General features: G+C 43.7%; 5 protein-coding genes across 7 annotated transcripts; 3 read left to right on the top strand and 2 right to left on the bottom strand.

Moving 5' to 3' along the window:
- Positions 1 to 27303: 27303 nt before the first annotated feature.
- Positions 27304 to 34650, top strand: cdcp2 (CUB domain containing protein 2). Its single transcript, XM_029643282.2, has 7 exons — positions 27304 to 27736; positions 29471 to 29818; positions 30021 to 30172; positions 30378 to 30573; positions 33248 to 33601; positions 33743 to 33921; positions 34253 to 34650. Exons 1-7 carry the CDS (start codon positions 27670 to 27672, stop codon positions 34562 to 34564), a joined length of 1608 nt encoding a protein of 535 aa, XP_029499142.1. The 5' UTR covers positions 27304 to 27669; the 3' UTR covers positions 34565 to 34650.
- Positions 34651 to 34771: 121 nt separating this feature from the next.
- On the bottom strand, positions 34772 to 38828 carry tceanc2 (transcription elongation factor A (SII) N-terminal and central domain containing 2). Its single transcript, XM_029643281.2, has 4 exons — positions 38369 to 38828; positions 38109 to 38250; positions 37597 to 37793; positions 34772 to 37349 (listed from the first exon to the last, which is right to left on the bottom strand). The coding sequence occupies exons 1-4, from the start codon at positions 38465 to 38467 to the stop codon at positions 37161 to 37163; spliced, it is 627 nt and encodes a 208-aa protein (XP_029499141.1). The 5' UTR covers positions 38468 to 38828; the 3' UTR covers positions 34772 to 37160.
- Positions 38829 to 38880: 52 nt separating this feature from the next.
- Positions 38881 to 50309, top strand: tmem59 (transmembrane protein 59). The gene is made up of 8 exons (XM_029643280.2): positions 38881 to 39106; positions 39573 to 39678; positions 40567 to 40661; positions 41009 to 41161; positions 41409 to 41484; positions 44156 to 44282; positions 44516 to 44633; positions 49050 to 50309. Exons 1-8 carry the CDS (start codon positions 38951 to 38953, stop codon positions 49200 to 49202), a joined length of 984 nt encoding a protein of 327 aa, XP_029499140.1. The 5' UTR covers positions 38881 to 38950; the 3' UTR covers positions 49203 to 50309.
- Positions 50310 to 50938: 629 nt separating this feature from the next.
- Positions 50939 to 59014, top strand: LOC115114010 (low-density lipoprotein receptor class A domain-containing protein 1). 2 transcript variants are annotated; one of them, XM_029641946.2, is made up of 6 exons: positions 50940 to 54325; positions 54494 to 54533; positions 54769 to 54918; positions 56371 to 56508; positions 57520 to 57648; positions 58586 to 59009. In XM_029641946.2, exons 1-6 carry the CDS (start codon positions 54296 to 54298, stop codon positions 58741 to 58743), a joined length of 645 nt encoding a protein of 214 aa, XP_029497806.1. In that variant the 5' UTR covers positions 50940 to 54295; the 3' UTR covers positions 58744 to 59009. The 2 variants fall into 2 exon arrangements, with proteins under 2 accessions (XP_029497805.1, XP_029497806.1); XM_029641945.2 differs by having other exon boundaries at positions 50939 to 54918; positions 58586 to 59014.
- A 3924-nt stretch (positions 59015 to 62938) lies between these two features.
- lrrc42 (leucine rich repeat containing 42) lies at positions 62939 to 69009 on the bottom strand. 2 transcript variants are annotated; one of them, XM_029643279.2, is made up of 7 exons: positions 68429 to 69009; positions 68119 to 68250; positions 67482 to 67600; positions 67154 to 67239; positions 65026 to 65139; positions 63850 to 63934; positions 62939 to 63557 (listed from the first exon to the last, which is right to left on the bottom strand). In XM_029643279.2, exons 1-7 carry the CDS (start codon positions 68839 to 68841, stop codon positions 63208 to 63210), a joined length of 1299 nt encoding a protein of 432 aa, XP_029499139.1. In that variant the 5' UTR covers positions 68842 to 69009; the 3' UTR covers positions 62939 to 63207. The 2 variants fall into 2 exon arrangements, with proteins under 2 accessions (XP_029499139.1, XP_029499137.1); XM_029643277.2 differs by having other exon boundaries at positions 67482 to 67603; positions 68429 to 69008.
- Between the last annotated feature and the right edge of the window lie 1978 nt (positions 69010 to 70987).

Below are 70987 nucleotides of genomic sequence, written 5' to 3'. Positions count from 1 at the left end.
TTATTAGTGAGATGGATAGCTTAATGGTGATAGATAGATAGCTTATTAGTGAGAGATGGATAGCTTAATAGTGAGATGGATGGATAGCTTAATAGTGAGATGGATAGCTTAAGAGTGAGATAGATAAGCTTATTAGTGAGATGGATAGAGCAAGTGAGATAGATAGCTTATTAGTGAGATGGATAGCTTAATAGTGAGATAGATAGCTTAATAGTGAGATGAATAGCTTATTAGTGAGATAGATGCTTATTAGTGAGATGGAGGAGATAGCAATAGTGAGATAGATAGCTTATTAGTGAGATAGATGGATAAGCTTAATGGTGAGATGAATGGATAGATGAGATGGATAGCTTATTAGTGAGATAGATAGATTATTAGTGAGATGGATAGCTTATTAGTGAGATGGATGATAGCTTATTAGTGAGATGGATGGATAGCTTATTAGTGAGAGATGGATAGCTTATTAGTGAGAGATGGATAGCTTATTAGTGAGATGGATGGATAGCTTATTAGTGAGATGATAGATAGCTTATTAGTGAGATGATGGATAGCTTATTAGTGAGATGAGATAGCTTATTAGTGAGATGGATAGCAATAGTGAGATGGATGGATAGCTTAATAGTGAGAGATGGATGGATAGCTTAATAGTGAGATAGTGAGATAGATAGATAGCTTATTAGTGAGATAGATGGATAGCTTAGCTTGTAGTGAGATGGATGGATGGATAGCAATAGTGAGAGATAAGATGAGATGGAAGCTTAATAGTGAGATGGATGGAGATAAGCTTATTAGTGAGATAGATAGGATGAGATGGATAGCTTAATGGTAAAGAGATGAGATGGATAGCTTATTAGTGAGATAGATGGATAGAGTGAGATGAGATAGATAGCTTATTAGTGAGATAGATAGATAGTGAGATGGATAGAATAGCTTATTAGTGAAGATGATGGATAGCTTATTAGTGAGATGGATGAGATAGCTTATTAGTGAGATGGATAGATAGCTTATTAGTGAGATAGATAGCTTATAGTGAGGAGATAAAGAGTGAGATGGATAGCTTATAGTGAGATAGATAAGCAATAGATGAGATGGATAGCAATAGTAAAGTGAGATAAGATGAGATAGATGGAGCTTAATAGTGAGATAGATAGAAGCTTAATAGTGAGATAGATAGCAATAGTAAGAGATGGAGATAGCTTATTAGTGAGATGGATGGATAGCTTAGTGAAGAGATGGATGGATAAGCTTAATAGTGAGATGGATAGCTTATTAGTGATGGAATGGATGGATAGCTTATTAGTGAGGATGGATAGATAGTGAGATGGATAATAGTGAGAGATAGATAGAGTGAGGATGGAGATAGTGAGATAGATAAGCTTAATAGTGAGATGGATGGATAGCTTATTAGTGAGATAGATGGATAGCTTAATGGTGAGATAGCTTATTAGTGAGATAGATAGATAGCTTAATAGTGAGAGATAGATAGCTTAATAGTGAGATAGAGATAGAGATAGATGAGAGCAATAGTGAGATGGATGATAGCTTATTAGTGAGATAGAGATAGCTTATTAGTGAGATGGATAGATAGCTTATTAGTAGATGGATAGCTTATTAGTGAGATAGATAGCTTATTAGTGATGAGATGCTTATTGATGAGGATAGCTTATTAGTGAGATGGATAGCTTAGATAGATGAGATAGAAGCTTATTAGTGAGATGGAGATGAGGGAGATAGCTTAATAGTGAGATGGAGATAGCTTATTAGTGAGAGATAGAGGATAGCTTATTAGTGAGATGAGATGAGATAGCTTATTAGTGAGATGGATGGAAGCTTATAGTGAGATAGATGGATAGCTTAATAGTGAGATAGATAGATAGCAATAGTGAGATGAGATAGCTTATTAGTGAGATGGATAGCAATAGTGAGATAAGATGAGGATGGATGGATAGCTTAATAGTGAGATGAGATAGCTTAATAGTGAGATGGATGGATAAGCTTATTAGTGAGATGGATAGCTTATTAGTGAGATGGATGGAGATAGCTTATTAGTGAGATGGATAGCTTATTAGTGAGATGGATGTGAGATGGATAGCTTAATAGTGAGATGGATGGATGAGATGGATAGCTTATTAGTGAGATGGATAGCTTATTAGTGAGAGATGAATAGCTTAATAGTGAGATGGAGATAGCTTATTAGTGAGATGATAGATAGTGAGATGGATAGCTTATTAGTGAGATGGATGGATAGCTTATTAGTGAGATGGATGGATAAGCTTATAGTGAGATGGATAGAGCTTATTAGTGAGATGAGATGGCAATGGTGAGATGAGATAGATAGCTTATAGATGAGATGGATGATAGCTTATTAGTGAGATGGAAGCAATGAGATGGAGATAGCTTATTAGTGAGATAGGATGGATAGCTTAATAGTGAGATAGATAGCAATAGTGAGATGGATAGTGAGATAGATGAGATGAAGCTTATAGTGAGATGGATGGATAGCTTATTAGTGAGATGGATAGCTTATTAGTGAGATGGATGATGATAGCTTATTAGTGAGATGGATGGATAGCTTAGTGAGATGAGATGGATAGCTTATTAGTGAGATGGATAGCTTAATAGTGAGATAGATGGATAGCTTATTAGTGAGATGGATGGCATTAGTGAGATAGATGATAGCTTAATAGTGAGATAGATGGATAGCTTATTAGTGAGATGAGATAGATAAGCTTTTAGTGAGATGAGATGGATAGCTTAATAGTGAGATGGATGGATAGCTTATTAGTGAGATGGATAGCTTATTAGTGAGATGGATGGATAGCTTAAGATGGATAGATAGCAATAGTGAGATGGATAGCTTATTAGTGAGATGGATGGATAGCTTATTAGTGAGATGGATGGATAGCTTAATAGTGAGATAGATAGCTTATTAGTGAGATGAGATGAATAGCTTATTAGTGAGAGATAGCTTATTAGTGAGATGGATAGCTTATTAGTGAGATAGATGAGATAAGCTTAATAGTGATAGATGCTTAGATGAGAGATAGAATGAGATAGCTTATTAGTGAGATGGATAGCTTAATAGTGAGATGAATGATAGCTTATTAGTGAGATGGATAGCTTAATAGTGAGATGGATAGCTTAATAGTGAGATGGATGGATAGCTTATTAGTGAGAGATGGATATAGCTTATTAGTGAGATGGATAGCTTATTAGTGAGATGGATAGCTTATTAGTGAGATGGATAGATAGATAAAGATGGAAGCTTAATAGTGAGATGGATAGCTTATTAGTGAGAGAGATAAGATGAAAGCAATAGTGAGATGGATGGATAGCTTATTAGTGAGATGGATAGATGGCTTAATAGTGAGATGGATAGCTTATTAGTGAGATGGATAGCTTAATGACTAGTGAGATGGATGGATAGCTTATTAGTGAGATGGATAGCTTATTAGTGAGATAGAGATGAGAGATGGATAGCTTATTAGTGAGATGAGATGGATAGCTTAAGTAGATGGATAGATGAGATGGATAGCTTATTAGTGAGATAGAGCTTATTAGTGAGATAGCTTAATAGCTTAAGAGATGGATAGAGTGAGATGAATAGAAGCTTATTAGTGAGATGGAGAGATAGTGAGATGGATAGCTTAATAGTGAGATGGATGGATAAGCTTATTAGTGAGATGGATAGCTTATTAGTGAGAGAAGATAAGCAATAGTGATGGATGAGGATGAGCTTAAGTGAGATGGATAAATAGTGAGAGATGAGATAGCTTATTAGTGAGATGGATGGAAAGCTTAATAGTGAGATAAGATAGCTTATTAGTGAGATGGATGGATGGAAGCAATAGTGAGATAAGATGAATAGCTTATTAGTGAGATGGATGCAATGGAGTGATGGATGAGATAGATTAGTGAGATGGATAGCTTATTAGATGAGATGGATAAGCTTAATAGTGAGATGATAGAGTGAGATGGATAGCTTATTAGTGAGATGGATGGATAGCTTAGATGAGTGAGATGGATAGCTTATTAGTGAGATGGATAAGATAGATAGTGAGATGGATATGGATAGCTTAAGAGTGAGATAGATGGATAGCTTATTAGTGAGATAGATAAGCTTATTAGTGAGATGGATGGATAGCAATAGTGAGAGATGGATAGCTTAATAGTGAGATAGATGGATAGCTTATTAGTGAGATGAATAGCTTAAGTGAGATGGAGATGAGATGGATAAGCTTAGTGAGATGAGATGAGATGAGATAGATAGCTTAATAGTGAGATGGATAGCTTAATGGTGAGATGGATAAGATAGTGAGATGGATGGATAGCTTAATAGTGAGATGGATATAGCTAGTGAGATAGATGAGATGGATGAGATGGATAGCTTATTAGTGAGATGGATAGCTTATTAGTGAGAGAGATAGATAGCAATAGTGAGAGATGGATAGCTTAATAGTGAGATGGATAGCTTATTAGTGAGATGGAGATGGAGATAAGAGATGAGATGGATAGCTTAATAGTGAGATGGATGGAGATGAGATGGATGAGATAAGCTTAATAGTGAGATGGATGGATAGCTTATTAGTGAGATAGATGGATAGCTTATTAGTGAGATGAGATGGATAGCTTATTAGTGAGATGGATAGTATTAGTGAGATGGATGGATAGCTTATTAGTGAGATGGATGGATAGCTTATTAGTGAGATGGATAGCTTATTAGTGAGAGATGGATGGAAGCAAGAGTGAGATGGATAAGAAGCAATAGTAGAGATGAGATGAGGATAAGCTTAATAGTGAGATGGATAAGCAGGATGGATGGATAGCTTAGAGTGAGATGGATAGCTTATTAGTGAGATGGAGATAGAGTGAGATGGATAACAATAGTGAGATGGATAGATGAGATGATGGATAGCTTAATAGTGAGATGGATAGCTTATTAGTGAGATGGATAGAGCTTAAGTGAGTGAGATAGATAGCTTATTAGTGAGATAGATGGATAGCTTAATAGTGAGATAGATGAGATGGATAGCTTAATGAGTGAGATGAAGAGATAAGCAATGGTGAGATGAGATGGATAGCTTATTGGTGAGATGGATGATAAGCTTATTAGTGAGATGGATAGATAGCAATAGTGAGATGGATAGCTTATTAGTGAGATAGATGGATAGCTTATTAGTGAGATGAGATAGAGTGAGATAGATAGCTTAATAGTGAGATGGAGATAGCTTATTAGTGAGATGGATGAAAGCTTATGAGAGGATGAATAGTAATAGATGAGATGGATAGCTTATTAGTGAGATGAGATGGATAGCTTAATAGTGAGATAGATGGATAGCTTAATAGTGAGAGAGATAGATAGCTTATTAGCAATGAGATGAGATGGATAGCTTAATAGTGAGATGGATGGCTTATAGTGAGATGGATGGATAGCTTATTAGTGAGATGGATGGATAGCTTATTAGATAGATGGTGAGATGAGATGGATAGCTTAGTGAGATGGATGAGAGTGAGATGGATGGATAGCTTATTAGTGAGAGGATGGATAGCTTATTAGTGAGATGGATAGAATAGTGAGATGGATAGCTTATTAGTGAGAGAGATGGATAGCTTATTAGTGAGATGGATGGATAGCTTATTAGTGAGATGGATGGATAAGCTTATTAGTGAGATGGATGAGATAGCTTAATAGTGAGATGGATGGATAGCTTATTAGTGAGATGGATGGATAGCTTAATAGTGAGATGGATGGAAGCTTATTAGTGAGAGATGGATAGCTTATTAGTGAGATAGATAGCTTAAGTGAGATAGATAGCTTATTAGTGAGATGGATAGCTTATTAGTGAGATGGATGGATGGAGCTTAATAGTGAGATGGATAGCTTATTAGTGAGATGGATGGATAGCTTATTAGTGAGATGGATAGCTTATTAGTGAGATGGATGGATAGCTTATTAGTGAGATGGATAGCTTATTAGTGAGATGATAGATAGCTTAATAGATGAGATGGATAGCTTATTAGTGAGATAGATGAATAAGCTTAATGAGATGAGATGATGGATGGATAGCTTATTAGTGAGATGGATAGCTTAATGGTGAGATGGATGCTTATTGGTGAGATGGATAGCTTATTAGTGAGATGGATGGATTATTAGTGAGATGGAGATGGATAGCTTATTAGTGAGATGGATAGATAAGCAATAGTGAGAGATGGATAGCTTAATAGTGAGATGATGGATAGCTTATAGTGAGATGGATAGCTTATTGGTGAATGGATGGATAAGCTTAATAGTGAGGATGAGATAGCTTAATGGTGAGATGGATGGATAAGCAATAGTGAGAGATGGATAGCTTATTGAGTGAGATGGATAGCAATAGTGAGATGGATGGAAGCTTATTAGTGATGGATGGATAGCTTATTAGTGAGATGGATAGATGAGATGAATAAGCAATAGTGAGATAGATGGATAAGCAATAGTGAGATGGATAGCTTATTAGTGAGATGGATAGAAGCTTATTAGTGAGAGATGGATAGCAATGGTGAGATGGATAGCTTATTAGTGAGATGGATAGCTTATTAGTGAGATGGGATAGCTTAATGAGATGAGATAGCTTATTAGTGAGAGATAGCAATAGTAAGAGATAAGATGAGATGGATAGCTTATGGTAGTGAGATGGATAAGCAATAGTGAGATAGATAGCTTATAGTGAGATAGATGGATAGCTTAATAGTGAGGATGGATAGCTTAATGAGATGAGATGATGGATAGCTTAATAGTGAGATGAGATAAGCTGGATTATAGTGATGAGATAGATGAGCTTAATAGTGAGAGATGGATAGCTTATTAGTGAGATGGATAGATGTAATAGTGAGATGGATAGATAGCTTATTAGTGAGATGGATAGCTTAATAGTGAGATGGATGATAGCTTAATAGTGAGATAGATAGATAGCAAGAGATAAATAGCTTATTAGTGAGATAGATAGCTTAATAGTGAGAGATAGATAGCTTAATAGTGAGATGGATGAGAAGCTTATTAGTGAGATGGATAGAGTGAGATGGATAAGCAATAGTGAGATGGATAGCTTATTGGTGAAGATAGATAAGTGAGGAGATAGCAATAGTGAGATGGATAGAGTGAGATGGATAAGCTTATTAGTGAGATGGATAGCTTATTAGTGAGATGGATGATAGCTTATTGGTGAGATGGATAGCTTATTAGTGAGATGGATGGATAGCTTAATGGTGAGGATGGATGGATAGCTAGAGATGGATTAGTGAGATGGATAGCAATGGTGAGATGGATAGCTTAATAGTGATGATGGAATGAGCTGAGATGGTTGAGATGAGATAGATAAGCTTAATGGTGAGATGAGATAGATGGATAGCTTATTAGTGAGAGATGGATAGCTTATTAGTGAGATGATGGATAGCTTATTAGTGAGATGGATGGATAGCTTATTAGTGAGATGGATGGATAGCTTATTAGTGAGATAGATAGCTTATTAGTGAGATAGAGTGAGATGGATGAAGCTTAATAGTGAGATGGATAGATGGAGCAATAGTGAGATGGATGGATAGCTTAATAGTGAGATAGATAGATAGATGAGCTTATAGTGAGATGGATGGAAGCTTATGAGATGAGATGGATAGCTTAATGGTGAGAGATGGATAAGCTTATTAGTGAGATGGATAAGCTTATTAGTGAGATGGATAGCTTATTAGTGAGATGGATAGCTTATTAGTGAGATGGATAGCTTAATGGTGAGGATAGATGCAAAGCAATAGATGAGTGAGATGGATAGCTTAATAGTGAGATGGATAGCTTATTAGTGAGATGGATGGATAGCTTAATAGATGAGATGGATAGATGAATATGAGAGAGATGGATAAGCAATGGTGATGGATAGATAGCTTATTAGTGATAGCTTATTAGTGAGAGATAGAATGGTGAGATGGAGATAGCTTATTAGTGAGATAGATAGCTTAATAGTGAGAGATGGATAGCTTATTAGTGAGATGGATGGATAGCTTATTAGTGAGATGGGATGAGATGGAAGCAATAGTGAGATGAATAGATAGTGAGGATGGATAATGGTGAATGGAGAGATGAGATAGCAATAGTGAGATAAGATAGCTTAATAGTGAGATGGATAAGAGGATGGAGATGGATAGCTTAAGTGAGATGGATGGATAGCTTATTGGTGAGATGGATGAGATGGATGGCTTAATAGTGAGATGGATGAAGCTAGTGAGATGGATGGATAGCTTATTAGTGAGATATGGATAGCTTATAGCTTAGATGGTAAGCAATAGTGAGATGGATAGCTTATTAGTGAGATAGATGATAGCTTATTAGTGAGATGGATGGAAGCTTATTAGTGAGATGGATGGATAGCTTATTAGTGAGAGATGGATGATAGATAGTGAGATGGATAGATGGCTTCTTAGTGAGATGGATAGATTAATTAGTGAGATGGAGATGAGATAGAATAGCTTAAGTGAGATGAGATGGATAGCTTATTAGTGAGATGGATGGATAGCTTATTAGTGAGATAGATGAGATAGCTTAATAGTAAGAGATAGATAGCTTAATAGTGAGATAGATAGCAATAGTGAGATAGATAGCTTATTAGTGAGATAGATAAGCTTAATAGTGAGATGGATAAGCTTATTAGTGAGATGGATGGATGCAGCTTGAGATGGATAGTGAGATGGTGAGATGGAAGCTTATAGTGAGATGGATAGCTTAGATGAGATGGATAGCTTAATAGTGAGATGGATAGCTTAATAGTGAGATGGAGCTTATTAGTGAAGATGAGATGGATAGCTTATTAGTGAGATGGATGGATAGCTTATTAGTGAGATGGATGAGATGGCTTAATGGTGAGATGGATAGCTTAGTGAGATGGATAGCTTAATAGTGAGATGGATGGAAGCAATAGTGAGATGGATGGATAGCAATAGTGAGATGGATAGATAGTGAGATGGTGAGATGGATGGATAAGCAATAGTGAGATGGATGGATAGCTTATTAGTGAGATAGATAGCTTATTAGTGAGATAATGGATAGCTTATTAGTGAGATGGATAGCTTATTAGTGAGATAGATAGAATAGTGAGATGGATAGCTTATTAGTGAGATGGAGATAGCTTATTAGTGAGATAGATGGATAGCTTAATAGTGAGATGGATAAGCTTATGAGATGAGATGGATGGATGGAGCTTAATAGTGAGATAGATGAATAAGCTTAATAGTGAGATGGGATAGCAATGGTGAGATGGATGGAGATGAGATGGATAGCTTATTAGTGAGATGGATGGATAGCTTATTAGTGAATGGATGGATGAGTGAGATGGAATAGCTTATTAGAAGTGAGATAGATAGCTTAATAGTGAGATGGATGAGATGGATGGATAAGCTTAATAGTGAGATGGATGGATAGCTTAATAGTGAGATGGATGGATAGCTTAGGGATAGTGAGATGGATGGATAGCTTATTAGTGAGATGGATGGGAATAGCTTATTAGTGAGATGATAGATAGCTTATTAGTGAGAGATAGATAGCTTAATGGTGAGGGATGGATAGCTTATTAGTGAGAGATGGATAGCTTAATGGTGAGATGGATAGCTTAATAGTGAGATGGATGGATAGCTTATTAGTGAGATGGATGGATTAATAGTGAGATGGATAGCTTATTAGTGATGGAGCTTATTAGTGAGATGGATGAATAGCTTATTAGTGAGATGGATGGATAGCTTATTAGTGAGATGGATAGCTTATAGTGAGGATAGATGAGATGAGATGGATAGCTTAATAGTGAGATAGATATAGCTTATTGGTGAGATGGAGATGAGATGGATAGCTTATTAGTGAGATGGAGATAGCTTATTAGTGAGATAGATGGATAGCTTAATAGTGAGATGAGAGTGAGAGATAGATAGCTTAATAGTGAGATGATCAAGATAGCTTAATGTAGATAGAGCAATAGTGAGATAAGATAGCTTATTAGTGAGATAGCAATGCTGAGATGGATAGCTTATAGGATAGATAGATGAGATGGATAGCTTATTAGTTAGAATAGCTTATTAGTGAGAGAGATGGATAGCTTATTAGTGAGTGAGATAGGCTTATTAGTGAGATAGCTTATTAGTGAGATGGATAGCTTATTAGTGAGATAGCTTAATAGTGAGATGATGGATAGCTTATTAGTGAGATAGAGCTTATTATGAGATAGATAGCTTATTAGTGAGATAGATGGATAGCTTAGATAGTGAGATGAGATGGATAGCTTATAAAGAGATGATGGATAGAGATGATAGATAGATAGCTTATTAGTGAGAGGATGGATAGCTTAATAGTGAGATGGATAGCTTATAGTGAGATGATAGATAGTGAGGATGGGGTTGATAGCTTATTAGTGAGATGGATAGCTTAATAGTGAGATGGGATAAGCTTAATAGTGAGATGGATAGCTTATTAGTGAGATGCTAGGTTCATCAGTTGCTAGGGAGATGGATAGCTTAATAGTGAATGGATGGATAGCTTATTAGTGAGATGGATAAGCAATAGTCTATTAGAGATGGATGAATAGCTTATTAGTGAGATGGATAAGCTTAATAGTGAGAGATGGATAGAGATGAGATGGATAGCTTATTAGTGAGATGAATAGATGTGAGATGGATAGCTTATTAGTGAGATGGAATGGCAATTGAGTGAGATGGATAGATGAGATGGATAAGCTTAATAGTGAGATAGATGGATAGCTTATTAGTGAGATGGATGAATAGAATTAGTGAGATGGATGTGTCAATAGCTGAGATGGTGAGATGGATGGATAGCTTATTAGTGAGATGGATGGATAGCTTAATGGTGAGATGGATGGATAGCTTATTGGTGAGGATGGATGGATGGCTTATTGGTGAGATGGAGGATGGATGGATGGCTTATTGGTGAGGATGGATGGATGGCTTATTGGTGAGATGGATGGATGGCTTATTGGTGAGATGGATGGATAGCTTATTGGTGAGGATGGATGGATGGCTTATTAGTGAGATGGATGGATGGCTTATTGGTGAGATGGATGGATAGCTTATTGGTGAGGCTCTATTGGTGAGATGGCTTAGCAATTGGTAGTAGATGGATGGATAGCTTATTGGTAAGGATGGATGGATGGCTTACTGGTAGGAGATGGATGGATGGTGAGGATGGATGGATAGCTTATTGGTGAGGATGGATGGATGGCTTATTGGTGAGGATGGATAGCTTATTAGTGAGATGGATGAATAGCTTATTGGTGAGATGGATGGATAGCCTATGGTGAGAGAATAAGATGGATGGATAGCTTATTGGTGAGGATGGATGGATGGCTTATTAGTGAGAGATGGATGGATGGCTTATTGGTGAGATGGATGGATGGCTTACTGGTGAGATGGATGGCTTATTAGCTTAGGATGGATGAATGGCTTATTGGTGAGGATGAATAAGCTTATTAGTGAGAGATGGATGGCTTATTGGTGAGGATGGATGGATGGCTTATTGGTGAGATGGATGGATGAGCTTACTGGTGAGGATGGATGAATGGCTTATTGGTGAGATGGATAATGGCTTATTGGTGAGGATGAATGGCTTATTGGTGAGGATGGATGGCTTATTGGTGAGGATGGATGAATGGCTTATTGGTGTAGATGGATGGATGGCTTATTGGTGAGGATGAATGGCTTATTGGTGAGGATGTATGGCTTATTAGGTGAGGATAGATAGCTTATTGGTGAGGATGGATGGCTTATTGGTGAGGATGGATGGATGGATGGCTTATTGGTGAGAGATGGATGGCTTATTGGATAGATGAGGATGGATGGATGGCTTATTGGTGAGGATGGCTTATGGATGGCTTATTGGTGAAGATGGATGGCTTATTGGTGAGGGTGGATGGCTTATTGGTGAGGATGGATGAATGGCTTATTGGTGAGGATGGATGAATGGCTTATTGGTGAGGATGGATGGCTTATTGGTGAGGATGGATGGCTTATTGGTGAGGATGGATGGCTTATTGGTGAGGATGGATGGCTTATTGGTCTTCTCTTTTTACTGGTCAAGTCACAACTGAGCGAGCAACATAAAACCTTTAGGTTGTACTCAATCTCTGACAGTAGCAACTATTTCAGTCTGAGAAAAGTAAAACAAACTTAGCTTTGTTAGGTTACGACGTTGTCTTTCATGGTACAGTGTTGTATATCCCCACAGGCTTTAAAGGGATGATTTTGACCATACATGGTTAATTGGGTGCATTTCTAAATGCAAATAGACAAGGTCTTGTACAAGCACTGAGGCTGAGAACAATTGGTATTTATCAATGGTTATCTCCTACCGGTGTGCATGCTCGTAGGATTGTTTGATAAATCACACTTTTTCTATGCGTACCAACATTAAAAAAATCTATTCGGAAGTATTTTAGAATGGTTTCTACACAATATTGATAAATGAGGCCCCAGAGCTGCTACGGCCATCAGGTCTGCTAGGGCCATCAGGGCTGCTAGAGCCATCAGGGTTGCTAGGTCCATCAGTGCTGCAAGGGCTATCAGGGCTGCAAGGGCCATCAGGGCTGCAAGGGCCATCAGGGCTGCAAGGACCATCAGGGTTGCTAGGCACATCAGGGTTGCTAGGCACATCAGGGTTTGCTAAGAACATCAGGGTTGCTAAGAACATCAGGGTTGCTAGGGGCATCAGGGTTGCTAGGGCCATCAGGGTTGCTAGGGCCATCAGGGTTGTTAGGGACATCAGGGTTGCTAGGGACATCAAGGTTGCTAGGGACATCAGGGTTGCTAGGGACATCAGGGTTGCTAGGGGCAACAGCGTTGCTAGGTACATCAGGGTTGCTAAGAACATCAGGGCTGCAAGGGCCATCAGGGCTGCAAGGACCATCAGGGTTGCTAGGCACATCAGGGTTGCTAAGAACATCAGCGTTGCTAGGGGCATCAGGGTTGCTAGGGGCATCAGGGTTGCTAGGACCATCAGGGTTGTTAGGGCCATCAGGGTTGCTAGGGGCAACAGCGTTGCTAGGTACATCAGGGTTGCTAAGAACATCAGGGTTGCTATCCCCTGGCCATATCCCCTGGTCATCTATCCCTCCTCTATCCCCTGGTCATCTATCCCTCCTCTATCCCCTGGTCATCTATCCCTCCTCTATCCCCTGGTCATCTATCCATGTATCCCTCCTCTATCCATCTATCCATCTATCCCTCCTCTATCCCCTGGTCATCTATCCATGTATCCCTCCTATATCCCCTGGTCATCTATCCCTCCTCTATCCCCTGGTCTTGTATCCCTCCTCTATCCCCTGGTCATGTATCCCTCCCTATCTGGTCATCTATCCCCTGGTCATGTATCCCTCCTCTATCCCTGGTCATCTATCCTCCTCTATCCCCTGGTCATCTATCCCTCCTCTATCCCCTGGTCCCATCTATCCCTCCTCTATCCCCTGGTCATGTATCCCTCCTCTATCCCTCCTCTATCCCCTGGTCATCTATCCCTCCTCTATCCCCTGGTCATGTATCCCTCCTCTATCCCCTGGTCATCTATCCCTCCTCTATCCCCTGGTCATGTATCCCTCCTCTATCCCCTGGTCATCTATCCCCCTATCCCTGGTCATCTATCCCCCTGGTCATGTATCCCTCCTCTATCCCCTGGTCCTCCTCCTCTATCCCCTGGTCATCTATCCCTCCTCTATCCCTGGTCATCTATCCCTCCTCTATCCCCTGGTCATCTATCCCTCCTCTATCCCCTGGTCATCTATCCCTCCTCTATCCCCTGGTCCCTCCTCTATCCCCTGGTCATGTATCCCTCCTCTATCCCCTGGTCATGTATCCCTCCTCTATCCCTGGTCATCTATCCCTCCTCTATCCCCTGGTCATGTATCCCTCCTCTATCCCCTGGTCATCTATCCATCTATCCCTCCTCTATCCCCTGGTCATCTATCCCTCCTCTATCCCCTGGTCATCTATCCATGTATCCCTCCTCTATCCCCTGGTCATGTATCCCTCCTCTATCCCCTGGTCATCTATCCCCTGGTCATCTATCCCTCCTCTATCCCCTGGTCATCTATCCCTCCTCTATCCCCTGGTCATGTATCCCTCCTCTATCCCCTGGTCATCTATCCCTCCTCTATCCCCTGGTCATGTATCCCTCCTCTATCCCCTGGTCATGTATCCCTCCTCTATCCCCTGGTCATCTATCCATGTATCCCTCCTCTATCCCCTGGTCATCTATCCCTCCTCTATCCCCTGGTCATCTATCCCTCCTCTATCCCCTGGTCATCTATCCCTCCTCTATCCCTGGTCATCTATCCCTCCTCTATCCCCTGGTCATGTATCCCTCCTCTATCCCCTGGTCATGTATCCCTCCTCTATCCCCTGGTCATCTATCCCTCCTCTATCCCCTGGTCATCTATCCCTCCTCTATCCCCTGGTCATCTATCCCTCCTCTATCCCCTGGTCATCTATCCCTCCTCTATCCCCTGGTCATCTATCCCTCCTCTATCCCCTGGTCATGTATCCCTCCTCTATCCCCTGGTCATGTATCCCTCCTCTATCCCCTGGTCATCTATCCCCTGGTCATGTATCCCTCCTCTATCCCCTGGTCATCTATCCCTCCTCTATCCCCTGGTCATCTATCCCTCCTCTATCCCCTGGTCATCTATCCCTCCTCTATCCCCTGGTCATCTATCCCTCCTCTATCCCCTGGTCATGTATCCCTCCTCTATCCCCTGGTCATGTATCCCTCCTCTATCCCCTGGTCATCTATCCCTCCTCTATCCCCTGGTCATCTATCCCTCCTCTATCCCCTGGTCATCTATCCCTCCTCTATCCCCTGGTCATGTATCCCTCCTCTATCCCCTGGTCATGTATCCCTCCTCTATCCCCTGGTCATGTATCCCTCCTCTATCCCCTGGTCATGTATCCCTCCTCTATCCCTCCTCTATCCCCTGGTCATCTATCCCTCCTCTATCCCCTGGTCATGTATCCCTCCTCTATCCCCTGGTCATGTATCCCTCCTCTATCCCCTGGTCATCTATCCCTCCTCTATCCCCTGGTCATGTATCCCTCCTCTATCCCCTGGTCATCTATCCCTCTATCCCCTGGTCATGTATCCCTCCTCTATCCCTCCTATCCCTCCTCTATCCCCTGGTCATCTATCCCTCCTCTATCCCCTGGTCATCTATCCTCCTCTATCCCCTGGTCATCTATCCCTCCTCTATCCCCTGGTCATCTATCCCTCCTCTATCCCCTGGTCATCTATCCCTCCTCTATCCCCTGGTCATCTATCCCTCCTCTATCCCTGGTCATCCTCTATCCCTGGTCATCTATCCCCCTCTATCCCCTGGTCATCTATCCCTCCTCTATCCCTGGTCATCTATCCCTCATCCCTGGTCATCTATCCCTCCTCTATCCCCTGGTCCCTGGTCATCCCCTGGTCATGTATCCCTCCTCTATCCCCTGGTCATATCCTCCTCTATCCTATCCCCTGGTCATGTATCCTCTCCTGGTCATCCCTGGTCATCTATCCCTCCTCTATCCCCTGGTCATCTATCCCTCCTCTATCCCTGGTCATCTATCCCTCCTCTATCCCTGGTCATGTATCCCTCCTCTATCCCTGGTCATGTATCCCTCCTCTATCCCCTGGTCATGTATCCCTCCTCTATCCCCTGGTCATATCCCTCCTCCTCTATCCTCATCTATCCCCTGGTCATCTATCCCTCCTCTATCCCCTGGTCATGTATCCCTCCTCCTCTATCCCCTGGTCATCTATCCTCCTCTATCCCCTGGTCATCTATCCTCCTCTATCCCCTGGTCATCTATCCCTCCTCTATCCCCTGGTCATGTATCCCTCCTCTATCCCCTGGTCATCTATCCCTCCCTATCCCTGGTCATCTATCCCTCCTCTATCCCCTGGTCATCTATCCCTCCTCTATCCCCTGGTCATCTATCCCTCCTCTATCCCTGGTCATCTATCCCTCCTCTATCCCCTGGTCATGGTATCTATCTCCTCTATCCCCTGGTCATGTATCCCTCCTCTATCCCCTGGTCATGTATCCCTCCTCTATCCCCTGGTCATCTATCCCTCCTCTATCCCCTGGTCATCTATCCCTCCTCCTCTATCCCTGGTCATCTATCCCTCCCTATCCCCTGGTCATCTATCCCTCCTCTATCCCCTGGTCATCTATATCCCTCCTCTATCCCCTGGTCATCTATCCCTCCTCTATCCCCTGGTCTATCTATCCCCCATCTATCCCTCCTCTATCCCCTGGTCCTCCTCTATCCCTGGTCATGTATCCCTCCTCTATCCCCTGGTCATATCCCTATCCCTCCTCTATCCCCTGGTCATGTATCCCTCCTCTATCCCCTGGTCATGTATCCCTCCTCTATCCCCTGGTCATCTATCCCTCCTCTATCCCCTGGTCATCTATCCCTCCTCTATCCCCTGGTCATCCCCTGGTCATCTATCCCTCCTCTATCCCCTGGTCATCTATCCCTCCTCTATCCCCTGGTCATATCCCTCCTCTATCCCTGGTCATCTATCCCTCCTCCCTGGTCATGTATCCCTCCTCTATCCCCTGGTCATCTATCCCTCCTCTATCCCTGGTCATCTATCCCTCCTCTATCCCCTGGTCATCTATCCCTCCTCTATCCCCTGGTCATCTATCCCTCCTCTATCCCTGGTCATCTATCCCTGGTCCCTCCTCTATCCCCTGGTCATCTATCCCTCCTCTATCCCCTGGTCATCTATCCCTCCTCTATCCCCTGGTCATGTATCCCTCCCCTGGTCATCTATCCCCTGGTCATGTATCCCTCCTCTATCCCCTGGTCATCTATCCCTCCTCTATCCCCTGGTCATCTATCCCTCCTCTATCCCCTGGTCATCTATCCCTCCTCTATCCCCTGGTCATCTATCCCTCCTCTATCCCTGGTCATCTATCCTCCCTCTATCCCCTGGTCATCTATCCCTCCCCTGGTCTATCCCTCCTCTATCCCCTGGTCATCTATCCCTCCTCTATCCCCTGGTCATCTATCCCTCCTATCCCTGGTCATCTATCCTCCTCTATCCCCTGGTCATGTATCCCCCTATCCCCTGGTCATGTATCCCTCCTCTGGTCCCTGGTCATCTATCCTCCTCTATCCCTGGTCATCTATCCCTCCTCTATCCCCTGGTCATCTATCCCTCCTCTATCCCCTGGTCATCTATCCCTCCTCTATCCCCTGGTCATCTATCCCTCCTCCCTATCCCTCCCCCTGGTCATCTATCCCTCATCTATCCCTCCTCTATCCTCTATCCCTGGTCATCTATCCCTCCTCTATCCCCTGGTCATCTATCCCTCCTCTATCCCCTGGTCATCATGTATCCCTCCTCTATCCCTGGTCATGTATCCCTCCTCTATCCCCTGGTCATCATCTATCCCCTCATGTATCTATCCCCTGGTCATCTATCCCTCCTCTATCCCCTGGTCATCTATCCCTCCTCTATCCCCTGGTCATCTATCCCTCCTCTATCCCCTGGTCATGTATCCCTCCTCTATCCCCTGGTCATGTATCCCTCCTCTATCCCCTGGTCATCTATCCCTCTATCCCCTGGTCATGTATCCCTCCTCTATCCCCTGGTCATGTATCCCTCCTCTATCCCCTGGTCATCTATCCCTCCTCTATCCCTGGTCATATCCCTCCTCATGTATCCCCTGGTCATCCCCTGGTCATGTATCCCTCCCTATCCCCCTCTATCCCCTGGTCATCTATCCCTCCTCTATCCCCTGGTCATCTATCCCTCCTCTATCCCCTGGTCATGTATCCCTCCTCTATCCCCTGGGTATCCCTCCTCTATCATCATGTATCCCTCCCTCCCCTGGTCATCCCTGGTCATCTATCCCTCCTCTATCCCCTGGTCATCTATCCCTCCTCTATCCCCTGGTCATCTATCCCTCCTCTATCCCCTGGTCATCTATCCCTGGTCCCCTCTATCCCCTGGTCATCTATCCCTCCTCTATCCCCTGGTCATCTATCCCTCCTCTATCCCCTGGTCATGTATCCCTCCTCTATCCCCTGGTCATCTATCCCTCCTCTATCCCCTGGTCATCTATCCCTCCTCTATCCCCTGGTCATCTATCCCTCCTATCCCTCCTCTATCCCCTGGTCATGTATCCCTCCTCTATCCCTGGTCATCTATCATGTATCCCCTCTATCCCCTGGTCATCTATCCCTCCTCTATCCCCTGGTCATGTATCCCTCCTCTATCCCCTGGTCATCTATCCCTCCCTATCCCCTGGTCATCTATCCCTCCTCTATCCCCTGGTCATCTATCCCTCCTCTATCCCCTGGTCATCTATCCCTCCTCTATCCCCTGGTCATCTATCCCTCCTCTATCCCCTGGTCATCTATCCCTCCTCTATCCCCTGGTCATGTATCCCTCCTCTATCCCCTGGTCATCTATCCCTCCTCTATCCCCTGGTCATCTATCCCTCCTCTATCCCTGGTCATCTATCCCTCCTATCCCCTGGTCATCTATCCCTCCTCTATCCCCTGGTCATCTATCCCTCCTCTATCCCCTGGTCCCTATCCCTCCTCTATCCCCCTGGTCATCATATCCCTCCTCTATCCCCTGGTCATCTATCCCTCCTCTATCCCCTGGTCATGTATCCCTCCTCTATCCCCTGGTCATCTATCCCTCCTCTATCCCCTGGTCATGTATCCCTCCTCTATCCCCTGGTCATCTATCCCTCCTCTATCCCCTGGTCATCTATCCCTCCTCTATCCCCTGGTCATCTATCCCTCCTCTATCCCCTGGTCATCTATCCCTCCTCTATCCCCTGGTCATGTATCCCTCCTCTATCCCCTGGTCATCTATCCCCTGGTCATCTATCCATGTATCCCTCCTCTATCCCCTGGTCATCTATCCCTCCTCTATCCCCTGGTCATCTATCCTCCTCCCTCTCCTCTATCCCCTGGTCATCTATCCTCTCCTCTATCCCCTGGTCATGTATCCCTCCTCTATCCCCTGGTCATCTATCCCCTGGTCATCTATCCATGTATCCCTCCTCTATCCCCTGGTCATCTATCCCTCCTCTATCCCCTGGTCATCTATCCCTCCTCTATCCCCTGGTCATCTATCCCTCCTCTATCCCTGGTCATCTATCCCTCCTCTATCCCCTGGTATCCCTCCTCTATCCCCTGTCATGTATCCCTCCTCTATCCCTCCTCTATCCCCTGGTCATCTATCCCTCCTCTATCCCTGGTCATCTATCCCTCCTCTATCCCCTGGTCATGTATCCCTCCTCTATCCCCTGGTCATCTATCCCTGGTCATCTATCCCTCCTCTATCCCCTGGTCATCTATCCCTCCTCTATCCCCTGGTCATCTATCCCTCCTCTATCCCCTGGTCATCTATCCATGTATCCCTCCTCTATCCCCTGGTCATGTATCCCTCCTCTATCCCCTGGTCATGTATCCCTCCTCTATCCCCTGGTCATCTATCCCTCCTCTATCCCCTGGTCATCTATCCCTCCTCTATCCCCTGGTCATCTATCCCTCCTCTATCCCCTGGTCATCTATCCCTCCTCTATCCCCTGGTCATCTATCCCTCCTCTATCCCCTGGTCATCTATCCCTCCTCTATCCCCTGGTCATCTATCCCTCCTCTATCCCCTGGTCATCTATCCCTCCTCTATCCCTGGTCATCTATCCCTCCTCTATCCCCTGGTCATCTATCCCTCCTCTATCCCCTGGTCATCTATCCCTCCTCTATCCCCTGGTCATCTATCCCTCCTCTATCCCCTGGTCATCTATCCCTCCTCTATCCCCTGGTCATCTATCCCTCCTCTATCCCCTGGTCATCTATCCCTCCTCTATCCCTGGTCATGTATCCCTCCTCTATCCCCTGGTCATCTATCCCTCCTCTATCCCCTGGTCATCTATCCCTCCTCTATCCCCTGGTCATCTATCCCTCCTCTATCCCCTGGTCATGTATCCCTCCTCTATCCCCTGGTCATCTATCCCTCCTCTATCCCCTGGTCATCTATCTATCCCCTGGTCATCCCTCCTCTATCCCCTCTATCCCTCCTCTATCCCCATCTATCCCTCCTCCTCTATCCCCTGGTCATCTATCCCTATCCCCTGGTCATCTATCCCCTGGTCATCTATCCCTCCTCTATCCCCTGGTCATGTATCCTCTCTATCCCCTGGTCATGTATCCCTCCTCTATCCCCTGGTCATGTATCCCTCCTCTATCCCCTGGTCATCTATCCCTCCTCTATCCCTCCTCTATCCCCTGGTCATCTATCCCTCCTCTATCCCCTGGTCATGTATCCCTCCTCTATCCCCTGGTCATCTATCCCTCCTCTATCCCCTGGTCATGTATCCCTCCTCTATCCCCTGGTCATCTATCCCTCCTCTATCCCCTGGTCATGTATCCCTCCTCTATCCCCTGGTCATGTATCCCTCCTCTATCCCCTGGTCATCTATCCCTCCTCTATCCCCTGGTCATGTATCCCTCCTCTATCCCCTGGTCATCTATCCCTCCTCTATCCCCTGGTCATCTATCCCTCCTCTATCCCCTGGTCTATCCCTGGTCATGTATCATGTATCCCTCCTCTATCCCCCCTCTATATCCCTCCTCTATCCCCTGGTCATCTATCCCTCCTCTATCCCCTGGTCATGTATCCCTCCTCTATCCCCTGGTCATCTATCCCCTGGTCATCTATCCCTCCTCTATCCCCTGGTCATCTATCCATGTATCCCTCCTCTATCCCCTGGTCATGTATCCCTCCTCTATCCCCTGGTCATGTATCCCTCCTCTATCCCCTGGTCATGTATCCCTCCTCTATCCCCTGGTCATGTATCCCTCCTCTATCCCCTGGTCATCCCTCCTCTATCCCCTGGTCATCTATCCCTCCTCTATCCCCTGGTCATGTATCCCTCCTCTATCCCCTGGTCATGTATCCCTCCTCTATCCCCTGGTCATGTATCCCTCCTCTATCCCCTGGTCATGTATCCCTCCTCTATCCCCTGGTCATCTATCCCTCCTCTATCCCCTGGTCATCTATCCCTCCTCTATCCCCTGGTCATGTATCCCTCCTCTATCCCCTGGTCATGTATCCCTCCTCTATCCCTGGTCATCTATCCATCCCCTGGTATCCCTCCTCTATCCCCTGGTCATCTATCCATGTATCCCCTCTATCCCCTGGTCATGTATCCCTCCTCTATCCCCTGGTCATGTATCCCTCCTCTATCCCCTGGTCATGTATCCCTCCTCTATCCCCTGGTCATGTATCCCTCCTCTATCCCCTGGTCATCTATCCCTCCTCTATCCCCTGGTCATGTATCCATGTATCCCTCCTCTATCCCCTGGTCATCTATCCCCTGGTCATGTATCCATGTATCCCTCCTCTATCCCCTGGTCATCTATCCCCTGGTCATGTATCCCTCCTTTATCCCCTGGTCATGTATCCCTCCTCTATCCAGGTATCTCACTGAGAGCCGTTTTAGCAACAAAACATTTCACCATGTCACTGGATTTCGTTAAAAGTTCGGTACAAAAAAAAAATACCAAAATGTCCTTACGTTGATTACTTTTTGCAAATCCAATCCGTTTTCCATGTTGATTTAATGTCATCGCATTGATTTTTTTGTTGTGGTTGGGTAGAGGGTAGCTATCCCAGTGGGGAGTAGGGAGGGAGAAGAGGAAGAATCAGAACACAATCTGGTCACGTTGAAAGGATTCACAGGCCTTAAGACATATGGAGGACTATGGCGACTTCCTGTAACTATTAACATTGGCACCGACCATATCACACCCATGCGGAGAACCATGTACATTCACAAGCCGGCGAATAACCAACGTTCCACCAAAAGGCCACAGATAACTGACCAGTTCCATCAGCTGTAAAACTGGTGAGGAATATTCTACTGAATCTCTACTGTATCGTATGGAGAGTCATTCAGATCAATTATCTGACAGCAGGTTTCCCATTTTTTAAATATTTTTAAATATTTGTTTTGTTTGTTCATATACTGTGTCTGAAATGGCACCCTGTTCTCTAATATAGCACATTGCTTTTGACCTGACCCCTATAGGTCATAGTCAAAAGTTGTGCACTGTATAGGGGACAGGGTGCTATTTCAGACACAACCATCTTGAGAGGATTTGACTCATCGGATTTGAATATTATCATAATTACCAGGGCTTTTATTTTGATTATTCTATTCTGTATTTTTAATTAGTTTTGTGAATATTCATGTGAGATCATAGCCGGATCAATCTGCTGATTTAGGTGAGGTCATCATTACGACTCGGACGCCAGTGGTTAAATGGTAAAGGCTAGTAGTACAGCTTAAAACAAGTCTTCACACACACACACACCAGGCACGGGCGCGTGCACACACACACACAGGCACGTGCACACACACACACACAGGCACGGGCACGTGCACACACACACACACACACACACAGGCACGGGGGAGCACACACACACACACACACACACACAGGCACGGGCACACAAACACAGGTACGGGCGCGTACACACACACACACACGCACAGGCACGGGCGCGTGCACACACACACACACACAGGCACGGGCGCGTGCGCACACACACACAGGCACGGGGGAGCACACACACGGGCGCGTGCACACACACACACACAGGCACGGGCGCGTGCGCACACACACACACACAGGCACGGGCGCGTGCACACACACACACACACACACAGGCACGGGCGCGTGCACACACACACACACAGGCACGGGCGCGTGCGCACACACACAGGCACGTGCACACACACACACACAGGCACGGGCGCGTGCACACACACACACACACACACAGGCGCGTGCACACACACACACACAGGCACGGGGGAGCACACACACACAGCACACATATTATAAATACTTTATCTGAATCCACAAATCACACTCAAGAAGGATTTCCAAGGTCTTTGTATGCACGGACAGAGAAACCATCAAATATCCAGGCTACCCATAATACACACCGACACCGAGAGTGGTGAAACAGCTTAATGAAGTGTTTTTTTGCTGAGGCCTATAACAGTAGCGTAATGTTTACCTGTCTGTGTCGGGGCCTCTACATCTCTCGCTCCTCCTGTTATGTGTTCTAGACGATTTACACTGCAGCCTGTCGCGTCACCTCGCTCACTGTATCATTCATTACATCAGTGCTGCCAATGCTTAAAGGAAAACTCTACCCAAAAACTCGATTTTGGTATTTGTTTCATTGGTCCAAAAACGATCCAAAAGATAGAATGGGGTGGAATTTCCCTTTAAATAGATAGACAGACGTGTTTTTCCACTGACATTTCACCTGAAAGAACAACTAAGTTTATTGCACTGCACAGCACCAATGGCTTCTTGTTAGACGGACAGTGTGTGTGGGAAAACGTCATGCCGCATTACGGGACTTATGGGACTTCCTACGCTAGGCTAATGTCTGTGTTCAAAAGATAATTGCCATCTTTCTCATTCCCCCCGCATCCATTTGTGCTGTATCAGTTTCCGTCTCGTCTTTGAACTCCCATTTTGTTATTTTGCCTTTCCACTAAGCCGCTGTGTGACCTTCAGAAAGTACGACTCATCATTGCAATGCAAAACGCCAACCAAGCAGCAACAGTAGCAACTAGCAAAACAAAACGGCCACCTATAGAGAACCACATCCTGCAAGGTCAAGAGTCAAAGAGACTCCTTATCCTTCATCACACAGCCCACACAGTATAATGCATTCCTCTCTCTCTCTCTAACGTACCTCAGCCTACTGTTATTGCTTTAGGAGGGAGGATTTAATTGTGTACCTATTGGCCATGGCAATAACTCATCTCCTCTATGAATGAATGGTTGTATAAGGACGATCTCAATGGCAGATGTTTATTCACGGTATTCCTTGAGGGAGAGAGAGAACAGTTATAGACCCACCTTTTACAACTGGAGGAATGAAATGACAGTGATGTAAAAAAGAAAAGTACCCAATTGTCATACATGAGTAAAAGTAAAGATACCTTAGTAGAAAATGACTCAAGTCACCCAGTAAAATACTACCTGAGTAAAAGTCTAAAAGTATCTGATTTTAAAATGTACTTGAGTACAGTGGTGGAAAAAAGTACCCAATTGTCATACTTGAGAAAAATATATACATCAGAGTGTATTTTTTAAAGTCTGCTTAGTAAGTACCGGTACGCCAGATCAGAGGCAGTAGGGATGACAATGCATTATATTGATATCTGTGTGAATTGGACCATTATTCTGTCCTGCCTGAGCATTTGACATGTTCTGTAGAGTGTACTTTTTGGTGTCAGGGAAATTGTGTGGGAGTAAAAACGAAATATTTTATTTAGGAATGTAGTTGAGTAAAAGTCAAACGAATCAAAATATAAATTAGTCAGAAAGTTAAGTACAGATAGCACATAAAACGACTTAAGTAGTACTTGAAAGTATTTTTTACCTAAGTACGTTATACCACTGAGAAAGAGACTGACTGTAAGGGACTTCTTGTTGGGAACACACGGTTCAGTCTTTAGTTCAACATCTGAATGAATATGCAGAGTTTCAGGGCGTAGGGTTGAAAAGATCAACCCACTTGGTTAATTAACGCTAAGTTATGGAGCAGCCTTCGACGGTCTGGATGGCTGTGCTGGAGCCTGCAGATGGAGACCGGACACACAATACAACGTCTGAATGAATATGCAGCTCAGAGAGATTCAGAGGGTTGTAATCGTCCAAGAGAACGACTTCAATGACGTACCTGGTTAAATAATGGCAATACACAGAGAAGTGGTAGCAGCCTTTCAGACGGTAGCACACAACATCTGAACGTACATTTTAAATAAGATATAACACGTGTCTTGGTGACACTAGTATGGTTTCATAACTCCTATCCTCGCCCCCCCCCTCCCTCCTACTCCGGCACTAGTTATCTGAATCAACTGTTCAGTTTATGAGACGCTTGAATCATGTCTTGTTACTGCTGTGATAGAATAAAACACGTGGAATCTAATGAGAGGCACTCTACCATTTGTTTCAACTGTGCGCTCTAAGTCCAACACGAGAATTTAAAAAAATATCCTAAATCCATTTAGTGCTTTTAATATTTCTGAATTCATAACAGCTTTTAAGTGTTCTAAACATCCTGTCAGGCAACTGAGAATTCTATATGTTATCAGCCTGAGGTATTTCACAAAGACCTTTCCACTGTAAACTTGGCTGCTTTGCTGTTAATTGAAAGGTATTTAGCGGTCATTGAGTTATTTCATTGCTCTAAACAACTTATATCTCACTGAAACACATTTCCTCCGGGTTGTAGTATACAAAGCCTTCCGCTTTCAGAAAATTAACGCAAATTATGTTCTGAATCTGTCTGCAAAATCGTAATCCAACTTTCTTGGAAACCGGAGGCTTGTATGTATTTTGGTTCCAGGAACGGTTGTGACTGAGGAAAACATGAGTGATTTTAATCTGGTTCTTATTTATTTCAGTTCAGTTCAGGGCTCAGATACAAACCAATCATCAAACAGCTTGACTCCTTACGTTTCCCGGAGTTCATGGTGACTCTCAATGAAGCGCAACAGCGCCATCTAGCAGACCGTTTGTGGAATTGCTGCAGGTGTCAGCAATTACACAAACGGTGTCCTAGATGGCGCTATTGCGCTGCATTGCTTTTTTTTCTCTCACTTTACTCGAGCAGAGGTCTACGTCGCAAAAAACACAGCAATTTAGTTAAGTGAACACACATTAATCGGATGTATTGATTAGCCATTAAAGCACTGGAAGGCAGATGAGTAAGACATGCTGATACCAAAGCACTGTGTGCAGTCTCTCTATCTTTATCCCTCTTACTGACAGTTGTGGCTGCTTCATGTGATGTTTTGTTGTCCTCTACCTTCTTGCCCTTTGTACTGTTGTCTGTGACCAATAATGTTTTGTACCCTGTTTTGTGTTGCTACCATGTTGTGTTGCTACCATGCTGTGTTGTCATGTGTTCTATATTTGTATTTAATTTATTAGTATCTTTATTCCCAGCCCCCGTCCCCGCAGGAGGCCTTTTGACTTGCCTAGTTAAATAAAGATTAAATAAAGTAAATTAAAATATATCCTGACACTGACCACAAGCAGGCCTAGCTCATGAGGACCTGCTCAACAGTAGGGTTAGAACCAAAACCTGCACACACAGAGCTCCCCAGGAGAAGGGCCAGCCCTGCTTAAGGCTACACAATGAAAGTGAATGTGTTCCCACTGTCCAGATACTCCATGAACTTCATCAACGCTCCAACAAGATCTGGGACAGATATATATATAACCACCATATATCTCCCTCTCTCTCAGTAAACACCCATCTCTCTCTCTCTCCCTCCCTCCCTCCCTCCCTCCCTCAGTGAACCCACATCTCTCCCTCCCTCCCTCCCTCCCTCCCTCCCTCCCTCAGTGAACCCCCATCCCCCTCCCCCTCAGTGAACCCCCATCTCTCCCTCCCCTCAGTGAACCCCCATCTCTCCCTCCCCCTCAGTGAACCCCCATCCCCCCCTCCCCCTCAGTGAACCCCCATCTCTCTCCCTCCCCTCAGTGAACCCCCATCTCTCACTCTCCCTCAGTGAACCCCCATCTCTCTCCCTCCCTCTCAGTGAACCCATATCTCTCCCTCCCCCTCAGTGAACCCCCATCTCTCCCCCTCCCCTCAGTGAACCCCCATCTCTCCCTCTCCCTCAGTGAACCCCCATCTCTCCCTCTCCCTCAGTGAACCCCCATCTCTCCCTCTCCCTCAGTGAACCCCCATCTCTCCCTCCCCTCAGTGAACCCCCCTCCCCCTCAGTGAACCCCCATCTCTCCCTCCCCCTCAGTGAACCCCCATCTCTCCCTCAGTGAACCCCCATCTCTCTCCCTCCCCCTCAGTGAACCCCCATCTCTCCCTCAGTGAACCCCCATCTCTCCCTCAGTGAACCCCCATCTCTCCCCTCCCCTCAGTGAACCCCCATCTCTCCCTCAGTGAACCCCCATCTCTCCCTCCCCTCAGTGAACCCCCATCTCTCCCTCAGTGAACCCCCATCTCTCCCCTCCCCTCAGTGAACCCCCATCTCTCCCTCAGTGAACCCCCATCTCTCCCTCCCCCTCAGTGAACCCCCATCTCTCCCTCAGTGAACCCCCATCTCTCCCCTCCCCTCAGTGAACCCCCATCTCTCCCTCAGTGAACCCCCATCTCTCCCTCCCCTCAGTGAACCCCCATCTCTCTCCCTCCCCTCAGTGAACCCCCATCTCTTTCTAGCCAAAATGAGCACATTTGTTTTTGTGATAGAGGGATGAAGTGTCCTCCATCCTGGTGCTGTCTCCTTTATAAACTCCATAGCAGCTGCATGGTGTCCAGTGTGAGCGTGTGACACCGTCATTACTAATTTATCCCATCTTTCCATACGGAGTCCTGACAAGCCACCTTTGCCACTTGTTCACTCGATATACCCAACATATCGGGTTCCTCCGCCAAGATCCTATTCCAGTTTCTCCCACCTCTGCCATCATCCCAGGGCTGTGGTGACAGGACTTTGCTCTTGCTTTTCCATTTATTTGTATTGCCATTGGCTTTGTAATCCTATTTGAAGTGTGACAACAAACGATAACAACAACATGACTTTTAGGATGGATATACTCTTTTATTTACTGTTGGTTGTTGGCAAGGCTGTTTCTAAGAAAGGTGAGATTTTTCCATTTAATATATTGCTATAACATTTGCCTCAGCAAATTCAGTTACAACGCTCACAGAGCCTTCGGGAAGTATTCAGACCTCTTAACTTTTTCACTTTTTTTTTTTACATTACAGCCTTATTCGAAAATAGATTTAAATATAAATAGAGAGAGAGAGAGATGTGGGTTCACTGAGGGAGGGAGAGAGATGGGTGTTCACTATATATATCAGCAATCAACACACTATACCCCATAATGACAAAGCGAAAAACATGTTTTTAAAAAAAAAAAATCTTTGCAAATGTGTTACAAATTAAAACCAGAAATACCTTATTTACATAAGTATTCAGATCCTTTGCTATGAGACTCGAAATTGAGCTCAGGTGCATCCTGTTTCCATTGATCATCATTGAGATGTTTCTACAACTTGATTGGAGTCCACTTGTGGTAAATTCAATTGATTGGACATGATTTGGAAAGGCACACACCTGTCTATATAAGGTCCCACAGTTGACAGTGCATGTCAGAGCAAAAACCAAGCCACGAGGTCAAAGGAATTGTCTGTAGAGCTCTGAGACAGGGTTGTGTCGAGGCACAGATCTGGGGAAGGTTACCAAAAACATTTATGCAGCATTGAAGGTCTCCCTCGGGGGAGAAGGGCCTTAGTCGGGGAGGTGACCAAGAACACGATGGTCACTGTGACAGAGCTCTATAGTTCCTCTGTGGAGATGGGAGAACCTTCCAGAAGGACAACCATCTCTGCTGCACTCCAACAATCAGGCCTTTATGGTAGAGTGGCCAGACAGAAGCCACTCCTTAGTAAATGGCGCTTGACAGCCCGCTTGGAGTTTGCCAAAAGGCAACCAAAGACTCTCAGACCATGAGAAACAAGATTCTCTGGTCTGATGAAAGCAAGATTGAACTCTTTGGCCTGAATGCCAAGCGTCAAGTCTAGAAGAAACCTGGCACGATCCTTACGGTGAAGCATGGTGGTGGCAGCATCATGTTGTGGGGATATTTTTCAGCGACAGGGACTGGGGGACTAGTCAGGATTGTGGCAAAGATGAACAGAGCAAAGTACAGAGAGATCATTGATGAAAACCTTCGGGACACATCTCTGAATGTCCTTTAGTGGCCCCGCCAGAGCCTGGACTTGAACCCAATTTAACATTTCTGGAGAGACCTGAAAATAGCTGTGCAGCAACGCTCCCCATCCAACCTGACAGAGCTGGAGAGGATCAGCAGAGAAGAATGGGAGAAACTCCCCAAATACAGGTGTTCCAAGCTTGTAGTGTCATATCCAAGAAGACTTGAGGCTGTAATCGCTGCCAAAGGTGCTTCAACAATGTTCTGAGTAAAAGGTCTGAATACTTATGTAAATGTTATTTAATTTTTTTTATAGATTTTGAAAAATGTATAAAAACCTGTTTTTCTTTTGTCATTATGGGGTATTGTGACATCATTATGGGATATTGTGTGTAGATGGATGAGGGGGGAAAATGATTTAAATCCATTTTAGAATACGGTTGTAACGTAACAATGTGGAAAAAGTCAAGGGGTCTGAATACTTTCTGAATGCACTGTATATGTGTGTTGTAAGTAACTGTTACTAATGTGTAAATTATAAACTAATACATAACAGTAAACTAATTACAAAACCCTCAGTCTACACTATATATAAAAAAATATATATATAATCTATAAAACTACACCTTTTACTCATCTAACTTATATTTCACCCAAGGGGTGAAATGTGGTGGGATCCTCTCTGCCTCTTCCGGCAACATCTCCAGCCCCAACTACCCAGGTCTGTACCCGTACAACATGGAGTGTGTGTGGCTGATTGTAGTGGCCGAGGGGTCCTCCGTCCTGCTCACCTTCCACGACTTTGAGTTGGAGTATCACGTCACCTGCTCCTATGACCACATCAAGATCTATAACGGTGTATCCGAGGATGAGGGGAACCTACTGGGAACGTTCTGTGGTGTCATGTCCCCTCCTCAGTTCACCTCCTCCTGGAATGTGATGTCGATCATTTTCCACTCCGATCGTCATGTGACTCACAGAGGCTTCTCTGTGAGTTACAGGAAAGGTGAGCTTTTACTTTCTCACACAGATTAACCAAAGCCATTGATATGCATGTATGGCTTTGCTGAGTACAGCCACTCAAACCTCACAGTACCCACAACTAGGAACAAGACAAGGCCTTTGAGTAGTTGAATCAGGTGTTTTAACTTCGAGCTGGGCTGGAACAAAATCCTGCACACCCTGTCTCTCTCTCTCTCTCCCACCAGACATGTGTGGTGGGGTCCTAACCGGTCTGTCTGGCATCATCTCCAGCCCCGGCTACAGTCCAGATACCCAGTACAGCAACAACGCCGACTGTTCCTGGACGGTCCATGTATCCAACCGCAGCGTGGTCAGTCTGGTCTTCCTCGACTTCCAGGTACGTTCTCTAACATGTAAAGACAATCGATGCATCCCAAATGGTACCCAATTTAATCTATATAGTTCACTACTTTGGGCCAGAGCCCGGGCACTATATGGGGAATAAGGAGCCAATTGGGATGCACATACTGGAAGTTTCTAAGTATCCCGAACGGGTCATAAATATGACATGACAAAATAAAAATGTAATTCATTCACTCCAGCTGGAGAACAACGAGGGCTGTAATTTTGACTTCGTGGCTCTCTTCGACGGCCCCACCGTCACCCACAGACACCTGGGGAACTACTGTGGAGGGGAGACACCTCCGAAAATTGTTACTACCTCCAACCAGCTGCTGGTGGTGTTCAAGTCTGACTTCAACATCGGGGGACGAGGGTTCAAGGCTTACTACTACTCTGGTAGGTAGGATGCTGGGAGTCACTGCTGGGAGTCGTATACTACGGGTTTACAGATCACTGCTGGGAGTCGTATACTACGGGTTTACAGATCACTGCTGGGAGTCGTATATACTACGGGTTTACAGATCACTGCTGGGAGTCGTATATACTACGGGTTTACAGATCACTGCTGGGAGTCGTATACTACGGGTTTACAGATCACTGCTGGGAGTCGTATATACTACGGGTTTACAGATCACTGCTGGGAGTCGTATACTACGGGTTTACAGATCACTGCTGGGAGTCGTATACTACGGGTTTACAGATCACTGCTGGGAGTCGTATACTACGGGTTTACAGATCACTGCTGGGAGTCGTATACTACGGGTTTACAGATCACTGCTGGGAGTCGTATACTACGGGTTTACAGATCACTGATGGGAGTCGTATACTACGGGTTTACAGATCACTGCTGGGAGTCGTATACTACGGGTTTACAGATCACTGCTGGGAGTCGTATACTACGGGTTTACAGATCACTGCTGGGAGTCGTATACTACGGGTTTACAGATCACTGATGGGAGTCGTATACTACGGGTTTACAGATCACTGCTGGGAGTCGTATACTACGGGTTTACAGATCACTGCTGGGAGTCGTATACTACGGGTTTACAGATCACTGCTGGGAGTCGTATACTACGGGTTTACAGATCACTGCTGGGAGTCGTATACTACGGGTTTACAGATCACTGATGGGAGTCGTATACTACGGGTTTACAGATCACTGCTGGGAGTCGTATACTACGGGTTTACAGATCACTGCTGGGAGTCGTATACTACGGGTTTACAGATCACTGCTGGGAGTCGTATACTATGGGTTTACAGATCACTAAATCACTCCCTCGTGGCTAAATCACTCCCTCGTGGCTGTCCTGTACTTTACCGAGGCCCACTGGGAGGGATTAAACTGTCCTGTACTATACTGAAGTCCATGGGGAGGGATTAAACTGTCCTGTACTATACTGAAGTCCATGGGGAGGGATTAAACTGTCCAGTACTATACTGAAGTCCATGGGGAGGGATTAAACTGTCCTGTACTATACTGAAGTCCACAGGGAGGGATTAAACTGTCCTGTACTATACTGAGGTCCATGGGGAGGGATTAAACTGTCCTGTACTATACTGAGGTCCATGGGGAGGGATTAAACTGTCCTGTACTATACTGAGGTCCATGGGGAGGGATTAAACTGTCCTGTACTATACTGAAGTCCATGGGGAGGGATTAAACTGTCCTGTACTATACTGAGGTCCATGGGGAGGGATTAAACTGTCCTGTACTATACTGAAGTCCACGGGGAGGGATTAAACTGTCCTGTACTATACTGAAGTCCATGGGGAGGGATTAAACTGTCCTGTACTATACTGAAGTCCACAGGGAGGGACTAAACTGTCCTGTACTATACTATACTGAGGTCCATGGGGAGGGATTAAACTGTCCTGTACTATACTGAAGTCCACAGGGAGGGACTAAACTGTCCTGTACTATACTGAAGTCCACAGGGAGGGACTAAACTGTCCTGTACTATACTATACTGAAGTCCATGGGGAGGGATTAAACTGTCCTGTACTATACTATACTGAGGTCCATGGGGAGGGATTAAACTGTCCTGTACTATACCGAAGTCCACGGGGAGGGATTAAACTGTACTGTACTATACTGAAGTCCATGGGGAGGGATTAAACTGTACTATACTGAAGTCCATGGGGAGGGATTAAACTGTCCTGTACTATACTGAAGTCCATGGGGAGGGATTAAACTGTCCTGTACTATACTGAAGTCCATGGGGAGGGATTAAACTGTCCTGTACTATACTGAAGTCCACATGGAGGGATTAAACTGTCCTGTACTATACTGAAGTCCACGGGGAGGGATTAAACTGTCCTGTACTATACTGAAGTCCACGGGGAGGGATTAAACTGTCCTGTACTATACTGAAGTCCATGGGGAGGGATTAAACTGTCCTGTACTATACTGAAGTCCATGGGGAGGGATTAAACTGTCCTGTACTATACTGAAGTCCACAGGGAGGGATTAAACTGTCCTGTACTATACTGAAGTCCACGGGGAGGGATTAAACTGTCCTGTACTATACTGAAGTCCATGGGGAGGGATTAAACTGTCCTGTACTATACTGAAGTCCATGGGGAGGGATTAAACTGTCCTGTACTATACTGAAGTCCACAGGGAGGGACTAAACTGTCCTGTACTATACTATACTGAGGTCCATGGGGAGGGATTAAACTGTCCTGTACTATACTATACTGAGGTCCATGGGGAGGGATTAAACTGTCCTGTACTATACCGAAGTCCACGGGGAGGGATTAAACTGTACTGTACTATACTGAAGTCCATGGGGAGGGATTAAACTGTACTATACTATACTGAAGTCCATGGGGAGGGATTAAACTGTCCTGTACTATACTGAAGTCCATGGGGAGGGATTAAACTGTCCTGTACTATACTGAAGTCCATGGGGAGGGATTAAACTGCACATTCACTGACACCAGGACTGTATTCGGAGAAAATGTTTTGAAACCGGAAGGTACTAGCAACACGTTTTTTGTTACATTTTGGCTACTGTGTGACCTACTTAAAACAACCCTGTTTTGCCTCGTATGTCCATCTGTCTGACAGGTGAATGCCAGCAGGTGCTGTCTGTACCAAGTGCGAATTTCACCAGCCCCCACTACCCTAACATCTACCCAAACAACATCAACTGTCACTGGACCATCAACCTGGCCGGGGGCTACCGCATCAAACTGTTCTTCAACGCTATGGAGCTGGAGGACAGGAACAGCCTATCAGACGAGTGTGACTATGACTCTGTAGCAGTGCATGATGGGAGCAGGGAGACAGCCCCGTTGCTAGGGCGATGGTGTGGCTCGGAACAACCTGGGTCTTTGATCTCTAAGAGCAACAACATGCTGGTGGTCCTCAGTACAGACAGGAACTATGCTTATAAAGGGTTCTCTGCTTCCTATGTTGGAGGTGAGTGTCTGAACTGAAGCACGGCTGGCCGAAAGTTATCCAAACTATCAAGTTTATACTTGTTTAAATCATTCAAGAGACAAATGCAATTACAAACGTGTGTGTGTTCGTGCTTGTGTTATGTCTCCACCTCCATCCCAGTGGTACCAGTTAACATCAGCTGTACGAGGACAGAGTTTACCATCCACATCTCCCAGCAGTCACTGCCTGGGCTGGAACGTGAGAGTATCTATCTGGGGGACCGCTCATGTCCCGCCCAGCTGACACCTACCACCTATAAGATACTGGCACGTTTTGAAAAATGTGGCACTGCAGGCCAGGTAACTAACTACCCACTGGTTGATTCAAATTGTTTCCATTTTAATTCAATTGCATTGAGCCAATGTGGAATAGACGTTGAATTGTCATCTGTGCCTAGTGAATAGCCACGGGCATGATGATGATGACGCCAGTTTATAGCGGTTTCATTTTTCTTCTTCATTTGTCAATTTTATTGAAGCAACAGGACAGTGTATAAGGGAATTAAGGATACTAGAGGATGTGACAAAATAGCACTGGGACCGGGATTTGATCCCACACGGTCACAAGCATATGTTGTCTGTTTGTTGTCCATCTGTATAACCCTGACCCTGACCCTTAACCTCTAACCAGCCACGGCGTAACATCACTATGCTGGTGAACACGCTCTACATCGACTTCTCCGACGGGAAGGGGAGGAGCATCCAGGAGTACGAGGTACAGTGCGACGCCCAGCGCAAGATGGCCACCATTCACATTGTCTCAGCCGAGGAGCGCCAGAGGATGAACGAGCTGGCCCGACGCCAAGCAGAGGGGTCTGGGGGAGGGGGAGGGAAGGAGGCAGACCCAGAGCCTCACGACCCCAGTGATATAGTGTTTATTAGCATCTGTGTGCTGGCTGTTGTACTGATGGTGATCGCTGTAATCTGGCTGGTACTGCTTTAGTAGAGATGGGGGTACGAGGAGGGAGAAGAGGGCAGAGGTGGGCGACGCAGTCTGTGAGCCAGGACACGTTGAGGTTTATAATGAAAACTGACAGATATATTTTTGTAATAAAATGTCTATATTGCTCATTTCAATTGTACCAAAACAATTATTTAATATTGTCGCCGCTCTTGACATTCATAACGACATTCAATTAAAACACAGGCAGAGATCAACATTTGATTTACTTCAATATATAAAATCAAAGATGAATACAAAACAGCTCCATTAAAAGAGGTAGGCCTAATTCATACGATTAATGACCGTGTGCTCCAACTGTCTTTCACCATTTTAGAAAAAGGCACCAGTCCAGTATTTGCCAGAATGTCCCAGGTTTCCAGACAGGTGTTCAGGGCTAAGTGGCTAGCTTCTTCTTGTGATTGGAGACAAGCTTTTTTTTATTTTTAAAGGACCAGTCCAGAAACAACTGGCATGTTGCAGTCTTCCTTTGCAGCAGGTCTCATAGGTCTGGGTTTAGCTACCAACATGTTTGAGTAGATCCATTTGAGCAAAGCGAGGCTCAGAATCCCTCGATCTTGATCAAAGAATCTGATTCTTTATTTGGGGTTGCTTTGTAGAGCAGTGATTCTGCTCAGTCCGACCGCAACAGAGTCCATCTCAAACACTTCAACAGTCTTCTGCAGCTGGATTTAGGATTGGGGTTAGCTAGCTACTTGTTAGGTTTGACTACACGCTTTGAATATATATATATATATATATATATATATATATATACAGTACCATTCAAACTTTTGGACACTACTCATTCAAAGGCTATTCTTAATTTTTTACTATTTTCTACATTGTAGAATAATAGTGAAGACTTCAAAAGCATGAAATAACACATCGAATCATGTAGTAACCAAAAAAGGTGTTAAACATATGAGATTCTTCAAAGTAGCCACCCTTTGCCTTGACAGCTTCGCACACTCTTGGCATTCTCTCAACCAGCTTCATGAGGTAGTCACCTGGAATGCATATCAAATAACAGGTGTGCCTTGTTAAAGGTTGATTTGTGGAATTTCTTTCTAATGCGTTTGAGCCAATCAGCTGTGTTGTGACAAGGTAGGGGGGATTTACAGAAAATATCCCTATTTGGTAAAAGTCCATATTATGGCAAATAAGCAAAGAGAAACAACAGTCCATCATTATTTTAAGACATGAAGGTCAGTCAATCCGAGACATTTCAAGAACTTTGAAAGTTTCTTCAAGTGCAGTCGCAAAAACCATCAAGCACTATGATGAAACTGGCTCTCACGAGGACCGCCACAGGAAAGGAAGACCCAGATGTATCTCTGCTGCAGAGGATATGTTCATGTTTTCGTGTCCCCACCCCCATCAAAGTTCCTCATCCCTGATCTAGTCCAAGTGTTCATCAGAGTTAACTGCACCTCAGATTGCAGCCCAAATAAATGCCTCACAGAGTTCAAGTAACAGACACATCTCAACATCAACTGTTCAGCGGAGAGTGTGTGAATCAGGCCTTCGTGGTCGAATTGCTGCAAAGAAACCACTACTAAAAGGAAACCAATAAGAAGAGACTTGCTTCGACCAAGAAACACGAGCAATGGCCATTAGACCAGTGGAAATCTGTCCTTTGGTCTGATAAATCCAAAACTTCAGATTTTTGGTTTCAACCGCCGTGTTTTTGTGAGACGCAGAGTAGATGAACGGATGATCTCCGCATGCGTGGTTCCCACCGTGAAGCATGGAGGAGGAGGTGTGATGGTGCTTTGCTGGTCAGTGATTTATTCAGAATTCTTATCCAGCATGGCTACCACAGCATTCTGTAGAGATACGCCATCCCATCTGGTTTGCGCTTAGTGGGACTTTGATTTTTTTTTCAACAGGACAATGACCCAACAGACCGCCAAGCTGTGTAAGGACTATTTGACCAAGAAGGAGAGAGATGCATCAGATGACCTGGCCTCCACAATCACCCGACCTCAACCCAATTGAGACGGTTTTGGCATTTGTTTTTTTTACCTTTATTTAACTAGGCAGGTCAGTTAAGAACAAATTATTATTTACAATGACGGCCTAGGAACAGGGGCAGGGGTAACATGGGCTTTGTTCAGGGGCAGAATGACAGATTTTTACCTTGTCAGCTCGGGGATTCGACCTAGCAACCTTTCGGTTACTGGCCCAACGCGCTAACTACTAGGCTACCTGCCACCCCAAAATGAGTTGGACCGCAGAGTGAAGGAAAAGCAGCCAACTAGTGCTCAGCATATGTGGGAACTTCTTCAAGACTGTTGGAAAAGCATTCCTCATGAAGATGGTTGAGAGAATGCCAAGAGTGTACAAAGCTGCCATCAAGGCAAAGGTTGGCTACTTTGAAGAATCAAAATAATTTATTTCACTTTTTTTGTTACTACATGATTCCATGTGTTATTTCATAGTTTTGATGTCTTCACTATTATTCTACAATATAAATAAAAACCCTGGAATGTGTAGGTGTGTGTATATATATATATAGTTCTAGGTGGAACCCTTTCACCCACAAAGAACCCTTTTAGATATGTTTTCCATAGAGAAGGTTCTGAACAGAGTGCATTTACTTCTTGTGGGTGGACACCAGCTGGTTTACTGGGATCGTACTCTCCTTGACTTGACCCCTGACCTCTGGCTGGTGTTTGAGGGCGAAGACCAGCTTCCTGATAGTTCGTCTGTAGGAGCCGCTGACCAGCCGAGAACTCTGGTGGAACACCTCTCTCTCTATGTTCTCCACCAGACCACTGTCTGTCTAATAGATCACATATAATGAGAGGAAGATTACTATATTGTCCAATGTTCTAGAATGTCCAACAGAAATTTGTGTTCTGTGAGTATGTGTTCTGTGTATGTGTTCTCCCAAAGACAGAGCAAGAGACACAGACAGAGAGAGAGAGACAGAGAAAGGAAGAGAGAAAGGAAGAGAGACAAAGAGACAGTGAGAGAAAGAGAGAGATTGGTGTATTGGCAATCCCAACACACAGTAAAAGCCCCCTCACCTCCACTTCCAGAGCTTCAGACAACATTCTCCTGGCGTTGTTCCTCAGTCCCTCAGTCTGCTTGTCACAGCGTACTTCTATGGAGGGCTTGTTGGAGTGCTCTTCAATGAAGCTCCTCCATACAGTGTACACTTCAGCCGCTAGGGAACTCACCTCAGGGTCGGGGTGATGCTTACGCATCTTGTTAACAGTGTGGCCTAAGAGGGAAAGAGACGAGCGGAGTTATCTGCGAGTGTGTGTGTTGACTGTGTTTGGTTGTATTTGTGTACCAGAATGAGATGAACTGAACATAGAAGACAAACTTTTAACAGGTGTAGGTTTTTAGGAAATGAATGAATACACTACTAGACTGTTTTGATAGATTAAGTGAATGGCAAGGGAAACAATGCCATGATCCAAGTTTACAGACAGTGTGCTAAAAGAGAACTAAGGAATGAGGCTCCTTCCAGTTTGTGTGATTACCTCAAGTGAAGCGACCCAATGGCAACAGGGTTGTTGGACTTTTCCCTTACCTATTCTGGTCGACTTGAGCACCTCCTTTGACGGCATCTTCTTGTTGAGCTCTGCCAGGGCTAGTAGCAGATTCTCCTTGGTCTGGCCAGGCAGTTCCAGCATGGACTTGTACCTTTCAATGTCTTCAATCACCACCACTCTCTGGTAGGAAAGGAAGATAGATCATAGATGTGTTATGTACGCATGCTTATTAGGCAGGCCTAAGTGCACAATATCATATCATGTTTGACTTGAGAAGCGGTTGGTAACAAACACTTACGCGTAGAGACTCAATAGTTGCTTGTCGATACACCTTTTCTTTATCCTTCGTTTCCTTGGGTACTTCCCCGTTTGGTAGACGCACCACGAATTTGTCCATTTTCCAAGGTGTCTTGGATTTATTTATGGATGGGGGGGTCGATCATCGATATAGTATTTTATTTGTAATCATTATGAAGAGTTCGTAAACGAACAGGGAAAACAACTCTTCCAAATACTTGTTATCCTGCGAAGAAAGCGAGTTTTTTTGTTCGATTGACAAGCGTCTTAACTAAGCGGCGCGAGTTCACGTACTACCTACCGGTAGATCGATTTCAGTGGCATTGACAATGCGTAAATAGCTCCAAATTCAGAGTGTTTTCTAGTATTATCCCCGTATGGTGTAAAAAATAAAATAAAAACGCTTCAAGAAGATTGGTGGACTATTATTTTCTCTTTGAAATCTGCGCCGCTAGGGACTAGTTGTAACATCCACGACCCAAACATCCCGAATCATGATTTTATTCTCGCGAGATTTTCACGAACGAGGAAGAAGAAGGAGCACTCGCTTGTTGTTTGTTGGGATTTTTCGCAGCAGGCTAAAATGAGGACATTGAAGTCCTTTCGTGTGTTAGTGAGTCTGTGCTTCGTGCTCGCATACACCTCGGCAACTGCCGATGTTTTTGATGGAGTTTTGGGAAATACTGCGTCTTGCCATAAGACATGTCAAATGACTTACAGTTTGCACACATATCCTCGGGTGAGTTGCTGCAAGCTAGCTAGTAACGTTAGCCGTTTTGCTAGCTAAGCTAGTCTACTAACGGTACACAAAAAAAGCTGGATAAGCTAAACTGTCATTCAGCAAGTGAAAAAGGACTCTGTGGCACCTACAGCCTATTGAGCTGTTGTACACTTCTGTCCTGTACATGGCTGTAATGAGTGATTCAGATTGGAGGTGCCGAGTGGGCTTTTTTTTCTCTTCCCCTCGATTGTTTGTATCTTAACGTTAAATTTTTAGTACGACATTTTTGAGAAGTACGTGGTGACGGGAGTAACGTTTAAAATGTAGATTACCGTAGTTGCTCAGCGAAACGAACGTACTTTTGACGTAACTCTTGCGGAGTTGGTAAATGGGAGTTTGAATCGGAACTTTCTGAGCGTTAGAGAGAGAGAACACAAAGATACTGGTTTAGTCCTGTTCATGACTGTGTTCGTTTGTGTTGTAGGAGGAGGAACTGTACGCCTGCCAGAGAGGTTGTCGCCTGTTCTCCATTTGCCAGTTCGTGGGCGACAGCGAGGATCTGAACCAAACTAAAGTCGAGTGTGACTCCAGTAAGATTCTCATGCAATGTCTTCAAAACAGATAGCTAGCAACATGACTAGTACATAGACTCGTGTGCAGAAAACAGATAATACTATTGTAAAGGCAGTTTACAGTTGAACCAAAAGCTTTATTACAAGATTTCAGAGAGGGAGAAAGAAGGCAGAGGCAAATAAAATGTCTAATGGGCCTCTTGGAAACAGGCCCTTTATATTCTAATCAGAAAGTAGCAAATGTTCCCTAACATCAGCTTGAGAGGCTTGTACGAAGTCAAACCAAAAGACAGTGAATTTTCAAGCTGCTACAGAATCAGTGTTCGTAATGTCATCAATACAATAATAATCAGGGTGTCCTTGTTGAAAAATCTAAACCTTTTTTAAAAAATGTCATGGCTTGGGGGCCCACATTTGGTTTTGTTATCACCTTAGTTACTCAGATAGCCTAAGAACACGGCATAAGCCATAACAAAATGTTTAGAGTGGCAGGAAATTAGCTTTAAAACTATAAAATTCTCTCTCTGCCCCCCCAAAATGTGTCTGGGCCAAGAGGACAGTGCCATTGGCCACGCCCACTACCCCATTTTGATTCAGAAAACAACATAGTGACAAGTTACAACGTACATTGAGTATACCAAACGTTAGGAACAGCTTTCCTACAATTGAATTGCACCCCCTTTTTACCCCCAGAACAGCCTCAATCGATTTTAATTTGTCATGATATACCCAATCATGTGTCCTTGCAATGTCTGACTAAATTATAGAAAACCACCTATACAGTTCTTCATTCGAATTAGTTAAAATTACACCATTTAGACAGTCTTCTGGTTCCACGAGACGAGTGTTATCTGAGCTGTCTGTAACCTGTTTTATTTAATTTTTTTACTTCTTGATTCTCCCCAGCTTGTCATGAAGCGTACAGCCAGTCAGAGGAGCAGTATGCCTGTAACCTGGGCTGCCAGAGTCAGCTACCGTTTGCTGAACAAAGACAAGAGCAGGTAGTGTTCTACACCGCTCCCTCAAACACACTCAAGTGACTGCCATTGTTGTTTTGTTGAAGACTGATATTGACAACAGAAATATTGTTGGTGAACTGGGTGACATGTAGGACAATAAACTGGAGACAGCCTATTGGAGTAGAAATGTTGTTAACCAAGTGTGTGTGTGTGAGGAGCCTGGTCCCAGATCTGTCTGTGCTATATAGCCAAGTCTTGCACCATTGACCATAACATTTGTCCAAAAAAAGCACAAACATTGCCTGGTCCCAGATATGTGATTCCTACCTGACCCCATGAACAAGGGATGTGTGTTTGACCCTTGACCCCATAATACTATCATCCTCCAGTTGCTGGCCATGATGCCCCGTATCCACCTGCTGTACCCTTTGACTCTGGTGAGAGGGTTCTGGGATGATGTCATGAGTCAGGCCCACAGCTTAATCTCCTCCTCTTGGACCTTCTACCTCCAGGCTGACGACGGGAAGCTGGTCATCTTCCAGGTAGTGTTTTTTTTTCTTTTCGTGGAGCGACTTCAACCCTATTCATCCAAACTGGCACTCCTTTATTAGGATTGTTTTTCACTTCCTGTTGCACATTGCCACTAATTGACTAACGGAACTTGAGTAGTTTAAAAAAAAAAAATCCTTTATTTAACTAGGCAAGTCATAAACATAAGTTACCAAACAATTGACCTTTTATCAAAGTAATTGTTGGGTAACTTGAGTATGTCATTTTGTTTTTTGACAGACTGAACCACAGATCCAGTTTATTCCTGCGTTTGAGCTCCAGAAAGAGGAAGTCAGGGGAGAACCACAGAAGAGATGTAAGTCCTCTTTATCATATTCACAGTTACTAGCCGGCTACCATCCGGTACTCTACCCTGAACCCTAGAGACTGCTGCCCTATGTACATATACCCTGAGTGTACAAAACATTAGGACACCTTCCTAATAGTTGAACTCTCTTAAGAACAGCCTCAATTCATTGGTGCATGGACACTACAATGTGTCGAAAGCGTCTATGCAGTCTATGCTGGCCCGTGTTGATTCCAATGCTTCCCGCAGTTGAATCAAGTTTGTTGGATGTCCTTTGTGTGGTGGACCATTGTTGATACACACAGGAAACAAGTGACATCAATAAGGGATCGTAGCTTTCACCTGGTCAGTCTATGTTATGAAAAGAGCAGGTGTTCCTAATGTGTTCACTCAGTGTACATGTACATAGTCATTGGACACAAGTCACTTCAATAATGTTTACATACTGATTTACCCACTTCATATGTATACTGTATTCTAGTCAAGGTTCATCCTATATAGCTACTGCTGTACACACTTATTTTATATTAATATACTGTATTATATATCATTATATATATCTATATCATGAACGAATTAGGTGGACGCCTACTTGTTGAACATCTCATCCCAGAATCATGGGCATTAATATGGAGTTGGTCCCCCCTTTTCTGTTATAACAGCCTCTACTCTTCTGGGAAGGTTTTCCACTAGAGGTTGGAACATTGCTGCGGGGACTTGCATCCATTCAACCACAAGCATTAGTGAGGTCAGAGACTGTTGGGCGATTAGGCCTGGCTCACAGTCGGCAATCCAATTCATCCCAAAGGTGTTCGATGGGGCTGAGGTCAGGGCTCTGTGCAGGCCAGTCAAGTTCTTCCACACCGATCTCGATAAACCATTTCTGTATGGACCTCGCTTTGTGCACGGGGGGCATTGTCATGCTGAAACAGGAAAGGGCCTTCCCCAAACTGTTGCCACAAAGATGGAAGCACAGAATGGTCTAGAAAGTCATTGTATGCTGTAGCGTTAAGATTTTCCTTCACTGTAACTAAGGGGCCCAAACCATGAAAAACAGCCCAAGACCAGTATTCCTCCTCCACCAAACTTTAATGTTGGCAGTATGCATTGGAGCAGGTAGCGTTCTCCTGGCATCCTCCAAACCCAGATTTGTCCGTTGGACTGCCAGATGGTGAAGCGTGATTCATCACTCCAGAGAATGCGTGTCCAATGGCAGCGAGCTTTACACCACTCCAGCCGAAGCTTGGCATTGCGCATGGCGATCTTAGGCTTGTGTGCAGCTGTTCGGCCATGGAAACCCATGAAACTCCCGACGAACCGTTATATTATGGGGCGGCAGGGTAGACTAGTGGTTAGAGCGTTGGACTAGTAACTGGAAGGTTGCAAGTTCGAATCCCCGAGCTGACAAGGTACAAATCTGTCGTTCTGCCCCTGAACAGGCAGTTAATCCACTGTTCCTAGGCCGTCATTGAAAATAAGAATTTGTTCTTAACTGACTTGCCTAGGTAAAATTAAAATTGTGCTGCCAGAGGCAGTTTGGAACTCTGTAGTGAGTGTTGCAACCGAGGACAGACAATTTTTACCTGCTTCAGCACTTGGCGTTCCCGTTCTGTGAGCTTGTGTGGCCTACCACTTTGCAACTGAGCCGTTGTTGTTCCTAGACGTTTCCATGTCACAATAACAGCACTAGAGGTTGGAACATTTGACCGGGGACAGCTCTAGCAGGGCAGAAATTTAACGAACTGACTTGTTGGAAAAGTGGCAACCCAAGACGGTACCACATTGAATGTCACTGAGCTATTCAGTAAGTCCAATGGAGATTGCATGGCTGTGTGCTCGATTTTATACACCTGTCAACAACGGGTGTGGCTGAAGTAGCCGAATCCACTAATTTGAAGGGGTGTATATATGCAGCAATATTCCAACATCTAGTGGAAAGCCTTCCCAGAAGAGTGGAGGCTGTTATAGCAGCAATGTTCCAACATCTAGTGGAAAACCTTCCCAGAAGAGTGGAGGCTGTTATAGCAGCAATGTTCCAACATCTAGTGGAAAACCTTCCCAGAAGAGTGGAGGCTGTTATAGCAGCAATGTTCCAACATCTAGTGGAAAACCTTCCCAGAAGAGTGGAGGCTGTTATAGCAGCAATGTTCCAACATCTAGTGGAAAACCTTCCCAGAAGAGTGGAGGCTGTTATAGCAGCAATGTTCCAACATCTAGTGGAAAACCTTCCCAGAAGAGTGGATGCTGTTATGGCAGCGGTGGGGGGCAAATCCATATTAATGCACATGATTTTGCAATGAGGTGTTCGACAGAGCAGGTGTCCACATACTTTTTGTCATGTAGTGTTCTGGACTGACATGGCTTGTTCTGATATTTCTTAATTTTGGGGATTTGTGTGTATTGTTAGATATGCTGCACGGTTGGTGCTAGAAACATAAGCATTTCACTTCACCTGCGATAACATTTGCAAAATATGTGTACTCAGTTGATTTTAAAATTTGATTAAAAAATATAAAAATATATATTTATCAAATTGACAAACTGGAAAAACAAACTAAATGCTTTGTGTGCATGTAGTATTTACGTATGAACTTTTACAGAATCACAATGTTTACTGTGTAATGCAACAACAACAACAAAAACAATTGGTACGGAAACATGTCCATCTCTCCCGCTCCAGATCCTGGCCTTGGTAGCCCGGTGTACAAGGACTACCAGCGTAGTTTCGTCCAGGAGAGGGACAGGGACATGTATGTGGACCGCAGCATCAACGAGGACAACTACAACCTCTTCAGCTGTCTCTCCAGGTCAGTGACAGAAGGACATGCCTTGTACACAAACTATTAGGTTTAGATGGTTAATCAGGCAAGACAGCTGAGGAAGCAGGAGGCAAAGTTCGGGGTGCTAAAATAGAGTCCACTGTTTATATACTGAAGATTAACCTAAGATGTAAAGAAGGAATTGTTTATGGAAAAACACTGAGCTCCTGATTTGAATGACTCATTGATGTGTATCTGACATCCCTCTCTCCTCTCTCCAGGAACCCCTGGCTCCCAGGCTGGATCCTGACCACCACTCTGATCCTGTCTATTCTGGTTCTCATCTGGATCTGCTGTGCTACTGTGGCAACCGCTGTTGACCAATATGTCCCAGCTGAGGTAACTCTTCCCTCTAGGTCAAAAATTATGAAGTAATATTCTAAAATCCCATAAATCTTTGCAGAAATGCAAAAAAATAAATAAAGGGACGATCTAGCAACGGCACTGGTCCCACGAATCCCACTAAACCTGGGTACAGATCTTAATTTGTCCCATTTCGTCACCGGAGGATTTGATTTCATATTTAGAATCGCCACAGGGGGGCAGCTGGCAGAGGTGTTTTGTAGGCTATACAATGCAGTACCGTACCATAGTTTCTAAACCCAGGGGCGCAACATAGCGAGACTTCCAGGAACGCTTGTCAAGCAGACCACGCCAGGGTTTGGTGTTTGAGATGTCAATAACAGAAGTTATTTATTTATATATATATTTTTAATCATTCGTTCATTTTCTCTACATTTTGAAAGGCGCAACCTAGATTCGAGCCATTTTCTTAAGTAGTTGAACATGTTATTATTCAAACCTCTTGGAAGTGACAAACTGACACTGTGTATCCTATAATAACTGAAATACATACAGTGGGGCAAAAAACTATTTAGTCAGCCACCAATTGTGCAAGTTCTCCCACTTAAAAAGATAATTTTCATCATAGGTACACTTCAACTATGACAGACAAAATGAGAGAGAAAAAATACAGAAAATCACATTGTAGGATTTTTAATGAATTTCTTTGCAAATTATGGTGGAAAATAAGTATTTGGTCAACAACAAACAAGCAAGATTTCTGGCTCTCACAGACCTGTAATTGAGAGGCTCCTCTGTCCTCCACTCGTTTCCTGTATTAATGGTACCTGTTTGAACTTGTTATCAGTATAAAAGACACCTGTCCACAACCTCAAGCAGTCACACTTCAAACTCCGCTATGGCCAAGACCAAAGAGCTGTCAAAGGACACCAGAAACAAAATTGTAGACCTGCACCAGACTGGGAAGACTGAATCTGCAATAGGTAAGCAGCTTGGTTTGAAGAAATCAACTGTGGGAGCAATTATTAGGAAATGGAAGACCTACAAGACCACTGATAATCTCCCTCGGTCTGGGGCTCCACGCAAGATCTCACCCCGTGGAGTCAAAATGATCACAAGAACGGTGAGCAAAAATCCCAGAACCACACGGAGGGACCTAGTGAATGACCTGCAGAGAGCTGGGACCAAAGTAACAAAGCCTACCATCAGTAACACACTATGCCGCCAGGGACTCAAATCCTGCAGTGCCAGACGTGTCCCCCTGCTTACGTCGTCAGTACATGTCCAGGCCCGTCTGAAGTTTGCTAGAGAGCATTTGGATGATCCAGACAAAGATTGGGAGAATGTCATATGGTCAGATGAAACCAAAATAGAACTTTATGGTTAAAACTCAACTCGTCGTGTTTGGAGGACAAAGAATGCTGAGTTGCATCCAAAGAACACCATACCTACTGTGAAGCATGGGGGTGGAAACATCATGCTTTGGGGCTGTTTTTCTGCAAAGGGACCATCAGCAAGGGCATTGAAGATGAAACGTGGCTGGGTCTTTCAGCATGACAATGATCCCAAACACACCGCCCGGGCAGCGAAGGAGTGGCTTCGTAAGAAGCATTTCAAGGTCCTGGAGTGGCCTAGCCAGTCTCCAGATCTGAACCCCATAGAAAATCTTTGGGGGGGAGTTGAAAGTCTGTGTTGCCCAGCAACAGCCCCAAAACATCACTGCTCTAGAGGAAATCTGCATGGAGGAATGGGCCAAAATACCAGCAACAGTGTATGAAAACCTTGTGAAGACTTACAGAAAACGTTTGACCTCTGTCATTGCCAACAAAGGGTATATAATAAAGTATTGAGAAACTTTTGTTATTGACCAAATACTTATTTTCCACCATAATTTGCAAATAAATTCATTAAAAATCCTACAATGTGATTTTCTGGATTTTTCTCTCTCATTTTGTCTGTCATAGTTGAAGTGTACCTGTGATGAAAATTACAGGCCTCTCATCTTTTTAAGTGGGAGAACTTGCACAATTGGTGGCTGACTAAATACTTTTTTGCCCCACTGTAGGTAGGTTATGCTACAGTTAACACCATCTGCTATAACATTCACTCACTTTAGGCAACGTCATTCAAAACAACAATGTAGGCTACTTTAAACAACACTATAATTAAACCAGATCTAAAGGCATATCCCCATGAAACTGACTGACGTCAAATGGTTACTATGCAGATGTTGAATAATTATCATTCACGATTGAATGTGGTGGTGTTTTTGTCTTACAGTAACGCTATGCTATTTGGTTCTGTTTGGTGGAATACTGAGATGGTTGTGATCTTGCAGACATTGATTCAGCTTTGATCAAACGAGCACCATTCGTCGGGGTAAAATATCCCTGGACTGACTGTATTTGAAATGTGTTACTAAATCTAGTCAATCGGGGGATTGAGTTGTTTGAGCCAGAAGGGCGTGGGTCAGAATTGAACCTTCACCGTCACGGATGTGTGCTGAAGGCAGCTTGGGTTGAATTGAATAATTATAATTCCCTTCTCCCCTCTGCCAATCACCATTCTCCGAAGCACCTCTCACTCGCGTGGCTCTCTCTCGGATATCTCAATTCTTATTCGCCGATGTTCGTCACGTGATCGAGGTCCTTCTCACAGGCATCTCGGCTCTGAAGACAGACACATCGGGGACGTAACTGTGTGCGTCCTTAACAAATTCCAAGGCACATATTGAAGATCTTAGGAGTACTGTCTACAGCCTCTCCTACCCCCCCTATATCAATCTCTTACCCCCCCTATATCAATCTCTTACCCCCCCTATATCAATCTCTTACCTCCCCTATATCAATCTCTTACCTCCCCTATATCAATCTCTTACCTCCCCTATATCAATCTCTTACCTCCCCTATATCAATCTCTTACCCCCCTATATCAATCTCTTACCCCCTATATCAATCTCTTACCCCCCTATATCAATCTCTTACCCCCTATATCAATCTCTTACCCCCCTATATCAATCTCTTACCCCCCTATATCAATCTCCTGTCCTCTCCCTGTATCAATCTCCTGTCCTCTCCCCTGTATCAATCTCCTGTCCTCTCCCCTGTATCAATTTCCTGTCCTCTCCCCTGTATCAATCTCCTGTCCTCTCCCCTGTATCAATCTCCTGTCCTCTCCCCTGTATCAATCTCCTGTCCTCTCCCCTTAGTTACTACAAGCCCTTAACCAACAATGCAGGTTTAAGAAAATATTTACTCAAATAAAATTGAAAAAAAGTAACACAATAAAATAACAATGAGGGTATGTACAGGTTAGTTAAGGTAATGTGTACATGTAGGGGTAAAGTGACTATGCATAGATAATTAACAACGAGTAGCAGCAGTGTAAAAAAGTGGGGGGGGGGGGTGTCAACGTAAATAGTTCGATGCCATTTGATTAATTGTTCATCAGTCTTATGGCTTGGGGGGTAGAAGCTGTTAAGGAGCCTTTTGGATTTAGACTTGGTGCTCCGGTACCGCTTGCCATGCAGTAGCCGAGAGAACAGTCTGACTTGGGTGACTGGAGTCTTTGACAATATAGTATATGGGTTTTGGATGACAGGAAGCTTGGCCCCAGTGATGTACTGAGCTTTACGCATTACTCTCTGTAGCGTCTTGCGGTCGGGTCAGGATGCTCTCGATGGTGCAGCTATATAACTTTTTGAGGATCTGGGGACCCATGTCAAATCTTTCCATTCTCCTGGGGGGGCGGGAGGCGGGCGTTGTCGTGCACTCTTTGCGACTTTCTTGGTGTGTTTGGACGATGTGGACACCAAGGAACTTGAAACTCTCGACCGACTCCACTACAGCCCTGTCGATGTGAATGGAGGCATGTTCGGTCCACCTTTTCCTGTAGTCCACGATCATCTCCTTTGTCTTGCTTAATATTAGGAAAGTTGATCATTATAGTCGGCCTAGCCTATGGAAAGCTGATGGGATCCTCTTTTTAACTTTGTTTTCTCACAATTGCATAGCTCATGGGCTCTCGTGCAGTGTTGGAAACCATTTGCATTGATGTCAGAGTGATTAGAGGGACAATAGAGTGCTGAGTACCAGGCGGTTAGCAAGTTTGGTAGGTTGCTAATGACCATCAGCAGCATCGGAGCTTGGAAGAAGCCTAGTTACCTTGACTAAACGGTCACGTGGCATTTGACTGCGGTCATGACTCGTGACCGCCAGTGTGGCGGTAATATAGTCACCGCAACAGCCCTAGTCCAGGTAGCTATTTGGTTAACTATTTATCAGTCTTATGGCTTGAGGGTAGAAGCTGTTCAGGGTCCTGTTGGTTCAACTGGCTGGTTTTAGTGAAAGGGTACTTAACAGTGGTTTATTAACACATGATAGCAATCAAGACAGAACCAAAGTCTCCCTATCAATATTGAAAATCAAACTTTTACGTCTTTTGTCTTTGTAGAAACTGAGTATCTATGGAGACATGGAGTACGCCAAGGACCAGAAACTGCTGACCCCTTACCCAGCATCCTCTCTGGTCATCATCACCTCTGGGCAGGAGGAGGAGGCTGGACCCCTCCCTTCCAAAGTTAACCTGGACCAGTCCAACATCTAAACATCAAACCAGCTAGCCTGGGCACCAGTCGGTTTGTGCTATCTTTCCGCTTCTTGCCACTCCTAAACTGGCAAGGACACAACCCGACCTTTACCCAGGCTACAAACCAACAGGGGGGAGATGATGATTAAGAGTAAAAGGCCTTTTTATGGAGATTTTCGAGACTACGATTAATCTGGGTCCGGACTAGTGAATTGAAACATGATTGTGCAGGTTGAGGAAGGAAATCTAAGAAGATTTATGAAAAAGCATGCTAAATTGGGTATCCATTGAAAGGGGTGTTCTTCAGTCCAGGAGTAGGTTTAATCTGGGTCTGCAAACTGAAGCTGGCCCTTGTTTTTTTTTTGTTTTTTTTTTTTCAGAAAGCTCAAGTCAGTCTTACTTTTTCATACTGTTAGAACCCGTTTTAGTCTAAAACTGCTTCCAGCACATTTTTTTTGTTTGTTTTTGTAGTGGCTGTTGTCTTGTTCCTCTCTCAAGCTCTAGAGATTGGCATAAGAATTGGGGGGTGTTTGTTGTTGTTCTGTGAATTGGCATATAGTGATGCACTATCACGATGATGGCAGCACAGTTACATTAGCTTCTTTTTTAAGACTTTCTTTGTTGGTGTGTGTATTCCAGACCCTCATTTGATGTATTATTGAATAATTATTATTTTGTTGTTTGAATTCTCTTCATGAGTCCCCAATGGCCCCCTATTCCCTAGATAGTGTTGTCAAAGAATACTGCACTATAAAGGAAATAGGGAGCGTTTGGGGACTTGTAGCACAAGTTTTATGTGCCGATTTCATTTAGAATGTAGAAACCCTAAATACATTTTGGTGAAATGACACGGGTCAGTAACGGGCTATGTGCATCTACCACTACCGCTGTATCTATCCCTTTCACTTATTGTGGTCGTGTTTAATCTGTAGTGGTTGGGTGGAGGTTCTGTTTATAAGCAGCTCTTTGTCACAACAGAGATTTTGTTTTAAAATATTATACAATTAACACTGATAAATGTGACTTCAGATTTGCTTTAGACATGACAGCACTGTGGGTAGTTGTAACTTTACTTTGGTTTTCTCCTGATGAGGAATGGTTTTGAAATAAACAAGATTGAGTCAAGCGGCTGTTTGTCTATATGTTATTTTGACAGCGTGATACTTCAAATACTTTAACTTGTAGTCATGTTTACCATATTGACCGTTAGGTCTGTCCTAAATCCTCTAAATCACAGCCACATGGCAAAAGGAGAACTTTGGAAGGAAGGGGAGTAAGTATCCAAGAAGTACCTGCGTCACCCACAAATGATTTCCCTGTCCTCCTCCCTCCCACTCTCTCTTCACTCATTAGTCTGGTCCTCTCCCTCCTCCCTCCCTCCAACGTACGCTTAAGGGAAGAAGGGAAACGAACTCTATCGACAATCAACGATTGAGTATCTATAGGGATGTTTGAGTTCCAGAAAGAGGAAAGTAAGGGGAATCCAGTTTATTTTTTATTTAACCAGGCAAGTCCGTTAAGAACAAATTCTTATTTACAACGACGTCCTACTGGGGAACAATTAATTAACTGCCTTGTTCAGGGGCAGAAAGACAGATTTTTTTTCATTGTCAGCTCGGGGATTCGATCAAGCAACCTTTCGGTTACTGACCCAACGCTCTAACCACTAGGCTACCTGCTCGTAAGGCCTCACTGTACCATTGTCCACACAAGATCAGATACAACATTGTCATGATTTATTAGATAATGTATTGCAACAATTTGGATTTACTTAGTATGAATCTTAACTGAATGAAGTGAAACACAATTTTGATTAAAACGTTTCCATCTCCTACCACAATTCCAGGCTTGAGAAGCTGGTGTACAAGGACAACCAGCGTAGCTTTGTCCAGGAGAGGAACAGGGACATGTATGTGGACCGGAGCATCAACGAGGACAACTACAACCTCTTCAGCTGTCTCTCCAGGCCAATTCTCACAGGACACGTCTTCTGCCACTGGGCCTTTGAGCAAAGCACTTAACCCCTGAAACTGCTCCAGGGGTACTGCAGACTAGCTGATCCTGCTCTTTCAATCTCTCTGTGTGTTTTCTGTTCTCAACCAGTTAAGCAGGGGTTGGAACCGAATACTGGAGGAAAAAAAACATTTTTCGAGGAACAGAATCAGAACCAGGAACAAACATGTTCTATCCTGTTGCAGAACAGAACCATTATTTTGAAAAGCATGGGAACCGGTTAATAACTTGATTTTACATTCCAGGCATTTTTTTTTCTCAGTCCCACAAAAAAAATATGCAACGGGGTGCCAATTCTTCATCTTCACTAGGAACCACTGGCTTCACTAGGAACCACTGACTTCACTAGGAACCACTGGCTTCACTAGGAACCCCTGACTTCACTAGGAACCACTGGCTTCACTAGGAACCACTGGCTTCACTAGGAACCACTGGCTTCACTAGGAACCCCTGGCTTCACTAGGAACCCCTGGCTTCACTAGGAACCCCTGGCTTCATGTAGGAACCCCTGGCTTCATGTAGGAACCACTGGCTTCACTAGGAACCACTGGCTTCACTAGGAACCACTGGCTCGCACAATGGATCTTTCTGATCCTGTCTTTTCTGACTCTCATCTGGATCTGCTGTGATACCATGGCAACTGCTGTAGTTCAATACATCCCAGCTGAGGAAAGTCTTCTCCTAGGCCGAAAATATAAGTGTTAGTATTCTAATATCCCATAACTCTTTGCATAAATGAAACAAAAACAAATGGATATGAACAAACAAAATTGAAAATGTTTCTGTTGTAGAAACTGAGTATTTATTATGGATCCCCATTAGTTCATGCCAAAGCAGCAGCTACTCTTCCTGGGGTCCAGCAAAATTAAGGCAGTTTATACAATTTTAAAAACATTACAATATATTCACAGATTTCACAACACACCGTGTGCCCTCAGGCCCCTTCTCCACCACCACATATCTACAGTACTAAATCCATGTGTATGTATAGTGCATATGTTATCGTGTGTGTATATGCATGTGTCTGTGCCTATGTTTGTGTTGCTTCACAGTCCCCGCTGTTCCATAAGGTGTTTTTTAAATCAAATTTTACTGCTGGCATGAGTTACTTGATGTGGAATAGAGTTCCATGTAGTCATGGCTCTATGTAGTACTGTGCACCTCCCATAGTCTGTTCTGGACTTGGGGACTGTGACTTCTCACCATCTACGCTACTACTGCATCAATATGTTTTGACCATGACAGTTTACAATCCAGGGTTACTCTAAGCAGTTTAGTCATCTCAACTTGCTCAATTTCCACATTATTTATTACAATATTTAGTTGAGGTTTAGGGTTTAGTGAGTGTTTTGTTCCAAATACAACGCTTTTAGTTTTAGAAATATTTAGGGCTAACTTATTCCTTGCCACCCTCTCTGAAACTAACTGCAGCTCCTTGTTAAGTGTTGCAGTCATTTCAGTCTCTGTAGTAGCTGACGTGTAAAGTATTGAGTCATCTGCATACATAGACATTCTGGCTTTACTCAAAGTCAGCGGCATGTCGTATACATTTTAAAAAGCAAGGGGCCTAAACAGCTACCCTGGGGAATTCCTGACTCTAACTGGATTATATTTGAGAGGCTTCCATTAAAGAACACCTTCTGTGTTCTGTTAGACAGGTAACTCTTTATCCACAGTACAGCAGGGGGTGTAAAGCCATAACACATATGTTTTTCCAGCAGCAGACTATGATCGATAATGTCAAAAGCTGTGCTGAAGTCACCACAATCTTATCATCAATTTCTCTCAGCCAATCATCAGTCATTTGTGTAAGTGCTGTGCTTGTTCAGTGTCCTTCCCTATAAGCGTGCTGAAATTCTGTTGTCAATTTATTTACTGTGAAATAGCATTGTATCTGGTGAAACAGCATTTTTCCCAGATGTTTACAAAGTGTTGGTAACAGGCTACTTGGTCGGCTATTTGAGCCAGTAAAGGGGGCTTTACTATTCCTGGGTAGCAGTGACTTTAGCTTCCCTCCAGACCTGAGGGCAAATGCTCTCTAGTAGGCTTATATTGAAGATGTGGCAAATAGGAGTAGCAATATCGTCTGCTATTATCCTCAGCAATTTTCCACCCAGATTGTCAGACCCTGGTGGCTTGTCATTGTTGACAACCATTTTTTTCACCTCTTCCACACTGACTTTAACGGAATTCAAAAGTACTATTCTAGTCTTTCATAATTTGGTCAGATATACTTGGATGTGTAGTGTCAGTGTTTGTTGCTGGCATGTCATCCCTATGGTTGCTAATCTCGCCAATGAAAAAGTAATTAAAGTAGTTTGCAATCTATGGAGATATGAAGGAACCAGAGTCATTCAATATTGAAAATAAAACTTTTCCGTCTTTGTAGAAACTGAGTATCAATGGATACATGGAGTACGCCAAGGACCACAAGCTGCTGACCCCTTACCCAGCATCCTCTCTGGTCCTCCCCTCCAAGCCGGAGGAAGAGGCTGGACCACTCTAACATCTAAACATCTAGGGGCCAAACCAACATGGTGGAGATCAGAGTTGGGCTCAATTCCATTTCAATGCCAGTCAATTCAGGAAGTACACTGAAAATCCAATTCCAATTCTCTGTTAATGCTCGTCTAAAATGTATTTTGATAGTGATACCTCCAATACCTAGCATTTCCTTTAAAGCCGTATTCCCATATTGACTGTTAGGTCAACCGTAAACCCTCAAACACACAGTAGCTATGGCAAAGAACAATTCAAAGGCTTTTAAGTTTCTAAGTGAATATAAACAAACCACTAAAACTGATTTAGAACTATTTCCCCATTCAGACTTCAGTCCATTGAGCCTTGGTGCCCAGTTTATTATTGACTGTTTAAGGATAGAGTCTGTTTACCTTTGTCACTGTGGGCATGTCTGAGCTGGTGTGAGGTGACTGAGGGGAAACTGTTGTTTCCACAATGCCTCAATGGTAACCAAGTAACTATCACTGAACCTATCAACCTACCTATAATTACCTACCATAATGGTATTATGCGACTAGTTTAGCTGTGCTTTAGTAGTGCTTAGATATGTTGAATAGGGAATATTGAAGAGCTACAACATGAATACTAACCGGACCCACCCACAGCAGGTAATGTCTCAGAAGTGTCCGTTGGAATGGAATTTGGAACAATAGTGGGGTTTTTTGTAAACATCCATGGAATCGTTTTAATTTCATCAATACGGAAACAACGATTTCCTCCATGTTGGAAAACATTTCCTGGGACTTAAAATGTATCACTTTTCTATTCCATGTCAGAGACTGTTTGATGATCGTTCATTGGGGTCACCTGATGAAGGTAAGACAAATTATTTTGTCTGTCATCACCTAGAAATGGTGTGCTTTAATGTGTGGTACACGTTATGGTACACGGTATGATACACACAGGGCCTCCCACGGAATCCCAACAATACAGGGCTCTGGCCAAAAGAAGTGTACTAAACGGAGCATAGGATGCCATTTGAGAAATAACTATAGACGTGTACAGGATCTGTCGCTGGACTGTGGTCTTTCTCCCATCTGTCTGTCCACAGACTGCTGTGAAGAGTGCTGCAGGCCTAGCTGTCGGTGCTGCAGAAGACGAGTGGTCTGTCTCTCCAGTATAATACTAACTGTAGGAACAGTCCTGGCTGTAGTAGGGGTTATACTCGCTCTGGTCTTTGGGATCCCCAAATCACCTCCTGGTAAGATAAATAAACACACGGGTCTTTCTCTGCTGGATCACAATTATTTAGGAGGGGACTGTGGATATGTCTCCGTACATTAGTCACACACGACGATATCTCGGACAGCAATAGCATGATTCTGGCGAAACTTGGGTGAATGGTGCATGTTTTTGGCCATATATCACAAACCCCCCCGAGGTGCCTTATTGCTATTACAAACCGTTTACCAACATAATTAGAGTAGTAAAAACAAGTGTTGTCATACCCGTGGTATACGGTCTGATATACCACGGCTGTTAGACAATCAGCATTCAGGGCTTGAACCACCCAGTTCATAACAAGAGATTGAAAATGAAAGGTCACACCACTCACCCCGATATCTTTATCTTTATGTACATATTCTTTATCCCCTTACACTGTGTATAAGACAGTAGTTTTGGAATTGTTAGTTAGATTACTTGTTGGTTATTACTGCATTGTCGGAACTAGAAGCACAAGCATTTCGCTACACTCGCATTAACATCTGCTAACCATGTGTATGTGACAAATAAAATTTGATTTGATTTGGAGTCATGAAATACCGTACATAAGTCCCTCTCCTCATAAGGAACACATTTGACTCATAAGGTCCACCATTGATGGATTTTCGCCATTTAGAATTTTGTAAAAAACACTTAAAAACGCTACTCTTCTGGCACCGAATGTCTGATCTTCACGAAACTTGATATGTGGCGCCTATGGACAAAGGTCCAATGCAATATTTTCCAGACTAGTACTTAAAACAACATTCACGTTGGCGTGGTCTGGCACGTAAAAAAAAGTCAAGGATGTTCATATTGTAAATACATTTTGGTACACATGTTGCATACAATGTCTAGACTCAGCATATGAGCATATGCAAGAACATTCATATCAACCACACGGTGGCGCTATAACAGGCACGGGTTTATATCTCTTGATGTGTTTGACTCAGTGTTGAAATTTGGCGCACATGCTTAGGGAAACGAGACTAGCTAACCCACGTGATATCTCAGACACCACTGGCCTGTTTTAGACAACTTTGGTGAATGACAAGTCTTGGAATAGAGATCTGTCAGTTACAAAATTACAGTGATTGGCCCAAGGGGGGGGGGGGGCTGCATCATTCGTAGGGGACGACATGTTTACTGTTGTCTTGTTTATCTATGTAATGGAGTGCTATTGTATGCAGTTACTGATATCTGACACAAGATGGCAGTAAATACTACCTTTCAGTGTTATCCTGGGTTTGAAGGCCTATTTGTTGTGCAGACTTGGGGCCCTGTTCATAAAGCATCTCAGAGAGAGTGCTGATGTAAGATCAGCGATCCCCGTTCTTTCATTATGGTCTGAAAGGTCTAAACTGATCCTAGATCAGTGATACTACTCTGATGCTTTGTGGATACTGATCCCCAGTTCTAGTAATGAGGGTTTGTAAATGTCCCCTTGTAGTAAACCGTGTCTGCAGGACAGCAGACAATGCGACAGGCTTCCTGTGTGACGACAGACTGACCTGTATCCCGCCCTCTGACCTCTGTAACGGGGTCGTGACCTGCCCCAAAGGAGCCGATGAGGACACACACATGTGCAGTTAGTCACTGTTCCAATAATGTTCTTATTTATTTTCCATTTTAGTCATTTATTTTGATTTAACCTTTATTTTTTAAATTTTAGCAAACACGATCATAAAAAAATACATTCATGGTAATAAGTGATGTGATGCACCGATATGACGTTTTTGGTCGATATCTGATATTTTCCTTGCCCCCCCAAAAAAACAAGATACCGATAACCGATATTTAACATTTTAGCGGCCTTTTAAGCATTCTAGTACAGTTACATTAGTTAAAACACACACGTACGCAGCAGTCTAAGGCACTGCATCTCAGTGCAAGAGGCGTCATTACAGTCCCTGGTTCGAATCCAGGCTGTATCACATCCGGCCGTGTTTGGGAGTCCCATAGGGTAGCGCACAATTGGCCCAGCGTCGTCCGGGTTTGGCCAGGGTAGGCCGTCATTGTAAATAAAAATTGGGTCTTAACGGACTTGCCTGGTTAAATAAAAATAAAAATTGTTTGCTTCCATGAGCTAGCTAGCTTTTTTTTGGACAAGCACTATAGGTGTGCGAGACAACTTTACTACGCCTGATAGTGTAATCAATGTGTAATAACTATGTTAAAAAAACGTATGAACGCGTTAAATAATGTGAATATTTACATGAACATCTGTCGCCAATTGGATGTAAACCTAGCTATTGTAAGTTAAACCTTTCCTCAGTAAAGCAGCTATTAGCAAAACCAATGCTATTCATTTTCCTAAGAACCTTGTGTTAAGAAACTCAGGGGGACTAGAACCCCAGGTTGAGAACCTCAGGTTGAGAACCTCAGGGGGACTAGAACCCCAGGTTGAGAACCTCAGGTTGAGAACCTCAGGGGGACTAGAACCCCAGGTTGAGAACCTCAGGTTGAGAACCTCAGGGGGACTAGAACCCCAGGTTGAGAACCCCAGGTTGAGAACCTCAGGGGGACTAGAACCTCAGGTTGAGAACCTCAGGTTGAGAACCTCTGCTCTAAGTAAACATGCCCATACATTTCCTTTCAGGTGATCTCCCCAACAACCTTCCAGGTGGTCTTGTGTTTCGATGTGGAAACCCTCAGTTCTGGGTCTTTACTGACAAGAAGTGTAACAACTTCAATGACTGTGGGGACTGCTCTGATGAGATTGGGCCTTGTGAGTTGTATTATTCAATTTTCAGAGTCAAGTTTAATGCTGTTTTCTTCGCCTACAGATTACCGTCATATTAATTTAACTAGGCAAGTCAGTTAAGTACAAATTCTTATTTACAAAATGACAGCCTACCCCGGGCCAATTATGCGCCGCCCTATAAGACTCTCGATCATGGCCGGTTGTGATACAGCCCGGGATCGAACCAGGGTCTGTAGTGACGCCTCTAGCACTGCAATAATAGGCAAGAAATAGGGCAGTAATTATTTAGGTCACAAGGGTCACCACCTTTGTGAAGGGGGGAGTACATGGGCCGCCTTCCAAACCTTGGGGATAGTACCAGATTTATTTATTTATTTAATATATATATATATATATATGATTGCCTGGTTAGCGGGAGTACATGCTATGTTCTAAATGGAACAAAAATGCTCGAGTTGAATGGTGCTACTCACTGGTTGTTTCCCCTGCTGTCCAGTAAACTCTTTGTACACAAAGGAGGGATTCTTTATCGTCTCCTTAGCAACCAGGCTGAACTCTTGTTCTGTCTGTTTAGACTGTCACCATTGTATAACACTGCTATCTTAAGACACATGGGCTATGAAAACTGGTTCCAACCTGCTTTTATTTGTTTCAATGCTTTAAAAAAGGGAGTAGAGCGAAGGAACCCTTATCGCTCACGTAAGCAGTTCTTTGTCATTTGTATACTTTTATGTTCCTCCCCAGTATATCTGGAGAGTTAACTTCCTTGCAATTGCTTGAATAAACTCTTTAAAAACAAATGGAAAATTATCTATATGTGATCCTTGGAATACGTTTTTCTTCAACAAGATATTATTTCAGTATCAAATTGTATGTAATAAGACTGTGTTTACCAACCTCCTATATTCAGACACACACAGTGACGGAGAGGTGGCCTGTGCTTCTCATCTCCCCTCTACAGATGCTGGCTGTGCCCCCTGTGGTGTGTACTGGTGGCCCTGCATACCAGTGGACTTCCAGTACTGTTCCTGCATCCCTCGCTGTCTGTGCCGTGATGGACGCCAGCACTGCTACGACTGGTCTGACGAGTACACATGCCCCAAAAGTTTAACCTGCTAGACTAAGGTGACCAGATTTCTGAAATGAAAACCGGGGACATTTCCAGCTCGGCGGTCAATATATCATTAAAATATCCAATGTTATTATCTATTATATATAATATCAATACATCATTAAAATATCCAATGTTATTATCTATTATATATAATATCAATACATCATTAAAATATCCAATGTTATTATCTATTATATATAATATCAATATATCATTAAAATATCCAATGTTATTATCTATGAAAAATAAAAAGGGGAACAATTCCGGTTTCATGTATTTAGTCTAACAGGCCCACTGTGACAGAGAAAACAACTATACTACAGAAACACTACAGACAAGACAGAACTGTCCGATCTGAACAGCCATTCAGTGGTCCTGCTAGTCTGGGTAGAACTGATCTGAACAGCCATTCAGTGGTCCTGGTAGTCTGGGTAGAACTGATCTGAACAGCCATTCAGTGGTCCTGGTAGTCTGGGTAGAACTGATCTGAACAGCCATTCAGTGGTCCTGCTAGTCTGGGTAGAACTGATCTGAACAGCCATTCAGTGGTCCTGGTAGTCTGGGTAGAACTGATCTGAACAGCCATTCAGTGGTCCTGCTAGTCTGGGTAGAACTGATCTGAACAGCCATTCAGTGGTCCTGCTAGTCTGGGTAGAACTGATCTGAACAGCCATTCAGTGGTCCTGCTAGTCTGGGTAGAACTGATCTGAACAGCCATTCAGTGGTCCTGGTAGTCTGGGTAGAACTGATCTGAACAGCCATTCAGTGGTCCTGGTAGTCTGGGTAGAACTGATCTGAACAGCCAATCAGTGGTCCTGCTAGTCTGGGTAGAACTGATCTGAACAGCCATTCAGTGGTCCTGGTAGTCTGGGTAGAACTGATCTGAACAGCCAATCAGTGGTCCTGCTAGTCTGGGTAGAATAAGAGCAGAATAGAACATGAGCAAAATTGAAAGAAAAAAAACAGACAATAGTATATGTGAAATAGTTAACAACATAATAAAGAAATAAGACGAAGAGATTGGTAAATACATAATATACTTATACTAACCTAATCTGTATATTTCTCAGAAGAATGTATCTTCTTCAGGATTGCTCTGTCTTTGGCCAGTTTCTCCATGAACTCCTGGCAGGGGAGGTTGAAGTTTGTCTTCACAATAAGCATGGCCTTGATGGTAGGAACAGTGAACCTATTTCTTGCTGCTGTCCATAGATCATTCATTTGGGAGAACACTCTCTCGACTGGTGCATTACTTCCAGGTAAGCACATGACAACAGACGCTAATCTAGCCAGGTTAGTGTGTGGGACGTCATTCTTTTTGAAGTCGGTAACCACCATGCTCCATCTCTGACTAAACGGTGTCTCAGATGTGTTCCATTCTTCAAGCGATCCCCCTTTAGAAACTCTTGCAGGCCAGTAACCACCATGCGCCATCTCTGACTAAACGGTGTCTCAGATGTTTTTCATTCTTCAAGCGATTCCCCCTTTAGGAACTCTTGCAGGCCAGTAACCTGGTCACACAATGCATCCTCATTGATGGTCACATTGGGGCATTTTTCCTGCAGTGTGCCTGCTGCCTTCTGGATCTCTTCATGCTGAGGTTGCCTTTTTAAAAGGAGACCATGTAAATATTTTAGATTATCTGTGTGCTTTCCCCAATGCTTGCAAGTAGTTCACAGCCGTAGTGAAGAATGATTGGGAAGTTTTGAGAAAGCGGTCTTTAGACATTGCTCCATTGTCCTCCAGCTCTCTCAGAAGTCCTCTGACCAAAACTGAAATGAAGTTGTCATCACGTCTTGCAGTCAATTTTGCCTCAACATTTCTCAGAATTGCAGTGGACTCCACAGCACAGTGGTCCTGGCCTCCAAGCATCTTGATCGTGTCACTGAATATGGTCAAGTTTTCATGGACAAAGGCCAGCCAAAGTTCAGTCAGTGGATCTTCGAACATTGCTCGCAGGACAACAGGGCATTTGTCTTCAGAAAGAAAAAAGGATTTCAATGGCACCTTTTCAGCACTCTTTCTAGAGCAGGAAGCATGGACAGCCAGCGAACATTTCTGTGTCCTAAAATGTTATGGTAGTCCTGGCCAACAAACTCACAAAAGCCCTTCAGTCTTTCTACTTTGACGGTGAAAATATCTTTGTGAGCAGGTATTTAACATCAAGGGAAATCATATCCAAAGCTGTTTTGGCCGTGTTATGAATGATGTGGGCAGGACAAGCCAATCACCTCCTGCTACAGAGCATTTTCAACGTTGGTATGGACATTGACCCTCACCAGCCTATTCAGTCCTCTAACGTTGGTATGGACATTGACCCTCACCAGCCTATTCAGTCCTCCAAAGAAGGTATTTGTGTTGTCGGCAGAGAATGTTTCCCAGGTTACATTCTGGGATGACCACCAGGACCTCAGCTGCAATCTCCTCTGCTGTTTCTCCTTTCAATTTAATAAAATCATGCACTTTTGTTTCCACAGATGTGTTTCCGACCATATATCTGACAATATCTGACTACTATTGGCAGCAGCTTTACATGTCCATGATTGGACACATCAATGGACAGGGACACAAATTCAACCTGGTCTAGGTCCTGTGTTACCAAAGTAGTTGGCCATGGTGCTAACACGTTACTCGCTATGGCGTCACATTTTGTCCTAGCACATGTAAACTTCGGCTCATAAAGCTTCCGTGTCAGTTGTGCTGTGCAGTCCATAGATGTGTAACTATGATTGTGTCGCATGCAAAGACACCCCTCCTGCACAGCTAAATCATATTGTTCTTGAGAAGGCTCTACCTTCTTGAAGAATGTGGTGACAGAGGGCAAACCAACACGGCCAATCAGAGAGGCTTTATGCTTTTTAGTCTGCTGATGTTCTACCACTGCCGTTCTTCTCCGGCTGCCAATTGAAAGAGAGGAATTACAAAGGGTGCAGTGAACCATTCTATCGTCATGACCTGAGCGTATAAATGGAAATTCTCTCATCATGTTGTCATTAAAATGGCATTTCCGTTTCTGGGAAAGAGCCATTGTACCTCCTGTCTGCTCTTCACTCTCCTTGTGTTGTCACTCTCCTTGTGTTGTCACTCTTCTTACTCTCACTCTTCTTAACCTTTTCTTCTCCTCCAATCTTTCCCCACTCGTCTTCCTGCTCTTCACCTTTCCACCTCACTTCACTCTTTTTACTCCCTTCATTTTTCCTTCTCCAATCTTTAATAATAAATAGTACACTATTAGATAAAATAATTTGGTTAACAGATTCCCATTGCTTGCCTCATTTTTGTATTTTATCTATAAAAAAAATGGTTTGCAATAATAAATTGGCAGGCTCTGTAATCATATCTTTACCTTTCCTCCTCTCTCTTTCACTCTTCTTCCTCTCCACTCTAACAGAAAACATTATGCTAATGTTATCCATGAAAATGTCTAAATATATTTTCACACTACTTATAATGCCAAACCATTAAAATTGTAATGTACAAATACATATTCTCATAATTAATTGTGCATGAATTAATATAATCATGTTCAAAATAGCCCGTCCACTGCATGTTTACATGTGAACGTTTTTTTTTAACGTAGTTACCATGACAGTAGTTGGCTAACTTAGCTAGCTAGATAACCTAATCGACATAGCTCATGTTAGCTAGCATAACCTATTTAAAACCTTATAAAGCAGAGCATCTATCTATATAATAGTGACATTATTACATCATTGGCTAGTATCTCAAACAAGTGTAACTTTGTTTGTTTGTGGTGATGTTGTGGATTCACTTGATACTTGCTAGCTTCTGGCCGAGTTTTCCACAGCAGTTTTCTCTACAACTAGCGCGAGCAAGTAGTTAGAAGAAGAGTGAAGCTACTATAGTGAGCAGCCCCCTCTGCTGGACGAAACAAGCACAACGCGATTGAGACGTCAACCGGTAGGCTCTGCTGCCCGGTCTTGCCACGTATAATATTATTTCACTTTGCAGTCTGTTTTTAACGCACAGTAAAAAACGGGGACAGCTCCAGCCGGGGACAGGCCACCAAAAACAAGGACTGTCCCCGGGAAAACGGGGACGTCTGGTCACCCTATGCTAGACTGACTGCCACATCCATCCCCTAATCTCTGAACCAAATCGAAGGTGTGTACTCTGGCTATGTGAACATTCTGTCATCAGAGACGGGATCCACACCCAATGATCAGAATCTTGGAACAGTTACAATAATAAAACAATATACTTTTATTTGTAAAAAGTTTAAAACGTAAATAAGCAGCAGATTGACGAAGAAAACACTCTAAATGTTCCTCCAGCTAAGGAGTGCTTGGGGTCCACTTAACAAAAACTAAAAAACCCACCAAAGCTAACCTAGAGGTGGAACCTGAACTCTACAGGATGCATGACACCAGGAAGAGTTCAAATTGAGCACTGCATTGTCACACACACATTTGGAGACTGTGGACCTCAGCTACGGAGGAGAAGAAGCATCAGTAACTGTTGAGTAGATCCAAATCGCCTGCTGTGAGAGCTGGTGATGAAGAAGCACGTTTTACAGGAGGGCTGTGATGCCCACTGTCCCCGACCCGGTGTTTACGAGGCCTCTTCTTGTTCTGTGAACAGGGTTTTACATGTCCGTTGGTGGACCCTGCGATTTCAACGCTGTCGAGTGACGAGGGCTTAATTTGTCCACTTTTAGTCCCTGTGCATTGGGTCTGATGTGTGTGTGTGCTTGTTGCTGGTTTATACAGATGTATCCTCTCCCTGGTTTTGTCTTGTTCTTTATCCTGGATCAGAGGTGATGCGCTCAGGATTCCTCTGACAAACTTCTCTCTGCCAACTGAAGAGCAAATAGTAATTGTCTTGTTTACAACAACAGCACCTGTATTGACAGCCATATATTGTATATAAAAACAGCACCAAACTGGCCACTGCAGAGACAGACAAGCTTAGAAAATAGCCTGGTTCAGATCGGGAATGTGCTTATAGCCAATTCCCCTAACCTCTGACATGTATGGCATGGCTAAGACTGTCCGATTGGGCTAAAGAACACACAGCTCCCGACCTGGTTAGCTTTAAAATGGTCTTTCATTAAAATAGTGATGTATATACAAAAGGATGTTAACACTTACAAAAGCGAATAGCTGATGTTCTTGACTCTTGGATCTTCTTTAGTTTGGGCAGTTCTGTTGCACTCAACTCCCACCGGTTTACTACCTGTCACAAACATACATGCCATACAAATAAAACAAGTTATCAATAAACTACTTTAGTACCATAAATGTGTGTTTTACAACAGGAGTGTTACCTGTTCTGCCCAGCCTTGTGTTTTACAACAGGAGTGTTACCTGTTCTGCCCAGCCTCGTGTTTTACAACAGGAGTGTTACCTGTTCTGCCCAGCCTCGTGTTTTACAACAGGAGTGTTACCTGTTCTGCCCAGCCTTGTGTTTTACAACAGGAGTGTTACCTGTTCTGCCCAGCCTCGTGTTTTACAACAGGAGTGTTACCTGTTCTGCCCAGCCTCGTGTTTTACAACAGGAGTGTTACCTGTTCCGCCCAGCCTCGTGTTTTACAACAGGAGTGTTACCTGTTCTGCCCAGCCTCGTGTTTTACAACAGGAGTGTTACCTGTTCTGCCCAGCCTCGTGTTTTACAACAGGAGTGTTACCTGTTCTGCCCAGCCTCGTGTTTTACAACAGGAGTGTTACCTGTTCTGCCCAGCCTCATGTTTTACAACAGGAGTGTTACCTGTTCTGCCCAGCCTCGTGTTTTACAACAGGAGTGTTACCTGTTCCGCCCAGCCTTGTGTTTTAGAACAGGAGTGTTACCTGTTCCGCCCAGCCTTGTGTTTTAGAACAGGAGTGTTACCTGTTCCGCCCAGCCTTGTGTTTTACAACAGGAGTGTTACCTGTTCCGCCCAGCCTTGTGTTTTACAACAGGAGTGTTACCTGTTCCGCCCAGCCTTGTGTTTTACAACAGGAGTGTTACCTGTTCCGCCCAGCCTTGTGTTTTACAACAGGAGTGTTACCTGTTCCGCCCAGCCTTGTGTTTTACAACAGGAGTGTTACCTGTTCCGCCCAGCCTTGTGTTTTACAACAGGAGTGTTACCTGTTCTGCCCAGCCTTGTGTTTTACAACAGGAGTGTTACCTGTTCTGCCCAGCCTTGTGTTTTACAACAGGAGTGTTACCTGTTCTGCCCAGCCTTGTGTTTTACAACAGGAGTGTTACCTGTTCTGCCCAGCCTTGTGTTTTACAACAGGAGTGTTACCTGTTCTGCCCAGCCTTATGTTTTACAACAGGAGTGTTACCTGTTCTGCCCAGCCTTGTGTTTTACAACAGGAGTGGTCGAAGGCCTCCAGTAGTTTCTCAGACAGGACCAACCCCATGGTGTTCCTCACGGTCTGCTTGAATGATGGGCCAACCTGGGAATCAAATTGTTTACATTTCACCCTCAGTTCTGTTAGCGATCAGCGGTGCCATCTTGTGGAAGACATGTTACAGATTGGAAACAAAGGGGTCAGAATAGAATCTTAGCTATGGTCTGGTGCAGGGCTCCAGACGGTGCCAGCCGCACATTCTACATGGTCACCTCACTCAAAAACATCTTATTTTATAGAAAGCTAAAAACATGGATTTGGTCAAACGAGTAAAGTAGTACATTATTCTTGTAATGAAAAAGTGTCTGTCCCTTTTCACTGGGGCCTGCTGCTGTGTACCGAGCAAGCCACGCTCCCTCTCCCGTGAAAATAAAATGCTCTGTGTTCTGATTGTATAACATTTCAAAATCCTATCCTACGGAAAACACGGCTATCATGTTGTCACCGTTGAAGAAAGGAGGTTCAGCTTTCTGTAGGTAATTTTTTTACTCAGCTCTCAATAGCAACTATTTTTTACAACCAACATATTTGATATGGCTTTGAGATACGGACAATGTGAAATGCGCATAGGCCTCACTGGGATTGCATAGGCCTCACTGGGATTGCATAGACCTCACTGGGATTGCATAGGCCTCACTGGGATTGCATAGGCCTCACTGGGATTGCATTGGCCTCACTGGGATTGCATAGGCCTCACTGGGATTGCATAGGCCTCACTGGGATTGCATTGGCCTCACTGGGATTGCATTGGCCTCACTGGGATTGCATTGGCCTCACTGGGATTGCATTGGCCTCACTGGGATTGCATTGGCCTCACTGGGATTGCATTGGCCTCACTGGGATTGCATTGGCCTCACTGGGATTGCATTGGCCTCACTGGGATTGCATTGGCCTCACTGGGATTGCATTGGCCTCACTGGGATTGCATTGGCCTCACTGGGATTTCATTGGCCTCACTGGGATTTCATTGGCCTCACTGGGATTTCATTGGCCTCACTGGGATTGCATTGGCCTCACTGGGATTGCATAGGCCTCACTGGGATTGCATAGGCCTCACTGGGATTGCATAGGCCTCACTGGGATTGCATAGGCCTCACTGGGATTGCATAGGCCTCACTGGGATTGCATTGGCCTCACTGGGATTGCATAGGCCTCACTGGGATTGCATAGGCCTCACTGGGATTGCATAGGCCTCACTGGGATTGCATAGGCCTCACTGGGATTGCATAGGCCTCACTGGGATTGCATTGGCCTCACTGGGATTGCATAGGCCTCACTGGGATTGCATAGGCCTCACTGGGATTGCATAGGCCTCACTGGGATTGCATAGGCCTCACTGGGATTGCATTGGCCTCACTGGGATTGCATAGGCCTCACTGGGATTGCATAGGCCTCACTGGGATTGCATAGGCCTTACTGGGATTGCAAATGCCTCACTGGGATTGCATAGGCCTCACTGGGATTGCATTGGCCTCACTGGGATTGCATTGGCCTCACTGGGCAATAGGCTACAACATTTGAGCCATTCAAAATGTACTGTTAGATGAATACATGGCTACTAGCAGTGGGTAATATCTTTAGAGTTAGCGTCAGCGATCTTACTAATGTGCTTTTAGTTTTCACTTAATCAGATGGTGAATTAGCCCCAATTAAAATGAGTCTACGATATTAGTGCGCATTAAGATGCAGGCTAATTCATCTCTATTGAACCAAAAATAATAATAATAATTACAGACATTTCTGGAGCTCTATTTTAACAGTAAAATATAACAAATAGTCTAATTTGTCAAGTCAAAATGTATGAAAACCACTGGATTATGTTGCACATTCAAATATTTTAAATCACAACATGAAAATATGACAAAATGTATTTATTGTAGTCTACTACACTTTTTAATAAAGCACCGAATTACTTTATATACTAAAATGTTATATTACGTGCATTGGTTGGTGCCACCCAACTGAAAAACTTAAGAGGCACCAGTACCACCAGGGGAAAATGTTAGTCTGGAACCCTGGTCTTGTGACAGGGAGAAATACAGAGTCAAAACATTCTCACCTTTATGTTAGTTCCTGATACATCAAGACCTTGTAGCTTTGGGAGGCATGTGAGATATCCAACTGCCTTCTCAGTGATCGGGTTGTCTGTTGGAAAAAGAAGTGAAAACATCCGGTTTAGAGCTATGCTGTGGCTCCCCTGGACCATCTAAGACTTCCTGACCTTGTCTCCCCTCCCATCTTCACTAGCTGGAAAAGAACAGGTTAAAAATCCCTAAGAAGAATCTGCTTTCACAATTCAGATTTCCTTCCTAGCTGTGCAAATAACTAAGGATGAGACTAGGATGCCATGTTGTACTATTGAGATGCCCCCATAACAGACTACTCACAGGACAGGTCCAGTATCTGTAGGTGTCTCAGCCCCCTCCTCATCATCCTGACAGGGGCTGTCAGTCTCTGGAGACCCTGGTCTGACAGGCTGTTACCACCCAGGGACAGCTGGACCAGGCTACTGAGAAAAAGGAGAGGAGAACTACAATTGGACCAGGCTGATGGGGAGACAGACACAGGACTAACTTTACAAGGAAGTAGATACTCAGCACACACATCAAAAGCTTAGGCCTAGACACCTAAATTGGTTGAGGTTACGATTGGGGGTTATTTAAAAATAAAAAAAAATTGAAGGCAAGTTAGTTAAGAACAAATTCTTATTTACAATGACAGCCTAACCCAGACGACGCTGGGCCAATTGTGCGCCGCCCTATGGGACTCCCAATTACGGCCGGTTGTGATTACAGCCCAGAATCGAACCAGGGTATGTAGTGACACCTCTAGCACTGAGATGCAGTGCCTTAGACCGCTGTGTCACTCGGGAGCCCAATATGGTTAGGCGAACCACCACCCAGAACCATTTGAAATCTGCCTGCTAAAGACACATCAGGGTCAATCACACACGTGCAACTCAGCCTCAGTGAATTAATTAGGCATTGTACTGTACGATAGAACAACAACAAAATATATTCATACCTGGACAATGCATCTGATGTGAGATGTTGGAAGATGTCGTGGCTGTCTCCCAGTCTGCAGCCAAAGAGATCCAGGCACTTCAGACTATGAAACGTTTTTATCTCTTCCAGCTTTTCAGACAGCAAAGGAAACCTGTACGGAAATAAGGCAACAGGCAGCCAGCCCATGTATGAACTGTCAATGAAGTGCATCGCAAGTTCCTAAATGGGTTGTAGGTTGAAGGTTACATGTTGGTGGTACTACAAGGTGGGGTATGTAGGCTAACTACAATGTGGCACGGAAGGTGTTTATAACCAAGCTCTGTCCTTACCTATGCCGTAAACAAAGTGACCCGAGCACTATGTCCCCGTATGCATCACTGAACAACTGCAGAGCCTTGGGGGCTGCATCAGGATCTGAAAATATCTGTTTTTCCTCCGCGGCGGCGAAGAGTCTGTCCCCTACTTGTTCAGGAAATCCTTCGAGAGAATCGACATGGTTGATGTTGTACGCCACAAACAGCAGAGATATGTCGTAGAGGGATTTGGCCGTGTACTTCAAACTGCCTTCTTTGTTATAGGTGAAGACGAAGTGCTCCTTTTTCAACGCCAGAGGGTTTGTTGTTCTGTGTGATGATGATGATGACGATGAAGGCGGCTTCGTCTCCGCGAGCACAATGTTATTGACGCGACGAAGCTGTCCTCTCTCGCGCACATATACTATGCCAGAGTCAAGGTCGCCCATTTTATAAGACTTTACTACGAATTAACGTCTTTCCACACCATTCATCTAGCTACAGTAGCTAACCATCAAGTCGTGTTAACTAAGGAGATGTTCGATTCTGCCGCCAGCTTCCGTTAATAATTCTGGCTGAACTGGGCCTGTCTAAAACGACGTCTTGGGTATTCATTCGTCCTTCACAATAAAGGTCCCTCACGTTGATAACCTACAATCCATGAAGAACAACATATATATTTTGCTCCGTCAATTTAGTACAACAATATTTCAACACACAACAAAACTCACAAAAGACAAGAGATAAGTTACTAAAGACAACAAATAAAAGAGGACTTAACTATAAACTAAAGTTGTGTTATAAATTCAGTAATAGGTAAAAAAGTCAGTTGAAAGATTAAACAGTCATTGGGGAAAAAAGTGTTATGGGTGTAAGATGGCACAGTGATGCCGCCTGTTGGTAAACGTTAATTACTGCGATACCCGGAAGTGTTGCAATGTACTGAACTGGTTACTCGCATCAATGCCTCTGCCTCGTCATTTAACGTCCAAACAGAAAGATTCTTATAACGTTTTTTTTATTTTATTTTTTTTAAATATAACGGAGAATAGGTAATATAGCTAAACATGACCTCAAGTGAAGTTTGCTATATCTACAAAAGAAAATGTATGAAAACTAAGAGGAACATTGGACTAGATCAAAACATGAACATATCCTCTGCAGCAGAAGTAACTCTGGGTCTTCCTTTGCTGTGGCGGTCCGTGAGAGCCAGTTTCATCATAGCGCTTCATGGTTTTTGTGACTGCACTTGAAGAAACTTTCAAAGTTCTTGAAATGTCTCGGATTGACTGACCTTCATGTCTTAAAATAATGATGGACTGTTGTTTCTCTTTGCTTATTAGCCATAATAAGGACTTGGTCTTTTACCAAATAGGGCTATCTTCTGTATACCACCCCTACAGCACAACTGATTGGCTCAAACGCATTAAGAAGGAAAGAAATTCCACAAATTAACTTTTAACAAGGCACACCTGTTAATTGAAATTCATTCCAGGTGACTACCTCATGAAGCTGGTTGAGAGAATGCCAAGAATGTGCATTACTGTCAACAAGGCAAAGGGTGTCTACTTGGAAGAATCGCAAATATATTTTGATTTGTTAAACACTTTTCTGGTTACTACATGATTCCATGTGTTATTTCATAGTTTTGATGTCTTCACTATTATTTTTACAATGTAGAAAATAGTAAAAACATTATTTCTTTAAACTTGAATGAGTAGGTGTGTCCAAACTTTTGACTGGTACTGTATGTATATGTATATATAGCTATAGAAATGCATTTATTGATGTCTACATTCATTTTTAACACGTTTGTTATATAACATACACCTTAATGCATACTTTTAAACTATATTATGTAAGCTAAACATAAACATGATTATATAAACACATTTTTTTGTACTAATGTTACTGTCCCCACTACAGCAACTAAAAATATATGTCGTTTTGTCCTTGAAACATTTAATTGAAATACTGTAGAATTCCATTCATTGCTATGGAGGACTGCTCCTACTGAGGAAAGCCAATATGGCCGACCGGTGGCTTCAAAGCCTCTCAATGGCCAATACCTCGCATCAGCAGTTCGGGGTTTATATACATCATTGTTGCCGATCCAGTAGTGACGAACCTACCGATTCTACATGTAGAATCACAATACTTGTCCGTGGCCAACAACTTAAATTTGAGTTAATCAGGGAGCACAAACCCACACTTCGAGGAGCCTAAAACAAAAGAGAAAAGCACCACCACTTTTTAAAAAAAAATCTATTTATCTACATTTTACATTTACATTTAAGTCATTTAGCAGACGCTCTTATCCAGAGCGACTTACAAACTATTTTTTCTAAGGTCATCAATGGATTATGGAAGTATAGGATATGGATCAGCAGCTCAGACATCTTTAAAAAAGCTAGATGTTATCCAGCCCCAAGCCCTAAGAATATGTTGTGGAGCACTTAGGACCTCTTCGGTGGCAGCGATGCAGGTAGAGTTGGGAGAGATGCCATTAAGGTTAAGAAGACAACAGCAAGCCATGACATATTACGTAAATCTACAAGGACATGAGGTTACACATCCTCCTAGAGTGCTGGGAAC

This window comes from Oncorhynchus nerka, linkage group LG9b, assembly GCF_034236695.1.
Source record: "Oncorhynchus nerka isolate Pitt River linkage group LG9b, Oner_Uvic_2.0, whole genome shotgun sequence".
In the NCBI taxonomy this organism is placed as follows: domain Eukaryota; kingdom Metazoa; phylum Chordata; class Actinopteri; order Salmoniformes; family Salmonidae; genus Oncorhynchus; species Oncorhynchus nerka.
Note: the sequence above shows the minus strand (reverse complement) of the source record. Positions and strands in the feature narration are given on the sequence as shown.

Coding starts and splice junctions, on each gene's coding strand:
- cdcp2 (XM_029643282.2), top strand. CDS start 27,670: ATGACTTTTAGGATGGATATACTCTTTTATTTACTGTTGGTTGTTGGC. Junction 27,737..29,470: donor CAAGGCTGTTTCTAAGAAAG/GTGAGATTTTTC, acceptor ATTTCACCCAAG/GGGTGAAATGTGGTGGGATC. Junction 33,922..34,252: donor AATGTGGCACTGCAGGCCAG/GTAACTAACTAC, acceptor ACCTCTAACCAG/CCACGGCGTAACATCACTAT.
- tceanc2 (XM_029643281.2), bottom strand. CDS start 38,467: ATGGACAAATTCGTGGTGCGTCTACCAAACGGGGAAGTACCCAAGGAA. Junction 38,251..38,368: donor CAACTATTGAGTCTCTACGC/GTAAGTGTTTGT, acceptor CTTTCCTACCAG/AGAGTGGTGGTGATTGAAGA. Junction 37,794..38,108: donor GCTCAAGTCGACCAGAATAG/GTAAGGGAAAAG, acceptor TTTCCCTCTTAG/GCCACACTGTTAACAAGATG.
- tmem59 (XM_029643280.2), top strand. CDS start 38,951: ATGAGGACATTGAAGTCCTTTCGTGTGTTAGTGAGTCTGTGCTTCGTG. Junction 41,162..41,408: donor GGAAGCTGGTCATCTTCCAG/GTAGTGTTTTTT, acceptor GTTTTTTGACAG/ACTGAACCACAGATCCAGTT. Junction 41,485..44,155: donor GGGAGAACCACAGAAGAGAT/GTAAGTCCTCTT, acceptor CTCCCGCTCCAG/ATCCTGGCCTTGGTAGCCCG.
- LOC115114010 (XM_029641945.2), top strand. CDS start 54,582: ATGTGTGGTACACGTTATGGTACACGGTATGATACACACAGGGCCTCC. Junction 54,919..56,370: donor GATCCCCAAATCACCTCCTG/GTAAGATAAATA, acceptor GTCCCCTTGTAG/TAAACCGTGTCTGCAGGACA. Junction 57,649..58,585: donor CTCTGATGAGATTGGGCCTT/GTGAGTTGTATT, acceptor TCCCCTCTACAG/ATGCTGGCTGTGCCCCCTGT.
- lrrc42 (XM_029643277.2), bottom strand. CDS start 68,841: ATGGGCGACCTTGACTCTGGCATAGTATATGTGCGCGAGAGAGGACAG. Junction 68,251..68,428: donor TCACTTTGTTTACGGCATAG/GTAAGGACAGAG, acceptor ATTTCCGTACAG/GTTTCCTTTGCTGTCTGAAA. Junction 65,140..67,153: donor TATCAGGAACTAACATAAAG/GTGAGAATGTTT, acceptor TTTGATTCCCAG/GTTGGCCCATCATTCAAGCA.